Source organism: Astyanax mexicanus, chromosome 7 (assembly GCF_023375975.1).
Source record: "Astyanax mexicanus isolate ESR-SI-001 chromosome 7, AstMex3_surface, whole genome shotgun sequence".
Lineage (NCBI taxonomy): Eukaryota > Metazoa > Chordata > Actinopteri > Characiformes > Acestrorhamphidae > Astyanax > Astyanax mexicanus.
In genome coordinates this window covers 8,377,461-8,449,549 of record NC_064414.1, presented here as the reverse complement: position 1 = coordinate 8,449,549, position 72,089 = coordinate 8,377,461, and the positions used below count along the sequence as shown (strand labels likewise).

Genomic DNA, 72,089 nt, shown 5'->3' with positions numbered 1-72,089 from the left:
TCCCAACATTTTTTGTTGGGGGCCAGAAGGAGAAATATATTTGAAGTCACGGGCCACACTCTGTAATAAAACAAATAATGAAATATACCACTTTAAATAATATACTTTCCTGATTATTACATTTACACACCATTTTACTTGACTTACTATCTTTATCTTTGACAGTGTTGTGTAAACTAAGATTTTTCAAATTGATGTTTAATTTCATGATGTCTCTTGATATTAAACTCCTTCATTACGGCAACTTTTAGACTCTTTGGCCTGTTTTTCTGCCCTAAAACTGCACACCGTCTCCGCCTTAAGACTCTTTGACCCGTTTTTCTGCACGAAAACTGTGTACCCTCTCCGCTTTTAGACTCTTTGGCCCGTTTTTCTGCGCTAAAACTGCGCACTCTCCGCTTTTAGACTCTTTGGCCCGTTTTTCTGCGCTAAAACTGCGCACTCTCTCCGCTTTTAGATTCTTTGGCCCGCGCTACAACTTCACTCTCGCCGCTTTGAGACACTTTGGCCCGTTTCTGACACCTAGCGTTCAAACTTTGAATCTCACATTATAAAAACCTGCTTAACTGCGGGCCAAATTTCATTCTATTTCTAAAATACCCGTAGTTTGGACACCCCTGGTTTAGCTGCTCTACAAACAAGAAGACATGTATAAAGTACTAGAAACCATATCTCTATCAAAAATTTAGTTGAAGTGTTATTTAAGTGGAAGCCCCAACATCAATAGACGTTCATTTTAGTTTGAACATTGGTCATGACACAAATGTTACGTTAGAAGTACGTGCCTGCAGGGAAAGTATTCAATTTTTTTCTTTATAGATAAATCTGGTGTGAAATGAACTTGAGCTGTAGTAAAACATGATGGGCCAGTGTAATGATTATTATTTACATTTACTGACTGTTTTAGGCAAAATGCAAAATATAAGACATTTAATGTCTTGATTATATAACTCATTATATATTTATTTATTTATTTTTTGCATTTTGCAAGTTGGATTATAACGTCAGATTTGTGCTACAAGATACAAAAATGGACAAATCTGACATGTTTCTTAAAAATCTGTTTGTGAAAGGACGAAACAAAAAACTAGATAATTTAAAAAATTTGGTTAAAAATTTGATGCTCCCAACAGGCTTAATTACAATGCTAGCGATAGGGGCATAGTGTTGCCAATGCAAAGAAATCACTATTTTTACACCATTAACAAGCTCAGAGTAGCTAAACGCAACATTCGGAAATTCTGAGGACCCTGAAATATAAAACAAGGCACTGACACCTTTAAAAAATTGCACTGGTAGTTTATTGACTGAACAGCTATAGTTTTCTTCGACTTTATCAGTCGATATACAAGATTGTGCAGATCTGTTCTCAAAGATGAATGTGGTACTTTTCTTTACAAAAGAATTCCACATGTAAAGCCACTAGGGGTGGGCAATATTATATCGTATACAATATATCGTGACACAGAAATATCATGATATTAAAAATCCATATCGTGATAATAGGGCTGTTCTGTCTTAAAAGTAGTCTATTATTTACTGTGAAGCTTTAAGTGTATTCATTGTATAATTGTTTTAGTTTGCAGTTTATATGCATGCACTAAATATTCTGCAATATTATTTGCTGCATTATATTATGTTATGCTATATTATTTATTTTGCCACATTATGATTATACTGTTATACTAGTATACTATATTCCTGAAATGAATGAATTACTTTAGTTTTCCTATATCGCCAAGTATATCGATATCGCAAAAATACCCTGAAATATCGTGATATTATTTTAGAGCCATATCGCCCATATACTGGTACTGTAGATAACTAATCTACAGAGCAATAGTGCAGGATGCAAACGACTGCATTATAAATAAAGAGAACTGGTGTGCTTATACATGTGCATGTATGTAAATATGTATGTAATGTAATTATATGTATAACCATCCATGAGCACATGTCCGTAGTAGTGTAGTGTGACTGGATTTAACTTAGTTTGTAACAGCATCCCTCTTAGGATGAAAGCTCTTAGTCTGAGATATATGCATTTTATTTTAATACTGTTCATAATTTGGAGTCATTGTTTCCAGTCAAATCTCATCTTATTGCAGAAACATGTCTAAAAATCCAAATACAATTAGTTCAGTTCAGAACAATGAACACAGCTGTAGCTTTCAGAAACCTATATTATGTTGCAGTATCATTAATATAAAGAATTTAATTCTGTTGTAGATAGAATTACATCTGATTGATTCTATGAAGTGCAGCATTGAGTTCACCAGAGTTCAGCTCTGGCCTTTCTCTTTCAGCTACTGCCCTCTAGCGGACATGAGATAAATTACCAGCTGTTTTATTCAATATACAACTATATACAACTATATACTATATACAATATACAACTGCCCAGACACCCCTTCTAAAATTCTTTAAGGTCTACTCATAGTACAGTAAATCAAAGATAAGGCATTTACATATACTAGTTATCTCAAAATTGAGAATATCATTGAAAAGTTGCTTCATTGTCATCAGTGTCATTGAAAATTAAAATATTATATAAGACCAATTAGTACTATGGCCATTGTGGGCAGTGTGCCAAGTCCTGCTTGAAAATGAAATCCGCATCTTCATAAATATTGTCAGCAGAGGGAAGCATGAAGTGATGTAAGATTTTCCGTGAAAAAACACTGCACTGACTTTAGACTTGATATTATAACATAGTAGACCAGAGGTTTCAAAACTTTTTTGTTTGGGAAACGGAAGGAGAAATATATTTGAAGTCACGGGCCACAGACTCTGTAATAAAACAAAAAATGAAATATACCACTTTAAATAATATACTTTCCTGATTACTTTCATTTACACACCATTTTACTTTACTTACTATCTTTATCTTTGACAGTGTTGTGTAAACTAAGATTTTTCAAATTGATGTTTCATTTCATGATGTTTTCATGATGATTAATATTAAACTCCTTAATTACGCCAACTTTTAGACTCTTTTGCACTTTTTCTGCGCTACAACTAAACACTTGCCACTTTTAGACTCTTTGGCCCGTTTTTCTGCGCTACAACTGCTTAACCTCTCCGCTTTTAGACTCTTTGGCCCGTTTGTTTGTGCTACAACTGAGCACTCTCTCCACTTTTAAAGTCTTTGGCCCATTTTTCTGCGCTAAAACTGCGCACCCTCTCCGCTTTTAGACTCTTTGGCCTGTTTTTCTGCGCTAAAACTGCGCACCCTCTCCGCTTTTAGACTCTTTGGCCTGTTTTTCTGCGCTAAAACTGCGCACCCTCTCCGCTTTTAGACTCTTTGGCCCATTTTTCTGCGCTAAAACTGCGCACCCTCCCCGCTTTTAGACTCTTTGGCCCGTTTTTCTGCGCTAGAAATGCGCACCCTCTCCGCTTTTAGACTCTTTGGCCCGTTTTTCTGCGCTACAACTGCGCACTCTCTTCGCTTTTAGACTCTTTGGCCCGTTTTTCTGCGCTACAACCGAACACTCTCTCCGCTTTTAGACTCTTTGGCCCGTTTCTGACACCTAGCGTTCAAACTTTGAATCTTACATTATAAAATCCGGCCTAATAGCGGGCCAACTTTTATTCTATTTCTAATTTCTAAAAAAACCATCACTGATTGTGGAAACTTCACACTAGACCTCAAGCATTTTGGACTGCGGTCTCTCCCCTCTTCCTTCAGACTCTGCTCCCTTGATTTACAGATGAAATGCTAAATTTACTGATGGTCAGTGATGGTTTGGAGAGAATTTTACGAGATGCACTAGTATACAGTACCAGTCTAAAGTTTCGACACACCTTAAATTCAGTGTTTTTCCATTGTTTTTAAAATGTTTTGCATTGTAGATTAATACATAGACATCCAAACAATAAAAACAAACCAGAATATGTTTTATATTTCAGACTCTTCTAAGTAGAACCTATTTATACTAGTATTTTTAAGTTTAACTACATTATTCCTTATGTGTTCCTTCTTACAAGTCACAGCTGTTAACTGAAAGCCTCTGCAGGTGACTTTACCTCATTAAGCTGACAAAGGAAATGCTGAGAAAAGATGTGCTACTTTTAACACTTTTTAAAAATAAATCATAGTTTGACTTAAGTATTAATCTACAAGGCAGAACATTTTTAAATAATGAAAAATCATGGATTTAAGGTGTGTCTACATTTTTGACTGGTACTGTTGACTGCTTGACAACATTGAAACAAATGTTTATATTGTAACTACATTATTACATAATGCTCCTAGTTGCCTAATTCTAAGTAGGTATCAATTTCTGTATCAGCAAATATAAAAAAAACATTGTATTTGTACTCGTACTTGGTTGGAAAAAATGGCGTATATGCATTTGGCATTTATGATGTAGTTGGTAGACTTGTTTTTTTTTTTGGTCACTTATTAGCAGCACAAATTACTTTTTTTGTTATGGATCACAAAAATATCTGGGCCCTGAAGCTTGCTAAAAAAATAATTAAACCACATTATCTCCTTAAGTAATTCAGTAGGGCATCAAACAAGTTTGTACAGTGTATCAATCAATGCCATGTCTAAAGGTAGTGAAGGAAAGGAGAGGGCCAATCAAAGCTTTGCTAGGATTAGTGTCCCGTGGCCACAGTCGCTGTGTGTCCTTTTCCTTTTATCATATGTCCATCATCATAAAGCATAATTCAGAACGGTTTTAATATTGTCATGGTCCAGATTTGTCGTCTCATTGTGATTAGATTAGGAAACCCTTCATCACGGAGCGTTGAAGATCTCACCTCTGAAGCAATGTTCTCTCAGTACCATTAACTACGGCTCCCTCTGGGGCCAATGTGGCGTGACGCACATTAGTAACGTCTGTATTAGGGAGTGTTTAAAGGTGTGATGCGTGGATGTGGAGCGCTGGCAGACGGAGAGCAGGTCGTTATTCAGGTAATGGAGGAACGTGCCATTACCGTACGGCTGCCGGATCCATCAGGCGGTGAAGCGAAGAGCCGGTGGCGAGGGTCGGCCTGAGTCAGGGCGGAGACACTGGGGGCCAAATCATCACTGTAGGGCCCCGCAACCCAGCAGTAATCATTCAACATGCCTCATTAAAGTGTCATTTAAACTCATTTCTATCTTAGACAGAGATCCTTTCCTCCTCCATACATTTACATACATGCACAGAATATTAACAGAACATAATTGTTGGCTAAATTAAAGTTTTATGTCTCATTTTAAGCACAATTTGACTGACATTTAAAGGCCTTTAATGGTTCGTTAGCATTAGTAGCTCTGTTACGCGGGAGACGGAGGGATGGACGTAAGTGCAAATTATATATTTATTTATTAAACAAACAAGATAAATAAAAACAATAAACAAAACGCGGGTAACGCAAAAAACTTACATAAAACAAGGCTAGGATAATATCAAACTAAGAAACACAGACTAAGAAACTAAGACTAGGAAACATACGGGCAACAAGGATACATACGGACTAAGGGTGCAAGGATACAAAGTATACAAAAGATACAAAGGATACAAAGATACAAAAGACTCGACACTGAACATTCTAACAGAGGGGCTTAAATACAAGAGGACAGTGAGAAACACCTGGGCTTGGATGACGAGGGGGCGGGGTAACAGACAGGACACAGGTGAGAACACTAACAGGGGCGGAGCTAGGGTGGAGACAGGTACAAAACACAACAATAGCACATGGCTGGGAAACATGACAGGTAAACAGAGGGGCAGGAGCACAAGAGACAAAATAAGGGAGAAACAGAAGACAGACATGGGCTATGGTGTAACAAGCTCATTTTAAAGCATAATAATGATGCACCTCAAGATGCATCCACCGTGTTACCGAAACCTTTTTACTCAACCGAAGAAAGAAAACCCAATTAATGATGTGCACATCTTTAGTGCACATGCTAACAAACCTCAGGTTCTCCAGCAGCTGTTTTTACTTGATTTTATTTTTTTACATTCTTTTTTTCCCCCTCATACAGTTAGGTCTATAAATATTTGGACAGTGGCAGCTGAAGTGTAGACTTTAAGGTTTAATTCAAGGGGTTGAACAAAAATATGCTATTTAGCGTTTTGGAATTGCAACCATTTATCTATAAAGCTTCTTATAAGATGAGAATATTGTATAATATTGTATTAGATTTTGTATGTTTGTATATGTTGCTAATAATGGCGATCACAGATAAGAAGATAAAACTGTTTCTGCATTCTTCATTATCTGGTCTAATTTAAAAAGATAAAAGCAGGAAGGTACTCAAAACTCAGAGCATTGGCTCATCCGACTTTGAGCAATAAAATCCTATCATTTATTTTCACCTTATTCTCTCAGCTAGCTTCTCTCACTCCAGTTTAAACACTGGGCAGTGGCTGATTATCAGTCTGCAGCATTAACTTACTAAATTTAAAAGGTATCAACAATAACATCATTAAAAGTCTTTACTGCTCCTATTAAAACTCCAAACACACAAAAAGAAATCCATCCGTTTTCTGTGAATCAGCTGTAAGAGTGTCAGGTGACAGGAATCATCCACTTCTATGAGCAGTTCAGATGCTTCCCTATTGTGACCTCATAGAAGCACCCTGGCATCACCCCTTACCCATCAACCCTCATGAGAGCCCCGCTCACTAGAAGAAAAAAAAATGCCTTTTTTGTCTTTTTGGTTAAGAACCTCAGACTGTACACAGCAGGATTAACCAGGAGACTTTGTCTGAGGGAGGGATCTGTACCCACTGTCTGTGGCAAGTTGACAGATTGAGGGAGATGAAAGCACTTTCACATAATAAAGAGTTTTATGCCTTTTATCACCATTAAGGGGTGGTTGGTTGTGTCTGTGTGTGTGTGGGGGGGGATAATATAATAATATTTTAAACCCTAAAAATGACAGTTAAAAAAGGTTAAGAGCTTCTCTATTGGTTTATAATCAGTTACATCTCCTCTGGAGTCTCCCTGTATGATGTTGTTATACAGTTTTGACTCTGTACTGCCCTCTAGTGGATTTACCGCTTAACATCTTTGCCAACTTAAAGAACGGGCACATCATTTGAACTGGGCATGTTCATTTATGTATTTAAAGGGAGCACAAGTGAGCCTTTACAGGACTTAAAGGACATTCTGGGATGTCTTGGTGCCAGATACCACAGGACACCTTCAGCACTCAGAGATCTTGGAGAGGAGCTGCTTTGGAGGCACTTGAAGGAACTTTTATATATTTGTCAGGTGGTCATAATGTTTTGTTTTATTAGGTAATGATATGAGGCTGGAAACACTGGAGTGTTTCTTTAAGTGATGTTTGCCTGGAATTCTTCCTTTCCTGCAAATATCAGCCACAGATCACTGGCTTGTGATTGTTTTTCCGTGTGTGTGTGTGTGTGTGTGTGTGTGTGTTGTAATGACGCACAGTTGGGCTGAGGTGGTGCTGCTGTCCCATGAGCCCTCACACACACACACACACTCTCTCTCTCTTCGGGACTCAGTGCATGGAAGAGCAGCCGCCATGTCATCAGACTGCTCGGGTTGCCGTGAATCGCCAAAACCGCAAAAATCATCTCCATGAGCAAAAACAGACAGGATCGCATTACCCAGAGCCATGATACCAACGGCCATCAAACCACACACACACACACACACACACACACACACACACACACACTGTATATTAGAGAGTGTGTAAATGTGTGTGTGTACCTGATAGTGGGTAGACTGCCTGAGCAGGCCTTTAATAACACATACACACACACACACACATATATAGACAACCTCAATGAGGGACCTCATTTGAAAAAAACTTACCAGTAATTTAACTGACATTCCAAAATAATAGGACAGGAGCTAATACAGCATGCCTCATGAGCCAGATGACACCAGTCACTACACTATCATTACCAGCTACTGCGCTGTCTACTGTGGGTGGTATTACTTCTATTACTTCTTTTTTTTTTAATATAATTTTATTTCAAATTTTTCCCATTTTTTCCCAAATTTACACGGCCAATTACCCAACCCACTCATTAGGACCCCCCCTATCACTAGTGATGCCCCAACACACCAGGAGGGTGAAGACTAACACATGCTTCCTCCGATACATGTGAAGCCAGCCACCGCTTCTTTTCGAGCTGCTGCTGATGCAGCATTGCCGAGCAGCCAGTGCACTTGGAGGAAAGCACAGCGGCTCGGCTCCGTACATCAGCTCACAGACGCCCTGTGCTGCAGACATCACCATGGGAGTGATGTGGGGAGAGGGCGCCATCTACCCACCCAGAGGGAGCAGGGCCCATTTTGCTCCCTCTAACGCCGGCAGCTTAATGGCAAAGCTGCATGAGCAGGGGTTCGAACCTGCGACCTCCCGCTCATAGTGGCAGCGGTGTAGACCGCTGGACCACTTGGCGCCCACGCTTCTATTACTTCTATAACAAACTCGCAGTACAAACGTGACACAGTCAATTGAGGAATAGTAAATCTGAAATTTTTCAAAGCTTCAGAAATGGAATGTCCCATTTACATTTACTTTGTAAGGTGATAAAGGATGTCAGGTGACAAAATGTGAAAAATTTCAAAGGGCATGAATACTTTTGCAAGCCACAGTATATAATATTGTATTTTTCTTTTTTTGTGAAGCTGACTTTTGTTTGTTTTTCTTTGCTGTAAGCCATAGTTCTCAAAATTAAAAGAAATAAACTCCTGAAACAGATCCCTCTGTGAGTAATTAATCTTTTTTCAATTGAATAACTTTTCGACAATATTAATTTTTTTTTTAGATGCACCTGTTCTCCTTATTGGTCCCTTACAAAGTAAACTTCTGAACATAAAGCTAAAAATGTTCAGATTTTGCATCAAACGCGAAGTTCGCCAAACTCTTCATGTGTCTCTGGCCTCACTTTCAGAGCTGCACTTCTAACCTCCATCTCCTGCACATCAGAGGAACAGACTGCAGCGAGCCTCAGTCAGGAGCATTAGCGTTCACCCCGTCCTATCAACATCCATTTAGTTCTGTGAGTGGAAACGCCGGCGTCCTGTTCTGCCTCTTTACTTTCCTCCTCTCCTCTTTCGCCGGGAGTTTTATCGTGTCCGCTCTTGGCGTTGCTGAATGTTTAATAGATGGCCAGGGGCCTTCCCTGCTCCAGCAAAGCACCTCCACCGTACTGCCAAGGGTGGGAGGGCAGTAAAAGGCTTCTTATAAAGTTTGCTTCTGAATGATGGAGCTTTTTTTTTTTTTTAAACTTTCCTTTAACTCATTCCTTCATTTTTTTTGAGGCTCTTAAATACCTGTGTTTTACGTCCGCATGGTCAAACTGTTAGCATCATAATGTTTAGCAGTGATGATGCTGATGAGTATCAGACAGTGAATGTAAAATGTAAAAAAAATGACTTCATAATTTAAGCCTTAGAACCCTATGGACGGCTCTATGTCCAAAATCGCACCTTGTGTTCTCAGCTTAATTACTCAGAAATCCATTCACATATAAACATAAACCCTATATGTTTAGAAAGGCCGGAACTTACACTTTCTAAAAATAGTGGTTACATCCCAGTGCTGTAAAGCATCTGCAGGAAATCTTTTGAGAAAACACCTAAAAAGTAAGATCTCCTTCAAAGTTACTTGTTTTACTCTTACATTATTTATTCTTACTCTACTCATTTGCTTAAAACATAATCAGTTGTATTTACATTCACTCTCGGGTCTCTGAGTAAATCACAACACGTAATCGTTTAATTAATGATTAATGATGCTGTAGATACTATAGGCCAGGGGTATTTAATTAGAATCCAGTATGGTCCAGTTAGACAAAATTTCGACAGTCCAAGGTCCGGACCGATTTTTAACTTGTATTATGATTCAGTGCTATATCCGGTTGTTGAAACTATAATAAAACAAATATAATAATAATAATAAAAAATACCTCTCTGGACAGATTTTGTTTACGTTCCTCACTTTAGTTTCCGCTTGATCTCCTTATAAAGGCGTTTTTTCGCGGCCGCGTCCCAATTCAACAGCCGGAGCAGCGGGACTACGACCCTGAGAACACGGGTTCGATCCCGCGTGAGGAGCGGTGTGTTTATTTATTTATTTTTTTTCCTTACCGCGTCTGCACAGATCTGAATGACTGAAGAGAGTGTTTGGTGATCTTACCCCACACGTGATTGGTCTGTGAGTTTACTGCGCCGCAAAGTGTGTATACAATTAAATCCTTCTCAGTAGTTTATCGGTTTGGGTCCGCATTGGACAAGGTTTGGGTCCGAACCCGGACCGCGCTCCGCCTATTAGTGACCTCTGCTATAGGCTGAACTGATAGATTGATGTAAATTAGCTGTAAATAAGTTTTTGGTTTTGTCCCACCCATACAGCTGCTATTCAGCTGTTGATCCCCCATCACCAGTGATGCCTCAACACAAGGAGGGTGCCTCCTATGATACATGTGAAGTCAGCTGCGCCTCTTTTCAAACTGCTGCTAATCTGAGTAGCATTGCCGAGTAGCATCACAGTGCGCTCGGTGGAAAGAGCAGCGACTCTGTTCTGATATATCATACATCAGCTTACAGCTGCATGACCAGGATTCGAACCAGCAATCTCCGCGCTTTAGACCGCTGGACCACTCGGCGCACTAAATATTAGACTTTATTAGATGTAATATATGATAGATGTGAGAGTGCACTTGGGTGGGATATAGCGAGAGAGTGAGCGTAAGTGTGTGTGGTGTGAGTGTTTGCATGCGAGTGTATCTGTGGCTCAGTGGAACCGGCGGTGACCGTCACGCCCCTCCGTCCCGCTTCACACCCCGAGCGTCCCGGTGCGGTCGCCGGGGAAACCGCAGGCCCCCCAGGCTGGCGCCACTGCTTAGGCTGAGCTAATCGATACCGGAGTACTTCCTGCCCATCTGCCCTGCTCCCACACTGCGCTCATTAATTATTACTGCCAGCGCTGCGGCAAGAACGCCCTGGGCACCACAACACACACACAATCATAACTCACACCCCCACGCATGGGCACGACTGTGCATGTCTGGACACAGCAGGGCTGCCCAAACACTTTACACTAACTGTCCAAAAGTATCTGGACACCCAACTACTGTGTATCTATCTACTGATACACACTGTCCACACAGTCCATCAGCCACTAAGGCTGTGTCCTGGCAAGAGCTTGGCGATATAATAAAAAATATCACAATACAGGGTTTACGATCCAATACATCACGATATAAAGTGATACTGTATTGATTTAAAAAAAAAAAATCATATTTATAAAATCTAAATTAAAAAAAAGTTTCCTTTTAATCCAATCAGAACAGAGAAATTTAACAATGGAGTACAACACTGCCCCCTAGTGGCTAAAGTTTAAACTAGGACTGTCAATGTTAAAGCATTAACGCATGTGATTTATTTGGAATTTGAAATTAGTAACATGTTATTGTTTGCAGATTTTTTCTGAAGCGGTTGGCTTGTGATGAGAACATGGTCTATTTTCGATCCGACCTAGATATAAAATATACTTTTTTAAATTGAGCTAAACTGCTGATAAGGCACAGTTTAATCTGATATATTAGCCAGATAATCTACTGCTATGTACAAACGCTGCTGTCTCTGCTGCTCCTTCTTGCTGTTTAGACACCAGGAGCAGGATATGTGCAGCGTTCACTGCTCACAGCCACGCAACTCTGTTTATCACGCGGATGTCTGTGCTGCATGTCCCATTGAAAACACTGTGTATAAAATCACAGCTACAAGTTTTCAGTAGGTTTATGCCTGTGTGAAACCAAACCAAACAGAGATAGAAAACACTCCAAGTAAACAAAGTCATTAACTGATCCAGACCAAAGAAACCAACTACATGTGTGAAAACGCTCTTTTATACACAGCAAATTAAGCTCTAATTCAGAAATCCTTACAACCAAGCTGAGATGTTTATAATAAAGTAAAAAAAAAATATTATTTTATCCAATTTATCATGCATTCTTTATTCCAGTGCCCCACGCTGGTTTTATCTCCCTTCAAACATAAAAAGTATATACTAATATTTTAATTAACATTTTACATTTCATACATTCATTCTTTTATTAACATTTAAATATCCACTATAAAAACTTGCGTCTAAAGAAGAACAAGTGCGATTAATCGCAGTTAATCAAAGAATATTGCTGTGATTAATCAGATTACATTTTTTAATCAATTGACATCACTAGACAGTGTTTTAACTTGAATTGTTTTTTTTAATACATGGCAAGAAGGTAATCAGAACAGAGCTGAACCTCATAAAAGAGAAGCATGAAGATTTTGTGGGAAAACTCTGCACTGACTTTAGACTTGATAAAAAAACACAGTGGATCAACACCAGCAGATGACATGTCTCTCCAAACCATCACTGATCATCAGTAAATTTTACATTTCATTTGTAAATCAGGGGAGCAGAGTCTGGAGGAAGAGTGAGAAGAGAGAGACACACAGTGCAAACTGCTTGAGGTCTAGTGTGAAGTTTCTACAATCAGTGATGGTTTGGAGAGACATGTCATCTGCTGGTGTTGATCCACTGTGTTTTATATCAAGTCTAAAGTCAGTGCAGTTTTGTTTTCCCAGAAAATCTTACAGCACTTCATGCTTATTTCCTCTGCTGACTTTGAACTAACTTTTATTTTTTTATTTTTTTTATTTTATAAAATATTCAAATGTTCTGATTTTTGGGTTTTTATTATCTGTAAGCCATAAAATCATCAACAATTAAAGAAATAACTGCTTGAAATAGATCACTCTGTGTGTAATACATCTATATAATATATGAGTTTCACATTTTGAACTGAATTACTGAAATAAAGTAACCTTCTAATGATATTCTAACTTTTTTTTAGATGCACCTGTATTTTTTTTTCCTTGCCACTGTATCCCACAGGTCAGTGCAGCCTTCTTTCGCTGCCAAGGGACATGGCAGAAGTCATGGGACACGTCATGGGAATCTCATGTCATCTGGTCAGTGTACTTTTCAGAACTTTTCTATGGACATTTTCTTTTTGTGAAAAAGTTAACAATTATACACGTTATATACTCCTCTCCCATCTGACATATAAAAGCTGCACAACGGCATCTATTGTAGCACATATGCTGTAACAGCTCAAACACTCAGTCATTGAACACACAAACAAACAAACAAAAAAGAATCACAGTAGTGAAGTCTATTGAACCGCTTGGGAATCTTACAGTGATGTGAAGTTCAGCTGTTTTAGACCCCAAAAAAATCCAACAAACCACAGTCCACATGTTAGCACCTCATTTCTACATTAATTCCAGCATTAGACTTCTCTAAGAGTCCAAACCACAGATAAAAGTTCACATAATATAGACATACAGTACCAGTCAATCTTTTTGACACACCTTAAATTGAATGTTGTTTTTTTATTATTATTTTAAAATGTTCTGCATTGTAGATTAATACTAAAGTCATCCAAACTATGAAGAAAAACATATGGAATTATTTAGTAACCAAAACAGTGATAAACAAACCAGAATATGTTTAATATTTTAGATTCTTTAAAACGGACACCTCTTGCTTAAACGTCAGCTTTGTACATCTTGGCTGGATTTTCTCAGTCAACTTTATGTTTATGTTTTCAGTTAACAGCTGTGCTGAACTAGTCAAGAGTTAATTACAGTGGTATGCAGTGAATAGTCCTATTTGAGTAATGTTTTAATCCATGTTATAAATAAAGTAAAATAAAAAAAGACTTTAAAGAAATGAAGGTCAGTTATTAAAAAACATTTTTTTTATTTTTATTCTTAAGTGCAGTAACTGCAAAGACAATCAAAAACTTTATGATGAAACTGGCTCTCATCAGGACCACTCAAGGAAAGGAAGATCGAGAGTTAACTTTGTTACACAGGATAAGTTCATCAGACTTACCAGCGTCAGAAATCGCATTTATATTTTGGTTTGTTTGACACTTTTAAGTTACTACATGATTATTTATGAGTTCCTTCATAGTCTGGATGACTTAATGACTGAATTTACAATAAAGGAAAATAATTACAATTTTGACTGGTACTGTATAAATCCTATAGAGCAATTGCACTTTCCAGACTGTGCCCACATTTGCATTCATTCATTTAGATCTACTGTTGCTAGGTTGGGTCAAGCTACACAGAATGGGGTAAAAGCCCCATTAAACCTAACAACCTAAACAATTTACAGCTTAAAATGTATTCAAATGTATTGCATTTGTGATGCTTTAGGCACCAAACACATTAAAAATGAATTTTAGATGACCAATTCACACTGACATGTCAAAAGTCATGGAAAAGTAGCATGTTAATTGATCAAAATTGAATTATCCGTTACCTCAGGGGCCATCTTGGAAATGTATAAGTTGTGAGGTGTTCTCTTTTGAGTGCGGTTAAACACTGGCAACCATACTCATGGCAAGTAAATGATGTGAGGTTGATGCTGCAGTTAGTCTGCAGGTTTAGGTTCAGCAACAGTATGTGCTGAAAGAATGAGGTCAGCTGACCTCAATACCTGAATATACTGAATATAGACCAGGTTATTCCATCAATGGATTTTGTCTTCCCTGGTGATACACACGGCCATATTCCAAGATGACAGTACCAGGATTCATGGGGATGGGATCGTGAAAGAGTTCAGAGTTCAGGGAGCATGAGATCATCATTTTTACACATGGATTGAGAGAGTTCACCACAGAGTTCAGATCTTAACCTCATTGAGAATCTTTGGGATGTGCTGGATGGAGAAGAGCTGCTTTGTGCAGTGGTCAGACTCTACCATCATCAATGCTGCTGCAAGATCTTGGAAAAAAATGTATGCAACACTGGATTGAAATAAATCTTGTGAATGTGTAACTTTACTGTGAATAGGCAGGGCTAAACCTCTGTATGGTGGATAAATTCAATTGTGTTGTTATTGCATCATGACTTGTTTTTAAAAGCAACAAATAATACAAAATAAAAAAAAAATAACTGTCTGTTTAAACATTTAATTCTCCAAATATGGATCATATGGATCAGTGTTCGAACAGTACATATTATAATATTGTAAAAAAGCATGAACATTAAATGTTCTTTAATGTGTGGGCCTTTAAATGTACAGCAGACATTTTGACTGACCCTCTGAGCTCTGAAACACCAGCAGAACTGCATTTTGAAACATAATGAGCAGCTGGCAGGAAACAGTAAAATCGTCCATGTTCTGAGCACTGGAGGAAGCTTCAAAACTTCATGACGGCGCTGGCGATGTTCTCCAGAGCTGACCGGGCCTCGGACGCTGGGAAGCGGCGGATGGCTTCTAGAGCTTTAGTGCCGTGGTATGTGCAGAGGTCGGCCGCTTGACTCACACCGCTCTCCGTCTTGATCAGGCGCCGAAGCTGGACAGCACACAAGATAAACACATTAAAAACATAAAATATACAGTTTAAAAACAGGAAGTTAATAAAGAGTTTAAAAAATAAAATAAAACTCTAATCAGAACCTCCTGATCATCTACATTTAGGTTGGTCAGTAGGAACATATTGTGAGTATTGTAAGTATTGTTACTCAATATAAGCAATATAAACAGAACTGGATCAAACGATGTTAGCTCATAAAAGTCACTAGGCGTGTAACGGTACAGAAAATTCACGGTTTGGTTCACACCTTGGTATAAACCCCACAGTTTGGTAAGTTTACGGTAACTTTTCGGTACGTTTTCGTTTGATAATAAATAAAGCAGGGCAAGAAAAAAAAAGAGAGCCTGGGCATTCTGTATAGCCTCACCTTTATTAACTTTATTAACAACAATAAATATTTTCTATAATCATGATTTGTTTTTAGGATGGAATGTTTTAACGGGGCTCGAGCTCTCTTATTAAATGCTTGAAACCAGGCTTCTCTATTACTGTCATCATGAGCATTACTTTAACTGCTTAAACTATAAATATTTTTTCCTAAGCATATTTATTATTGGATGCATTTCAGTTTTCAGAGCATCAATTACTTAAAAAATTTAAATCATGATAATTTTTTTTACAGTATTGTGAGGGCAAAGTAATAATAGTGTAGTGTGGTTTAGGTCAGGCAGACTAGATCATTTTGTACTGTATTATAATATCTTAGCGAGACAGAGAGAGAAAGAGAGAGACAGACGGCGAGAGAGAGAGAGAAAGAGACAGATGGCGAGAGAGAGAGAAAAAGAGACAGACAGCGAGAGAGAGAGAGCGGGAGTACAAGCGCCTGACCCTGTGTTCACACTGGAAAGCGACATTCATTTCCTACAGCAGCACAGCAATGGTGTACGTACAGGTTTGAATGATGTGCGTTTCTGCACACGCTCTCCGTTTGTGTGCTCCTGCCTGTGTGCCGTGTATTCTGCATGCATTTATGCAAACCGTACCGTGACCCCTATACCGTGTCCCCCCCTACCATGACAGTTCATAAAGAATACACATACCATTACACTCCTATAAGCCACTGACAAAAATGAACCACTGAACACTGTGGATTTCTCATATTTTCACATGTAATACTAATTCTCAGCCAATAACGTGTTTATTTACGCAACTGGTGCTGTTGCACGGTGACTGTATGTTGGTGTTAGAATTCACTAGTACTTCTTCTTTAATAACAGAACTTATCATACTCCTTTATAGTGTGTTCTACTTTTTCTTAAAATTAACAACATTTTGAAACACACACTTTAACACACACACACACACACACACACACACACTTTAACTAACACACACACACACACACACACACACACACACATTCTTTAACTAACACACACACACAGCTGTGTTAGAACATGTTTTGCTGGAGGCCAGTTTGCCAAATGAATTCTGAGATGTGTTTTGCTGAAGAGCGCTCATGCGCTTAAAGTTAAAAACAGCAAAAAAGAGAGAGAAAACAGAAAAAGAAAGAGTGAGAGAGATACAGAGTGAAAAAAAGAGATACAGAGAGACAAAGAGAGAGATACAGGGAGAAAAGGGAAAAAGATACAGTTAGAGAGAGAGAGAGAGAGAGAGAGAGAAAGTGAGAGATACAGGAAGAGAGAGAGAAACAGAGAGAGAAAGAAGAAAATAGAGATCTAGAGAGATGTGTGTGTAGGTTGGTCTAAATTAAAATTGTTTTAAAACTGTTAACATATTAATGTCTACATTCAGTAAGGTTTAAAAATGTTCATATTTTTATTTACAATCCAGATCTTCTATTTGATCTATTGGTTTCATAAGGCTGAATTTAAGAGTGAGAACACTCAAGTTAGAATGTAGTGAAAATCTATCGATGCACAGATGCCACATTCATGAGAACATGGGACCAAGTACATCTGCATACGCTAAAGCAAATGGCTATAATTACTTATTTTGTCTTATATTATATCTTCGAAATAGATGAGTTTAAAGATAAAAAAAAATATTTGAAACATTATAAGCAAATTTTATTTTATTTTTGTTTTTGATTAAAAAAGTGTGAGATGTTCTTTTGGCCAGCGCTATAGAGTGCCTCTGATAAATTAAAAAAATATAAAGAAGCTTTTGTTCCAAACACTATCAAACATATTAACAAACTGCACTAATTTATATCAAGGTCTGCACATTTTTATTAGTTTATTTGTTTTAGTTTATTATTTCATTTTTGTCTGTGATGTTTTGCACTGTGGATCTGTTTATTATTTAATTGCTTTTTATGGGGAAACTCCCAAAGAAATAATGCTTTAACAGGACAATAAAACTTAATTCTATGCAACTGTATAAAAAAAAAAAGAAGACATTTTGAGCCATTTTTTACTTTTGACGTTAAAATATGTCAGTTCATACACTGTCATGAAGTGACCAATAAAATCACTTCATACATTTTTTTTTTCATTTCATTTTTCCCTTTCCTCTATAAAGTAAAGCTATTTTGGGTGGGAGGTTTTTGTGTTACAGCGACAAGATACTGTATATAAATAAAATAACATTGGAAAAATACAACACTACGAAAAACCTACAGCTCTGGAAAAAAAAAACAGTTTCTAAATCAGTTTCTCTGATTTTGCTATTTATAGGTATATGTTTGAGTAAAATACAGACAACATTTCTCCCAAATTCCAAATAAAAATATTGTCATTTAGAGCATTTATTTGCAGAAAATGGCTGAAATAACAAAAGGATGCAATGCTTTCAAACCTCAAAAACAAGTTCATATTCAAAAAGTTTTAAGAGTTCAGAAATCAATATTTGGTGGAATAACCCTGGTTTTAATCACAGTTTTCATGCTTCTTGGCATGTTCTCCTCCATCAGTCTTACACACTGCTTTTGGATAACTTTATGCCTTTACTCCTGGTGCAAAAATTCGAACAGTACTGCTTGGTTTCATGGCTTGTGATCATCCATCTTCTTCTTGATTATATTCCAGAGGTTTTCCATTTCGTAAAATTAAAGAAACTTTATTATTTACAAGCTTTATTTAAATGTTTTACGTTTTCATATAACTAGTTCAGAATTTATTGGATTATCAAACACTATTATTGAGCAAGTTGGTTAAAATGCTCACTATATAGAATTAACTCTTTATGCACATCCACCCAGCCACACATATTTAGTGTTTAACTCAACACACTTCTGACTGCCGGACCTGACAGAACAAGGTTAAGCAGGGTGTGTGTGTGAGGTGTAAATGTGTGTGTGTGTGTGTGTGTGTGTGTGTGTGTGTGTCCTGTTGAAGGAGAATCTCTTGTGATGTCGCTGTCACACCGTCTCCCTGTCTCCTCTACAAATAAACCTGCCACTCTATCCCCTAATATCCCGTTTCCACGGCGACCCGAGCTCCCTTCATTCTCTTGCACTCTTCCTGCCCCCCCCCCTTCTCATCCCTCCATCTGTCTCGCCTTCTCTCTTTCTTCGCCCTGTGACTTTGGAAACCAAATTTCTTAACTCGCTATCAGTTACACACAGCAGACACCCTCTAATCACCTAATACACACACACACACACACACACACTTTTTAATATAAAGTTTGACTGAGAGTTATATATGCAAATATCATCTGTGTGTAAGTTTTATGATCTTTAAGTATTTTGTATCTGTGTATATGCAATAATAATTTATCCTTCATTCATTTGTGCAAACAAATAATTGACTACTGTATTTTTTGCGATTAAAATCTTTTAATTTTTCCAAAAATCTACAGTATGCCTTATAATCCAGTGTGCCTTATGTATGAATTTTACCAGTCAGGTTGTAAGTAGCAGTAAAGCCACTCTGCTGAAGTACAGCGTTATACAGGAGTTTCAGTGAAGTTTCTCCAGCACTAAGGCTGGAGCAGTATTAGCATTAGCCGCTAACTGCAGTGTTAGCTCTTTCACTGTTCAGAGTGAGTATATCAGACTCTCTCTGCATGTTTACTAATATTGTCCTGGCTTACCGGAACACTTAGGGTTCCTCAGTGTAGCGCTGTCAGGAGGCACTTACTAGTGTCAGTAACAGATGCTGTAAATACTAAATACAGTGGCTTGCAAATTTGGCTTGAATTTTTCATATTTTGTCACCTTACAACCACAAACTTAAATGTATTTTATTGAGTTTGTTTGGGTTTTGTGCCATATCAGCAACATGTTGGCTATTTTATGGCATCAACAATATTCATAACTTGAGCATCACAGACCTAAATCAGTGTCTTCATATGAAGCACTTCCAGAAAATTAAGTATTTTAGCTGGTGGAATCTTTTCAAACAGTTCTTTCATATTTTTAACCCTATAAAAGTTATTGCTGGTGGTTAAAAGTGCAGCACAGTCTACTAAGATGTGTTTAATAGTTTTAGGAGTATCACAGAACTGGCAGGCTGGAGTCTTAAGTGAAAGGCCAACAGAAAGTAGCACATAATTGTGAAGTGGAACAAAAACGATAGATGGTTTTCAAACATTTAATCAAATAAAAATCAATTTTGAAAAAAGTGTGACGTGCAAAAGTGTTCAGCCTCCCTAAATTAAAACAAAGTAGAGCCACATTTCGCATTTCGCAAGTCTTTTGCTCAAGCTCAGCTAGGTTGGATGGAGAGTGTCTGTCAACTGCAGTGTTCATGTCTTGTCACAGATGCTCAATGGGAATTATTTTTAGGACTTTGACTGGGCCATTCTAACAAATAAATTTTCTTTAATATAAATCTAGGGTCATTTTCTTGCTGGAAGGTGAATCTCCTTCTCAGTCTCAAGTCTTTTGCAGATTTCAACAGGTTTCTTACAGCTTCCCTGTCCCTGCTGAAAAAAGCATCCCCACAGCATGATGCTGCCACCAGCACAACCTGATGGTGTGATCAGGTTGATGAGCAGTATTATTCATCATCCTTAATACTCGATACTGACAGATCAAGCAAGGAGAGCATTGCTCAGAGAAGCAGCCAGGATGCCCATTGTCACTTCACTTCAGTTTTTTCATGCATCATTTTCGTTCCACTTCACAACTTCACGCTATTTTATGTTGGTCTATCACTGTAAATCTTAATAAAATACATTTAAATTGGTAGGAAATTCAGTCAGTAAATGTGAAGAGTCACTCACCTTTGAGTAACCAGTCTGTTTTGCAATGTTCTGGGTCTACAGAGAGAGACAGAGACAGTCGGTCAGTCCGTTCAAATAAAACAATTACTGTATACATTTTTAAAAATGTGTTTTTTGTGTATCTGAATGTGTTAAAACAGGATAAGACACAACTACCAATCATGATCATTGTGATTATGGTGTAATGGTGCTTAACTTGTGAAATTGCAACAGTTTGCTGCATCATGCTTTACAGCTGCCTGTACTGCACATCTGTTTTGCTGTATGTTTTAAAGCTGTTAAACTGTTTTATTAAAAGTCTGTTTATTAAACGTTGTGTTGTACCTGCTGTAACTGGTGGAGCCATCGCTCGTGGCCGACGATCAGTCTGTGAAACACCACGGGAGCAGAGTCCAGACTGAACACAGCCGAGTCAGAACCGCTCTTCTGAAACGGCTGCAGGTCAGAGTTCAGCTACAACATAAAAATTTCATTTTGTGAGGTTTTTGCTACATTTAATGAGCCACTAAACTCTAAACCATATTTTTTCCCCCCTATATATTTTAAATGTTTTCCTTTAAAGTATTAAAACACACCAGTCCTGCTTAATTTTTTCATAAGTTTTATAACATTTCTTAACCTTTACAAAATGCTTTTTTTGTGATAATTTCTGCCTTTGTAGCACCTTACAGGTTCAACTGAGCTATAGGTGTGGATGAAGTTTCCGTGTACGCAGACACTCACAATATGCAGATCAGTCCATCAATAATACTCTGCCCCCCTGCGGACACTCAACCGTCTGGGTCTCACTGCTATCGGAGGCTCACTGCTCACTGCTATCTCCCTCCTGCCCCACCTCTAAACCCATACATCACACAGTGCCCCTCTCAAACTACCCCTCCCATTTTTTTTAGCCTTTTTCAAATTTGAGTTGAGGGTGGAGTCAGCAAACATCAGGGGTTTAGTATCCCTTTAACATATGACAGTAACATTTCAGAGTATCTGGTACAGGAACGTGTAGTGAATGCTGTGTGCGTTTTACCTTGTGTCCGAGGGCGAGGTGTTTCCCGTATCGGTACGCCAGCAACTGGGCCTCAGCATCATGCCTGGCCAGCTCCATCGCTGCCTGGCAGCTTTTCGCAAGCAGTGCACCATGGGAAAGAAACGTCTGGTCCTCCCACGACGCAAGAGACAGATTTCCTTCCTTGAACAAAACACATCATTAAACAGATAATTTACTGAATTAACCCTTCTGTTATGTTCATTTATCAGGAACAGCAATGATGTTACCAGGTCAGTTTGACCCAGTGCATGTTTAATTATCCAAAAATCTAAAGTCTAAAATAAAAAAAAGGCCTAACAAGCAGTGTAAATATTTAATTACTAACTCCATTACTAATTATTCTATCAATATTTAGTTCAATGCTGTTTCTTATTTCTAACAGATAAACGGTTCAATTAGGATTATTAACTCGTTAAAAAAAATACATGTTCAAATCTTTTTTCATGTATGACTACTTTATTACTTTTGAAAGACCAACATAAAAAAACACAATAGTTTAACATAACATTTAAACATAACATTGCAATATTTTGGTTTTAGGTTTGGGTTTTGCAGGGGCTGGTTGCAAATATGTAAGACAAACCATTTTCATATTATATGTTGATTACACTAATTAAAGCAAGCAGGGGAAGTTTCATACTAAAAAAATACTTGTAACTATTTTTCGTAGATCTTCAAACTTTAAAACAGGTCAATTTGACCCGTAACATAATAGGAGGGTTAAATTCAGGTTCTGATGCTGAATTATGTGGTATAGATACAATTTAAATATAAATATATATATATAGCAGCACACAAATAATATTTATGTAAAGAAGTGGTGGAGTAAAGGCGTTCTGACCGGAAACCAAACCTAAACAGCTTTTGCTTTCCTATGTAAACCCCAATAAATAGCTGCTGTCCTTTAGTTGCGCCATGTTGGACAGCTCCTTCCGACATAAATATGTGACTCAAACTCAACCAGAACTTCCCAGAGGAAGGAAGGTAAAGACTCAATGCCCCAAACCTGATCCACGCTAAGAAACAGCCCTATCCTGAATCCCTGCAACAAACAAAACTAAAATTATCATTATTATATTGGCATACATTTATTTTAAAATGACAATAAAATGGTGTATTGCAGAAAATCATGGGACAATATATAGTCTATTGAAAACAGCTTTTTCATATCCAGAGATGATGGTACAGACTTAATAAAATAAAAAAAACTCAAATAAAATCAGTGTCTCCTTATCTAACTGCTCTGTTGTGTTGGTCTGTGTTTAGCAGCCACTTCCTCTGAGCATGAGAACATGAGGAGTGACTGAATATGAAGCATTTGTTGCTTGTGCTCTATTAATGACAGATTCTATTGAGACATCTACTGGCAGGAATCACAAAGTGCCCCTTTAAAGGTCATATTTGTACAAGTGTTGCTATGCATTTGCTGTGCACCTCTCCAGAGTTTGCTAAATCTTTTAGAAGTGCCATATTTTACAGACTATAAGGTGCACTGTTAATGAACATCCATGTTTTGGTTTATTTTCATACATGAGGCGCACTGGATTATTAGGCGCATTTTAAGCGACAATAGTAAGGAATAAGGGTGTCGCCATGTTTCCCTTCTAACTTTAACAGGTCTCGCTGCAGAGGGCACCTAAGTAAACAAAACTGTTGGGTGAGGCAGAATTAGCATTAAAATCTACCCACGATTGACAGCGTTTAGCGCTAGTACATGTTGCCCGATAGTGCTACACAGAGGAACTCTGAGTGTTCCAGTAACCCAGAGCACTAACATCTAGCAGTTTGTCCCACGTTGCTTGTTTTAACACGGTAAATTCGCAGACTTGAGTCCAATATACTCTCCTCTGAACGGTGTATGGGCTAGCGCTGCAGTTAGCAGCTAATGCTAATACTGCTCCAATCTCAGTGCTGGAGAAACTTTACTAAAACTCCTGTATAACGCTGTACTTCAGCAGAGAGGATTTACTGCTCCTTAATACCTGACTGGTAGAATGTATACATAAAGTGCACCGGATTATAAGACAAACTGTTAATTTTTGGACAAATTAAAGGATTTTAAGTACTCCAAAAAATACAGTATTCTTCAATAAAACAGGAGTTTTGAATGACGTGATTGGTGAATAAACGATTGGAACTTTGTGTTTAGTGAAAAACAACACAAATCTGACTAACTGTGCAGCCCTGTTAGAAACATACAGTATATCATCAGGTCCATCACCAAGTCAAAAAGAGCACACTGTTCTTCTCTATTCTCTTGATTAAAATAAACACTACTCTCACTAATGGAAGCGCTGCTCGGCTTTACGAGAGCACCACTTGATCCTGAGCTCCTAATGAGGCCTTTAACTAACAGCCACTAACCGTTCACGGCTCTAGTTACACTCAACACTTACGACCTGATCCGAGGTCAGCTTCTGAAACCTGGCGGCTAATTTACACCACAGCCCGATGACCCCAGACCTGAGCGAAAATCCTCCAGCTCCTCACGCTGTACCAACGTTTCAAAGTCAGCGAGAGAGAACACAAAAATCCCGACCCGAAAGAAGTAACAAAGTTTGGAAACGGAGCCGTTCGCTCCAAAATAAGCTGAAAGTGAGAGGATCAGGGGATGAGGGACACAAAGTTCTAGACTTCCTCCACAATTAATACCTGTTACCTTCAGCTGAGTCGCGCAGGGGGGAGGGATAAATGCACAAATCTGCAGGCTGGGACCAGACCAGAGGATAGAGTGTAACAAGAGCCGTCTTTGAGTAGGAAAAGTGATGCGTTCCTCTGCTCGGAATCCTCTCTGCTAAAAGGGGTGAAGTGAAACATGACCCCACACCATCTCTCTCCATTTCCCTCTCTCTCCCAGTCTATTAGGGGTGGGCGATTTTGCAAAAATGCTGTATTGTGATAACCAAAAAGATATACATGATTTACAATAGGGGTGGGAATCACAGGGTATCTCATGATACTGATATATTCAATATATCGCGAGACAAATCTCTACGATACTTCATAGCATCTGTGCTACTGAAGAGGATAAAATCCTCCTAAATAAGCAAATACTAGGAATTATGGATTTATTGGTGTCAGTTTCATAGTATTTAACAAACTAAAAAATAAACAATATACAATAGAGTACATTTACTTCAGCTCTTCCAAGTGTGGAACTATTTCACTGTTGTTAAAACTGCCATAAATTAAAACAGTTCTACTAATAAGTTGTTCTAATGAAGTCTTTAAATTATTATATTTCTTAAATGTGATGTCTTTTAAAATTAGAACATTTATCTTGTACACTATCTTCCAAAAAGTTATATTTTAAGTCAATGCAGCAGGTCTGTTTGGATGCTTCTGTCAAAATAGGGATGCACTAAATATCTGGCAACCAAAATTATTTCTCTAAAAAAAAAAAAAAAAAGTTAATTTGGGGTCCCGGTTGTCCAGCGGGCTAAGCACTGCAATTAAGTTTAATGTTTATACTCAATTTGCTTAAATATATAAAATACTGAATTCAGCATCATTTTTCACACTTGGTATGAGTTTACAACCCCAGTCGTAAAAAAGTTGTAAAAGAATAGATAAATAAAAAAATACAGATTATTATTGCAGATATTATGAAAATTATTTTATATTTAGTCCTTAATTAATTTGTTACTATACATCCATTTCTGCATTTTAGACGTCAAATACATTCCAAAAAAAAAATATTGCATGAATAAAATACAAATATATATGTACATTTTATTTACAAATGAAAAAGATGAGCAGATAAAACAAACATGAAATATCTTGTGTTCATTTTGTCAGCAATAAAAAAGTCATGATAAATATATAAAGCTCTGTATTTTAATTTGCATGGTCTATACCTCCCCAGCCTTGTCAGATTTTGGATTTATTTGGATGGCTGACTTTGGCTATTAAGTATTTGGCTGAGGTTGAAAAAGGAGAAGACATCCATCCATCTACAGCTTGTTCTCCTGCTTGCAATAGGAGAAGAGTGTTTGTCTACAAAGGTGTCAGTGTCTCTGACCTCTATCTGACCAAGGGTAAGTTCTCACGTCTCTAAACAGAAGGTCAGGTGCTCTAACAAGGCAATTCAACCTTCATTCTGCTGCTGCCTCTCTGGATGCAATTACTAAAAATTCTACTGACCAGCAACTTAAAGCACAAGATCGAATATCAGATTTCCACCAACATTTCACCAATGTGTCCTAGGTCAGTTTTTTTAATAAATAAGTAAATGAAGCAACACATTTGCCTCAAAACACTGTTAAAGATTTTGTGTAAAAAAGTAAAGATTGATGATCTCCCGGGATACCACTTTCAACCAGACTCTTTTTTTATTATTGAATCATTAACACTGACTTTAACCGAGGCAAGTAAGACCTGCAGTTCTTTAAATGTTGTTTTGGTTTCTTTTGGGACCTCCTGGATGAGTTGTCCATGCCCTTTAGGAATAGTTTCGGTCAGATGGCCACTGCTGGGAAGGTTCACCAATGACTTTGTAATCTTTTTCAGACTGATAGATGATGATTGATGACTTTGTTTTCTCATCTGCTTTTGAATCTCTTCAGATTGGGGCATAATGTTGCTTTTTGTGATCTTTTATCTGCTTCATGTTGTCAGACGGGTTCTATTTAAGTGATTTCTTGATTCTCTAGATTTGGCAGTAATTAGGCCTAATTGTGGTTAGTAGTGAAATTGAACTAAGCTTTCCAAAAAGTGTGATAACATTTATGGGGGACTTCTTTTTACAAAGAACTAGGCTGGTTTGAAAAATGTATAAATGAAATAATCATTTAAAAGGTGCTTTTTAAATTTAATCAGGGTATATTTGTCTGATATTAAGTTTGTTTGATAATCTGAAAAACGTAAGTATGATAAAAATGCTGTACTGTACTGTGTACAAATATGTCATCAATAAAAATACTTAGCTCTAATCTTATGGGGAAATTTTTCACTGGAGGTTGGCACATTGCTGTGAGGAGAATATAAATCCATTCAGCCTGAATCATATCCCAAAGATACTGGATGGAGCTCAATCAACTCCAGAGAACTCTACATGCCAGTGTTGGGGGGTTTATTTCCCTCCAGCTGGAGCTGGGAGTGTTTGGTTGCTGCCCCTGCTGGTTGGGAGGTGTAATTTTTAGGGAGATGCTCTTACCTCTGTGGAGATGGAGCTCTCATGGTAGACACCCTGCACCAAATCTCCAATGGCGCTGGAGATCAGCTCCACCACCTAAAGACCAAAAAAAAAAAAAAAAAAAAGTCCACATGATGACGTTAGCATAGCAAGGTCCAGACAGTCTGAGCTACTCTTAGCACAGGGCAGGTCTGGCTTCGTTCATCTGAGCAGTGAGCTGAGATTAGCATGAATCACTGGAGGAGATGACCAGCACACCGTTATTAAGCAGATGGACCATCAAAATTCTGCCATGTCCAGAGAGTTATGGAGTTAAGGAGGCCTCTGATATCTGGCCAACATGCACTCAATGCCTGAACTTGAGTAAAAGTACTGTTACATTACAATACATTCTTAAGTTGGAGTAGAAGTGGTCATTTGAATGATAACTTGAGTATTCAGTAACAAAACACGCGTAAACTAATTTGATTTAAAACAGAAATGAATTATCACAGCTTTATTTAAGGATCATATTCAAGCACCAAATCATAAATGCTCACAACACAGTTAGGTCCATGTGTTTAGGCTGACAGAGAAGACCAGGGATGCACTCCTGCATGAACACCTTACAATATATACTGTAGCTGCATTTGATTGGTCAAACAAAGTCACATTAGAGGCTTTTATTCGAGATACGTATGAATAAAGCAACTAAAATATGCATTAAATAAAAGTACATAAAAGTGGGTGCCGAGTGGTCCAGCAGGGTAAGCGCTGCCACTATGATCGGAAGAACGCAGGCTCAAATCCCGGTCATGCAGCCTGCCATCAGCTGCCAGAGGCCTGAGAGAGCACAATTGGCCTTGCTGTGGGTGGTTTGATTGCACGCTTTCCCCTCATCACTCAAAGGGTGATGTCGATCAGCACAAGGCGTCTGTAAGCTGATGTATCAGAACCGAGTCGCTTTATAAGGAGCAGTTCAAAAAGAGGTGGTGACTGGCTTCACATGTGTTGGAGAAGTGATGGGGGATATACAGCTGAGTAGCAGCTAAATAGGAGGGACAATTGGTCTAGGAAATAAAAAAAAGTCATAAGAACAAAAAAAAATCTAAAAAGTGATTTCAGTAAATGTAACAGAGAATGTAGCTTGTCTCTTCCCACTACTGCTTCAGAGAAACCAAAATAGGTTTAATGCAAGTTAGCACATTTTGTTGTACATAACATCACCCAGATGTTCATTCAGTGAATTGTGTAAGCTAGTGGTTTTAGTTCTTTGGATTTGGTCGAAAAAACGCAAATTAAATAATTATGATGAGGTAAGGCCCTACACTGCTGTGGGCTGTGGAGCAAAGAAGTTCAGGTGATGTATAATCAGAGACATCCAGATTATAATCAGAGACATCCTCTAGAAAACATCAATAATTTAAATCAATTTGCAGGTAAAGATTCATTGTGACCTAAAGTGAATTAAAGAAGCAAATAAATAAATAAATAAATGCAAAGGAAGGATTATTGATCTCTGACCCCAAATTGAGTCTATCACCCAAAACAAGTTTAGCAACTGCAGGCTACAGAAGCACAGGTCAGAGAACCAAACATGTCTTGGCTGACTGACTGCATCTGGGGTCAGTGATCAATCAGGTTTATCTGATTTTGTGCTGAACTGCTGCTTTAAAAGCTTCCTAAATATCTTATCTTACATGTTGTCATGCAAAAACCTTCAAAACCTTCCAGTAAAGCAGCAACTTTGATTAGACATCTGTGCTTTATTTTGGAACATTTCTATTGGTCCATTTATTATGGAATATTGACCCTATGTAATGTCAGAAATATGTGGAAAAAGTCAAGAACAGCAAAAATAGAAAAAAAAAAGAGACAGAAAACTCTTATAACAGCAAGAGTCAGTTCTTCTACTTAAAAAAAACCCTAATTATTTTACTAAACTAACAATACTTTTAGCCAAAATAGCTATTGTCCATTTTATGCCAAAGATATAATATAATTTCATTGCATAATAATGCAAGTACACCCTTTTAAAGAGCAGTTTTTTGAGTAAGGGACTATCAAGAGCCCACAATATTCATAAAGGGGTCAAATATGAATTCACCAGTCACATCATGTTGAAAGACTTGAATGTAAAAAAAAAATGCATGGAGTTAATTTTGTGCCATAAATTAAGAATCAAAAGAAAAAGGGTTTTGTTGTTCAAAAAAGTAAAAAAAATAAATAAAAGAAAAATATCAAATGTATTTTTTTTTTAAATATATTTGGTTACTTTATTAATCTTTGCAGTTATAATTATTTTAGTTTGGATTTTGTCAGTTTTTCCTTTCATTTTTGTGGGTTTTTGTGGATTTTGCTTCTGGAATCTCTAGTTTGCTTCTGCTTTTCCTTACCAATTTCATAAGCATTTTTTTTCTGTACATACACACAATGATTGACTGAATAGGGTAACTTCAGGGGGCCAATCAGATTTCAGCTTGGGCCATTGCCACTGTGGCCCCGTTCCTTGAACTTTTAATGCATTAATGGGCTCTCCTTGCAAAGAATGCAAAGAAAAAAACTGAATGGACAATATTGAAAGTGTACTTACAGTCCCTGACAAAAGCTTATAACCTGACTTTAAATTCTTCCATTGGTTTTAGAAATGAATTATATGAAAGCTGAAACCCTCCCAAATAAGGTTTAATTTACGAAAATAATTTTGCTTCACTGCAGAAATATTGATCATTTATTGAACACAGAAAGGTCAGATTTTGGCAAGACAAAAGTTTTGTTGCCCACAGAAAGTAATGTGAAAATCAAACAAATAATTTACTTCAAATACAAAAATATGTTTCATTACATTGGTAAATTAAGTCATGGTGCTATTAGAGTCATATTTAATATTTTGTGTGACTTCCATGAGCTTGAAGGACTGCATCCATGCGGTTCGACAATGATTCATACAATTTATTGATGAAGTCATCAGGAATAGCAAAGAATGCAGTCTTACATGCCTCCCAGAGTTCATCAAGATTCTTTGGTTTTGTCTTCCAAGCTTCCTCTTTCATCTTACCCCAAACATGCTCAATGATGTTCATGTCTGGTGACTGGGCTGGCCAGTCCTGGAGCACCTTGATCTTCTTCGTCTTGAGGAACTTTGATGTAGAGATGGATGTGTGAGATGGAGCACCATCCTGCTGCAAAATGTGACCCCTTTAATGACTGGGAATGTAAGAGGTAGCTAATACTTCTTGATATTTTAGGCTAATGATATTGCCTTCCACCTTGCAAATGTTTCGCACACTCCCATACTGAATGTAACCCCAGACCATGATCTTTCCACCACCAAACTTAACTGTTTTCTGGGTGAATCTTGGATCCATATGGGCTCCAGTAGGTCTCCTGCAGTATTTGCGGCGGCTGTGGTATAATTCCACTGAGGATTCATCTGAGAAATCCACCTTCTGCCACTTTTCCAGTGTCTATCCCTTTAGCAGGCTGTGGGCCTTGGCAAATGCCATACGTTTTTTTAATTGCTTTTTGTTTAGTGCTGGCTTCTGGGCACTGATTCGACCATGGAAGCCATTTCGAGACAGAATCCTACAGACTGTTCTAGTTGACACAGGGACTTGAGATGACCAGGCCTGGTGGAGCTCTGCTGCAGTGGAAGAGGGGCTGGCTTTGGATTTTCTAACCAACAAACGTTCCTCCTGAGCAGTTGTCTTGCGGGGTCTTCCGGACCTGGGCTTGTCAAAAACATCTCCTGTCTCTTCAAATCTTTTTTTAATTCTTTGTACTTGACGCTGACACACATTAAAGGTGCCAGCCACCTCTGCAGTGGATCTGGTCTTCAGCCTCTTGATAATCAAGGCTTTGGTCGCAGGGTGGATTTTTGGCATGTTGTCAGAGGTCAAGTTGCAGTTCAAGTGAAGATCTGGGGTGCTGGGGTTCTTTTTATACACACCCACTAATTAACCAATCAATTAGTGAGCACAGGTGAGGCTGTAAACTAGGATTGGGTGCATTATATGACAAGTGACAGAACTTTTGTCCTGCAAAATTCTGACCTTTCTGTCTTTATTAAATGATCACTATTTCTGCAGTGAAGCAAAATTATTTTCATAAATTAAACCTTATTTGGGAGGGTTTCAGCTTTCATATAAGTCATTCCTAAAACCAATAGATGAACTTAAAGTCAGGTTATAAGCTTTTGTTTCCACAACATGGGTAAGCGACAGAACTTTTGTCAGGGACTGTACATCGACATTGGCTAATAACAAGTATAACATATAAAATGGTATGGAGGTACAGTATTGTGCAAATGTTTTAGGCACCTGTGGGAATTTCAGTAATGAATAAGTGTCTTATCTGTGAAGTAAGTGTTTATTAGCTCTGTAAAACACAGAGATGCATTACAATAAATACAAACAGCAATTTTACAAAAAGCAGAGCTTTTACAGCCCTGTTTTCCTTAAAACATCTCCTAATCTCTCCTCCTCATCTACATTTAATAGAGTTATTTCTAGTTCTCATTATATCCACAACTGGTTTGGTAAATTTTGGTAAATTTGGTAAATCAGGTGAGCTGCTGACGGAACTGAACATAATATACACATGCTGGCTGAGGAGCATCCAGGAGAAATCTGGAACTACACTTTTTTATCTTCAGCTTGGCTCACAGGATATAACATACTGAGAAAACCTTGTTACGTTTTACTGTATGTATGTTTATTTGCATCTGTTCAAATTATAAGTGTTGCTTTTTTCAGGAAAAAAAAAAGACTTATATTGCTGAGATGAATGAATTTGTGTAATTTGCATTGGTGCCTAAAACTTTTGCACAGTACTGTATATTCTGAATTTTCTAAAGGTTCCAGGTTGAGAGATGGTAGCTGTTATACCACTCCTCTAGGGGGCAGTGTTCAGACCCACTACAGCGGTAAATTAACCATCAGCTGCACTTTTGCGCAATTAGCTCGAGTATCTGTTTCGCTCTTCCATCTCTAGCCGACTTCTGCTGGCCCTGCACTTCTCCTTTCCCCGCTCTATCAGTCTTTTTTTCCCCTCTCCTGCTTTCCTGAAAGAGCCGACTGTTGAGGCGCACGTCTCCGAGCGGCGGGGGAAAGAGGAATGGATCATGTGCCGCTTCATTAAGTCCAGACATTCGTTTTTTTTCCCCCTTCTTTTTTTCATATTTCATATTCAGTTACATGGCTCTGTTTCTCTCCAAGTTTCTCTCACTTTGCTCCTCACTTTCTAACTTTCCTCTCTCTCTCTCGCTCACTCTCTCTCTCTGTCTGTGCCCTCTGAGTAATCGGATCCTTGAGGAAATATTGAGGCAACCTGACTCCTTTAACCAAAGCCCAAAAAGGACAATGCCCCTACAGTGTTACCAGATGTGCCGCCTCCAAACGCTCGGAACGGGGGGTGGGATTGGAGGGGGGGACTAGTGCGTGTTGTGAGGTGAAGGTTGGGTTTGGTAGGGGGGGGCTTTTTTTGGAAAGTATCAGATAAGCCCCCCTCCCTCGTCCTCGTCTCATTCCCAAATCCAGCCGGTGTCGCGTTTCGCCGACAGGTCTGTGAGGGGAGGAAAGAGGAGAAGACCTGGCCGGGATTAGCTTACCGTTTATGCTAGTGCCGAGCCAGGATCCCACTCACACACACACACACTCAAATACACACACACACACTCACGGAGAGAGAGAGAAAGCGTACCAAGCCAGGACCCCACTCAAGGCCACATAATACACATCGCAGATCACTCGGCTGATGAAAAAAGCACTTACCCGCAGAGCTAGCTTCACTGATTTTGCGCCACTAATGGGTCTCGCGCAAAATGCTAAAAGCGCTAAGCTTCATTTACTCTGGCTGAAGTGTGCCCATTTTAAAGCTCATTTATACTTCCTTTACATCCGAAAACTAATACGTCCATTTCAAACACTGTAACTGTCATAGCCACATACTGCTACACGTTCTTTATGCTGGCATTGGTGTTTAGAAATACATCCATTAGAGGGCAATTCAGAGTCAAACTACTGTTTCTGACAACAGCAACAAACACACAATAGCAGAGAGGAGGAGGAGGGCCATATACAGTACCAGTAATAAGTTTGTATACACCTGGATACATAAATTCAGTGGGTTTTTTTTATTAGTTTAAAATGTTCTGCATTGTAGATTAATACTAAAGTCATTCAGACTATGAAGAAAATCATATGATGAATTATTTAGTAAAAAAAACAAAAAAAAAAAACACTAAAACGAACCAGAATATGTTTTATATTTTAGATTCTTCAAAGTAGACACCTCTTGATTAGATGAGAGTTTTGCACATCTTGGCTGGATTTTCTTAGTCAGCCTTATGAGGTAGAGTCACCTGAAATTCAGGCTTTCAGATAACAGCTGCGCTGAACTTGTCAAGAGTTAATTAATTGAATTTCTTGTCTTTCGATGTGTAAAGAAAAGTGGAATGTTGCAAATTCACTGACTGAATAAATGATTGTTCATGTAATGTTTCATATCTTAAATTCAGAAGTATCATCCTGAAATTAAATCTTATTACCCATTTAAAAAAGAGCATCTTTCAGAAACTGTGACTGTGATAATATATATATATATATATATATATATATATATATATATATATATATATATATATATATATATATATATATATATATATATATTCTTTAATCCAAACAATATTTGAGTTTTTCAGAAATATTTTTTTTCTAAGCTTGTAGAAAATGTATTTCCACCTACTTGTCTTATTTTTTTTGTTGTTGTGGAAAGAGTACCCATCATTTTTACAATGTTTTCTGCATTGGAACCAACAATTCTTTTTTTTAATTAATTATTATTTACAATATTCCTAAAAATTCTAATTTAATCATGTTTAATAATTATATGAGACATTACTAACCATTAAACATTGTTTATTACTGTTGTAAGTACGGTTGTGTGCCTCTAAATGTAAAGTGTTCCCACTATTACAAATTACTATGAACTGTATTGTAAAGTAATCATTTTTGCTTAAAAAAAAAAAAATGAAGTGATGAATTTGTGATTTATCTTGGAATAACTACTAATATAATAATTATTGCAGTACATTAAATAAAGCAAAAACAAACAATATCACAATACTTATAAAGGTTAGCACCAGGACTATACAGGGTCAGTGGTTAACGTATAGTAGGTTGATCACTGACAGTTTAAGCAAGGGTAAGTGTGTGTTGAGGGGTGTGTGTGTGTGTGTGTGTGTGTGTGTGTGCCTGTTTGTGTGCACATGTGTGTGTCTTTGATCAACCATGGCCGGCTGACAACTCACAGTTGTCTTTCCATGCGTGCCCTGTGTGTGTGTGTGTGTGTGTGAGTCACAGATGTGTAAACACTCCGGGGCTTTCCGCTGCTCCATTGTTTAGAGGGAATAAAGCTTTATAAAGTTTCTTATTACTAATAGAAGGCTATGCAAAATAACTGCTCACAAAAACTGTCCTAACGTTTGGTAAACAGATTCTGAACTACAGGAAATAAAACGTAGCCAATCAGGTTCTTAAGATCCATAAAGCTGGTGGTTCTCAACCCAGAGTTGAGAGTTGGAAACCCAACAGACCCAATAGAGCTAGTATTGTTAATGAATGAATCAGCTGAATAAGAAAGGGAACAATGCATTAGAACCAGTAAAGAGTGAAGAGGTAATAATACAACTTTTCTCTTTGGAAAGTTTTCCCACCTCTACCACCAGGGGGGGATCTAGAACACGCATTAAAAACATACATCCTTTCTCCTGTTACAGAGTAGATTTCATTGCACTCTCCATTTTCTCCACAGCCACGTAACCCTGACAGAAACAGGACCTTCATCAGGACAATCCAGCAATAAATGAAGTGCATGAAGTCATTTCATTAAAGTCAGCTTACACTGTTACACTGCAGCTGTGAGGCTGATGAAGCTAAGAAGTAATGAAAGCTTATGAACACACACATTAAAATGACATTAACAGCATGTCCCAATCTGCAAGAAGTACGTACAATCATCCCAAAATAAAGATTTCTGACTGGTTTTACAGCTCTGGAAAAAATTAGGAGACGACTTCTGAATCAGTTTTTTTCTGATTTTGCTATTTACAGGTATATGATTGAGTAGATGATTCATGTTAGAGCATTTACTTGCAGAAAATAATATATTTGTGAAATAACACAAATTAGTTCATATTCATAAAGTTTTAAGAGTTCAGAAATCAATTTGGTTTTAATCACGTTTTTTATGCATCTTGGCATGTTCTCCTCCACCAGTCTTACACACTGCTTTTGGTAACTTAATCATTGGTTGGTTTGATGGCTTGTGCTGAAGACTGGACTCAAACTAGCTTTTTTGGGGTCATTAACACAAGGGTTCACAAACTTTTTCCAGCAGCATTATGTGACTTTTATAATTATTCACAAAGAACATATAAATTATCATATTTTTTTTCTGTCTTATTAGTATATCTGTCAATGCCCTTGACTTGGATTAAGATCAGATTTTTTGCTCATTTCAGTCATAAAATAACATTTTGAGTTTTTAAACACTGTTCCTGGAAGGCCACCATCCAACTGGACACCAGATCCAGCGTTTCTGTACCTCTCTGAAAGACACAGTGTCAGAAAACTGACACCAAAAACGTCTACGTGTAACATTAATCAGCGCTGAGACTTCTCACAATAAACTACTCTTTAAATTGTGACGGAGCAGACCTGAGTGAGGCCTGCTGACGGCACGGTCAGACCGGGAACATTACCGGCGCTTCTCTGCCAATCACCCGCGGGGGAAGCCACAATCAGCGCAGGCGAAGACCACAGTAGAGTCAGTCACGCTGTTTTCGGGGGGAATTTGGCCCTCGGTTTCCTCCTCAGAGCTCTGGGACGCTGAGCGAGACTCAGAGAGAGGCTAAAGTTTCTGCATGTTTGAAACAGAACATCTAACTGGAGTGATATCATCATGCAGAGTGCAGGAAAAATAAAGTCTCAGCGAGGGATCAGCCGACGAGCTGTAGCCTTAAAGCTCAACCTGAACCCATCACTGCTGACTTTGGCGTCTGAAACGAGGTGTACAAATTTTGATACCGATGAAATACCTGGTCACACAGTCTGATACAGTCCACAACTTCTAGCCTGTGCTGCTAATTGGTGTATATAAGCTTTAACTACTTTTAGTTAGATACATTTACTAAAGAAGCAAAGCTTCAAACACCAAAGCATATTTTGGCTTTTCGCTACATTTAGAGTAGGAGACAATGTCCCAAAGTTTGTGAACACCTGTGCTTCCAAAATGAAGGGTATTAACTAGGGGCTGGCGAAATGGCCCTAAAATGATATCACGATATTTAATGGTATTTTCAAGATAACGATACTCTTGGCGATATGACAAGCTTACACTACTTTGCAACAAAATAAAAATTACATTTTATAATTGCATACAATATGATATGGCACACCCCTCACTGAGATACAAAAAATACAAGAATTTTAATAGATTATTTTGAACAGAAGTCAATGATCCAGAAGGTCATGATACTAATAGTGTACTCTATCCCCATATCCCCATATATCCAGGATTAAAGTAAAAGGAATGTTACTGGACAGATATACAATGGGAAATAAGAACAGTGTGAATTTTTCTTTTGCTAAAACAGCAAAAAAGTAGTACTCTGATGTGATAATAAGAGGTGGGTGATTTGGCACCATATTTCAGGGTATAATATCGTTCAAGATATTCAAAAATGTTGGCAATATTATTGCGTACGATACGATATGGCACACTAGTATTAATATGGAGTTTGCTGCAGAAACTACCTCTACCTCTTTTAAGCTTCCTAACTCCAGTGTACAACTGAAGACAGGACAAAGATGTTTTTATTTAATTTGTTGTAAGATTACTTTACTAAGTTTGTGGACACCTATTTTCGGCCCAATACTAAGGCACATTAAAAACAGAGGCCTATGAGAATCACAGGCAGGATGGCGGCACAAACAACAAACAACAAACAACAAAAAACAAATTTTATAAATTACGATAAGGTTTTATGGCCAATTTCTTCATAACAAACATGAAAAAAAAAATCCCTAGTAGTTTGTGTCGGTAGATAGATCCACCTTAAATGGTGCAACAGAAAGCAGAGGCGGCATCATTTAAGGTGGAATGGAAATATATATTAAAATTAGGGCTGTCAACGCTAAAGAGGTAATGCAGATGATTCATTTGGAACCAGTAACACGTTATTAATTTTTTTAAGTTTGACCCCAACTTTTGTCGTAATCTGGAGATCTAGTAGATTTTTTTCTGGAGTGGTTCGCTTATGGTCAGAATGTGATCTGGTCTTGATCCGACCCGGATATCAAATACACTTCTTTTTAATTGAGCTACACTGCTGATAAGACACAGTTTAATCTGAAATATTAGCCAGATGATATGAACAAACACTGTGTCTACTGCTCCATGCTGTTTACACATGGAAAAATGTGCAGCGTTCACTGCTCACATCACATACATTTAATTACATTTACGAAAATACATTTAAATATCCACTATAAAAACTTGCGTCTTAAGAAGAGCAAGTGTGATTAATCAGAGTTAATTACAGAATATTGTTGTGAATAATCTGATTACATTTTTTTAATCGATTGATTTGACACCAATAAATAAAATTTAATTTTAGCTCCACATCGCAAAGAAATTAAGGTAATAATGAATTGCTGCATCACCTGCTCCCTTTTTAAAAAGACAGACTACATCTGGTGTAGGAGACAATGTCCAATAGTTTGTGGACACCTGTGTGCATTTAAACTTAAGGGTATTAGCTAGTGGTTTATCCACAGGCAAACTTTACGTTAGATGTTGGAATTTGCAGTGAGATGCTGTAATAAGCATTTGCATAGTCAGGTACTAATGTTGCATGATTAGGTCTGTGGTTCCAACTTAACTTAAGTAGTTACTGGGTGGAGGTCAACAATGCTTTCTTAAGTAGATTATACAATATGTACACTTTAAAGTAAATTAATTTACTCAATAGAAGGACTGTCTGGATTCATTAAGGCATGCAGTGATTCATACCATGAGCGTCAACTGCTGTTCTCCACTGTTATTTTACTGTTTATTGATGCTGCAGGTTATTATGGTTGCTGTTGCTAAGATTAACATCTGATAGTTAGTACTTGGTTACAGCACACACACAGGGACTGGATCTCACACACAGTCACACAGGGGGCTTACGCAAGCTTCATTTTCATACGAGACCAAAATCAGGCCTTTTGGACTCTCTGTGGAGGACCCGAGCAGAGACCTGAGGATGACCCTATCCCATTAATATTACTGTGTGTGTGTGTGTGTGTTTGCATTGTATAGACACAGCTAAAGCAAAGCAGAGGGAAAAGGGTTTATTTTCATCCACAGGGAGAGGTGCATTCTACAGCTCCACTTGGTGACAGAACCTGTCAGCGTACTGCCTGCTGCCGAGTGGGGTGTATAAGAGGGTGGGTTCACGTTAGCATGTGTGTGTGAGAAAGTGTATGTGAAAGAGTGTGTGTGCGTGTTAATATCAGACAACACGCCCACAGTATTTGTTTATACAGTATTACTTTTATATTGCTATAGTAAAGGTGGGAAATACAGGGCATCACATGATAACCATATTATCACAATACATTGATTCTGTGATACTCAATATATCACATTTTTAGATCATTCTTGATGATAATTCATGTCATCTGTGTGACTGAAGAGGATAAAATACTCCTAAAAAAGCACATTTTTTATGGACCAGTATTCTGTCGATTAGTCGACAATTATTTCTGTCTATTTCTGTCATGTCCTCCCCCTCTAAACACGATAAAAATAGCTGATCATGAGATTTAAAAGGCATTTAAATGTCTAGATGTTATTTAAACATGGAAAGTATTGATTATTTAGTGATTAAATATTTAATCTGTTGAGTTTGGGCACAGTGTAAACTGTTTAAGTGAGCCATTTATCCATCTCCCATTGCGCTTCTGTGTAATACAGTACAGTAACAAATTAACGATTAGTCGACAATGTCATTTGTAGCAGACAATTTTAAATAATTGGCATTGTTGATTATTTCGACTAATCCTTGCAGCCCTACTATCAATAAACGTCTATTGCCTGGTCTGTTTCTATATATAAATTGCACTGAATTAAAAGGCAATGCAACACTAGTAAGGAACAGGGGTGTCTCGCAGGTCTCAACGCTGGATGATATGATCTGTGAAGCAAAGCTAAGTAAAGCAAAAAAAAAAAAAAAAAAAACTAATTCTTAAAAAAAATATATTATTATTTTTTATTTAAACGAGTGCAGGATGTTAATCTACACAGATTTCTTGGCTGAAAACTGTTTATTTGCGTGATTAAAGTGCTAAAGATTTTCAGATTTCCACTAAGACTGGGTGCTGCAGCATTGGCATTAGCGGCTAACCGCTAGCGTTTACTAGCCACGTTTGTTGCTAGTAAATTCCACCCAACATCGCTACACTGAGGAACCTGAGCGTTTCAGAAGCCAGGGAGATATTAGCTAGCGCTTTGTCCCATGTAGCTTTTTTTTAATGCGCAGGCTACCGACCGATAATAGTCAAGAGAGATAGCGCTTAGCATGGTTAGCGGCTAATGTTAATACTGCTGCAGTCTTGGTGCTGAAGAACTAAACTGGAACTCCTCTATAACGCTGTACTTCACCAGAGTGGCTTTCCTGCTCCTTACAACCTGACTGGTAGAATTCAATATTATACATTATATATTTTTATATAGTTACTGTCCTCACCTCTCTGAGTGGACCAGATAGTCCATAGTCAGCCTGGGTGTCAGTTAGCTGTTAGTGTTCTCCTCCGAGCATGTTGAGCCCCAGTGTTGTAAAACTAGCAGCAGTATAAAAAGATATAATGGAGATTGTTTGTGACGTGGAGGAAGAGCCTCTATCCTGACAGTGCTGATGTAGTCTTATTCACACTGCCGTGCTGTGAGTGTGTGTTTCTGTCTGAGTGTGTGTGCAGGTGCTGCCCTGTGGGTTCACTATTGATTTGTTGATTAAATCAGTCAGGAGCAGTCTGGCTGATACGTACACAGTGAGTGCTGTTTCTCTCAACATTAAATACTAACCATACAAATCCCAGTATACACACAACTGCACTCTAAGAAATATAAGTACAGATTTGTACTTAAAAGAGTACAAAGCTTGTCGCTGGGGCTGTACCTTATATTGAGGCACAAAAAAGTACCTTTCAGTGAAAGTCCTTTTTTGTACCCATGGTTTTTGTGCCAGTAAAGATCATAAAGATTATAAACATTATCATCAACTGAATATGGCTCAAAAACTTGATGATACAAAATTGTCTGGCTTTCAAATAAAAAATGTGCAATTTAAATATATATTGTTCATTAGTACAGTGATGCAGAATACTGAATGTACCCTTTGGCTGGTTAAATGGTACAAATTTGTACTTATTGCTGTTAGAAATGACTTTGTACTTCAGAAGGAACAAATCTGACCCTGTAAAGACCAATATTGTACCTTTGAGAGTACAATTATAAAGAGTGTACCTTCGAGTACAAAAAAGTACTCATATCGTACCTCTGTTTTTTAGAGTGTGGACAGCTGATAACCTCCACTGATCTTAAACACTGAGTCTCTGGAGGAGAGTGTAGCTCAATAATCAATATCACAATTACAATCGTTTAAGTATGTACAATTTAGCACTTTAAAGCTCTAATCAATGTCTCTACTCAGCAATGTTAATTTAACTGCAATTTAATTCTGAATTCAATTCTGTACAAACTGTAATCCAAGAAAAGTGTGTCTGGACATAACTGCAATTTCACAAAAAAATACAACTAACAAAACAACTAACAACTAACGAAAGTTTATGTTATGTATCTGAATCTGACTGTAATCCCACAAAATTCTATGTAAAGGCAACTGTAATCCCATAAATTCTGAAAGAGTCCAACTGTAATCCTACAAAATTATATTCAAATCTTATTGTAATCGCACTAATTCTGACTAAATGTAACTGTAATTCCATAAAATACTGTCTACATGTGACTGTAATTCTGCAATTCCACAAAATTCTTTCTAAATCCAACTCTACTCCCAAAACTTTTAATTAAATTCAACTATTACCCCACAAATTCTGACAGCATGAGTGTGTAGTCCCACACAATTCTGTCTGTATGTGCCTAAATTCCCTTAAATCATTCTGACTGAATCAGACTGTAATCCCACAACATTTTGTCCAAATGCAACTAATTAAGAAATTCAAACTGATTCTGACTGTAATCCCACAAACTTTGACTAAATCTGACTGTAATTCCATAAAGTTCTGACTGAATTAGACTATAATCCTACAAATTCTGACTAAATCTAGCTGTAATCCTACAAATTTTGACTGAATCTGGCTGTAATCCTACAAATTTTGACTGAATCTGGCTGTAATCCTACAAACTCTAACTGGATCTGACTGTAATCCCAAACAATTCTGTAAAAATCTGACTGTAATCCAACAAAAATCTGACTGAATTAAACCGTACTCTCACAAATTCTGACTGAATCTGACTGTAATCCCACAAATTCTGACTAAATGTGACTGTAATCCCACAAAATCTCTTTGTATTTGTCTTTTTCAAATTCAGAGAGCAGCATCCTGTGTGAGATGCGATGTGATGTGTGAGGTACCTTGGTGTTGTTGAGCTGAGCCAATCCCGTGCAGGCATTCGCTAACAGGAAGTCTCCACTTAGGATGGCCATTTTGTTCCCAAATTGCAGGTCCTTGAGGGGCCCGTCTGAATAGGTCCATTCCTTCAGGTTCACAATCCCACGATGCACCAGGAACGCTGTGTGGATCAGCTCTGTGATCTCAGCCAGGTTCCGCTGACTGAGAGAGAGAAAATGAGAGAGAGAGATTTGTTTTAATCCATACCTAAAAACTGCAGGAAATTTAAACTCGGAAATCAGTCAGTAATCCCATATAATTTCTCCTAAATTCTACTGAAATCTTACAAAATCATTTTTGAACCAGACACTAATTCCAGACTAATGGACAGTAATTCCAAAAAACTGTCTGGAATTTACTGTATTCTTACAAAAATTGGTTCAAAATTCTGACTAAATCTGACTGTTATCCCATAAAATTCTAAATCCCTAATTAGACAAATTTTGACTAAATCCTACTGTTATCCCACAATTTTTGACTAAATCTGACTGTAATCCCACAAATTCAGACTGGATTAGACTGTAATCCAACAAACTCTGACTAAATGTGACAGTTATTACAGAAAATTCTGGGATAACAGTATTCTTACAAAAATCTGTCCAAATCCAAATATAACCTAAAATTAACCTTAAAAAAATCTGAAATTCCAAATTTGACAAATCTTGGTCGAATATGTCTACTGCTGTTTGGCAATACTTCCAAAACATTTGGAAATAACCCTATAAGGTAAAATGTAAGTGCATTAACAAGTTCGAAAACATGAAATAACAAGAAAATTATATGGAATGTATATCCGAAAAAAAAAAATGCTTAATTCAGACTGTTTTTATAAAGCTGTCTGGATCAGACTGTATTTCAAAAATCTGTAATCCCACAAAATTAAGATTGTACGTAAACAGATCCTCACCAAACAAAGAAATACAACTCCTTTATATAAAAAAAAGCTTAATAATCAGCTGTCTAACATTGAGTTAAAAGACATTTTAATGGACACTAATCCGACGTGACACTAATAATAATATAATCTTTATTAAAGGACATGAGCCTCTCTTCATCAGACAGGAGAAAAAAAAAATCATCCATGCTTTCCCATCCACCATCCACCCCGCCCCTCCGAGGGCCAGAAGCTGTAATCTCATGTTGATTTGGAGTCTCACAGCAATAATCAGCTCTGTGTCCGTTCACACACACACACACACACAAAATACCTCACACTCGTCTCGGCCGGGTGGCGACCGCTGATGACCACTTAGCCGTCCTCCTCCAGAGGAAAAGCAAAAAGAAGCTCTAATGAGACGCTTCTGTCTGTTCCTTCTATACGTCTGAGAGTGTTAAATGCAGAAGCGTAATTATACTTTATTGCTCGGACATCTAATGTCTGATTACGTCTGTTTAATCACACCTATTGTCCACTGGGGCTGCTGGTGTTGGTAAGGCTGGTCAAGAAGCACTTCAGCTCACGTGATCTACAGGTCATATGCATGCAGGGCATCTTAAAAATCTTTCACAGAAAGAGATACGCCTTGCAATAATATTTTAATATGATATGATATATGATGATGATAATATAATTCAACATACCTTCCACTAATGCTGGGCGGTATGACCAAAAATGTACATCACTGTATTGTTTAAGATTCTTATTTTATTTTTATACCAACTCTACCTATTGACAACTAATGGACTTCCAAAAAACTGTCTGGAATTGACTGTATTCTTACAAATTCCAAATTCTAACTAAATTTCATTGTTATCCCAGAAAAATCTAAATCCCTAATCCCACAAATTTTGACTAAATCCTACTGTTATCCCACAATTTCTGACTAAATCTGACTGTAATCTCACACATTTTGACTACATAGAACAAAAAATAAAATAATCTTATTTTATTTTTATACCAACTCTACCTATTTACAACTTAATATAAATTATGCTTTTAAAACACACTAATGCCGTCCATACACAACTACTACACAACTTTAAAAACACTAAAGTCTGACACCCTCTCACATCAATAGATTAGTCACAGACTTTTATTTACAGACTAAGATTTAACAAAGACTGGGGATCTTACAGGATCACTATTTGCAAGACTGCAACTAAGTTCTTTCTTTTTTCCCCCCATCATGCTTCTGGTAGAGTTTACATACAATACATATTACATATTTAATTACAAATAATGTCTATATTATCAATTCTTGTATTTTATCAGAGACTCACAAATCAAAAACAAAATGTCTGTATGTAAAGCTAAAATATTGCGATTACCCTTTTGAAAATCGCATTAAAACTTTCGAAAATTCAAATTACTCAAATTAATCATGAAAATCGCCAAGCACTATCTGGAAGGGAGGTAGAATTTGGCACAACACCTAGAAAAGTAACTTGCCGAACTGAAAACTGACACCAATGTATGATAAAAGCCTTTTTGCCAATCAAACTAAACAATGTCAATTATAGAGAGATGCAGAATCTGCCACCCACTATCAGGTATTACTCCCATAATGCATGTCTTATTGCCATGAGCATGCTGACCAGAATTCAGAATTCAACCTTACTCACAGGATAACACCTCAAAACTGACAACCTACACCTCACAACAACTTTCCAAAGCTGTTCTATGATGTAATACATAATGATCAATTTACACACTGCTCTCCATTGACTTTGGATATGGGCATATCAGTGCAGAACACTATAACAGTGTTTTGCACTTATTCATTAACAGGATTCTCCCAAAATGCATTAATTTACCTTCAGTTCTTGTATTCTGTCACTTTCAGCTAACAGGAAGAGACACAGTCTAACACGCTACATCTAGTATAGATGAGGACGGTGCACGGACGTCTAGCTGCTGTAACATATCGTTAACGGGCCCCTGTGGCGATTTGAAGGCAAGAACAGGCAGATTCTGATTTATTTGGACAGGGAAGCTGTCTGCTTTACAGGATCTGACCTGAGCTTTCTTATTTCCGCTCGGTAACAAGTGACGTGGGACAGTTTCATCATAAATGCCATAAAGTTTGGAGAAAATTGATTTTATTCAAAAAAAAAAAAAAAAAAAAAAGAAATTTTTTGACGTTGTTGGTTTATGCCTCTCATTTTAGATCAATTCCAAAAGATTTGTTTCCAATCTTCCATCTAAATGTAGTAATTTCCAATTCTGATAACATCATTACAAACCATCTCTACAGAAGCCAGAACAGAAGGTGATGCTCTGGTGGAGATTAACAAGAGACAAAAGTCACTGTAGCTAAAGCTGAGCATGAGCAAGAGAGGTTTACAGCCCCCAGCATTGGAGATCCATCCAAGACCTATGAAATACGTTGTGCAAAAACGGAAATGACAGCAGCTTTAAGTGTGTTGAGTGAGTCTCAAAGCAACTTGTCAACAAAAGTAATCACAGAGAGTCTATCTCCCACTCTACTCCTTTTGAGACCCCACACATCCTCACGTTTTTACGTCTTGGATAACTCTCTTGGTCCATTTGCCTCCCCCTAAAGCTGCTACTGAAGTTTTAGCATCTTAGCCACAACACCTTCTGTGTATTATGTCTTTGTATTATGGCTTCTGCAACATCAATCTGAGATCTTTCCTTCAACGGTTTTCAAGTTAGCTTTTGCGATCTTGTTGAAAATCCCGTATTTCTCTTAGAATCAACTCCAAATTCGCGTTTTTCTGCTCATAAACCATATTGGCCTGTAGTATCATCTAAAGAAATGCCAGAATCAGCATTGTCATAAGTTTTTACTGGTTGCTGAGTCCAATTTTTGTCCTTAAACCTAGTCAACGTACCTTCTTAGTCTTCAATAAAAAGATACAGTCTAGTTTGTAATAGTAACTTTGAAGTTCTAGGGGTTTTTCTTCTTTTTTATTTGCGAGTCATTCTTATGCTGTCATCTGGTTGATGACCTAGCCAGAAACCAGAATCTCAACCAGCTTTCTTCTTTCCACTGTTTGGAAGGACCCATTCTTCCTGCAGATCAGCTCCAGGTAGTTTAAACTGCTTGTTGGAGCTTAATTTACAAACTGCAATAGAGAAAATTTTAATTGGCTTGAGAATTTTAGATGAGGAGCAAATAAATGAATTAATAACTGGCACAGACGTAAACTTATTTTATTTTAGAAAAGTTTAACAGACTGAATTAGGCTGTCCTGCTGGATTTTGCCTATTTTACATCCATCCATTTATCTATTTGTTTTTTATAAAAAAAAAATAAAAAAAAAAATAAATAAAAAAAAGACACCCAGCTTCCTGTTAAGAAAAAGCATCCCCACAACATGATGCTCCCACCACCATGCTTAACAGCAGGGACGAAGTTTATTGAAAAATAGCAAATGCTTGGTTTACATCACACACGCAGTGTTTTGATATGTGTCTGCATAAGGATATGACTTCAAATGAATCTGAGGGTCAGTCATTTAACATTAAATATGGCGCCACCAATTAACAATGTCATTTGTATCCCAAATTAATCTGATAGCTTTCAGAGGAGTGAACTGTCAGTTTTTGGGCATTTAGTCTCAGAAATCACTCATTTAAAGGCACGGTCATTAATTTTAGTACCACTATTTTTTTTTAACAGTGCAGGAAAGGCCATTCAAAGCTCTGTGACTGTAGAGTGGATTCACTTCTGCAGAGAATAAATGAGCAGTCTCTATGCAGACTGGCTGCCCAAGTCAAGTCTGAAATCCTATTTTCTGCCAAAATGTTCCTCTTTGGCTCCTGTGTGTGCTGGAGTCAGTGGGAGGGGCAGCATGGTGAGTATAAATAGCTTTGGGACTCAGTTGCCTAGCAACCGATGCCACGGCGCAGAGGGGGTCCGCCCCCGACACGCCCCCTTTCTCCATCCGCTCCATTTTCCATCCGCAGATTTAACTCTTGATATGCAGTTGTGTGTGTGTGTGTGTGAGTGTATGAGTGAGTGTATGCAGGGTGGGGAAGTTGAACAATAAGAAGAGAAAAATTGCATCATGGTCGCAGGAAACCGTGTGTCCCTGAAACTCTGTACCTGTATAAGAGGGGAAAATCATTACAAAAAAAATACTAATTTAATTTTTTAGCTTTAATTAAAGTACATTTGGATAATTTTTGCTCTTATATTCACCATTACTCTGCGCCTCATAATAGTTCCATTTACAAAACAAGGTTCTGGAACCTTCAAACACAATCTGTACCATTATCTGTCTGGATACTGCAGAAAAATTAAACATATTTAACATTTGGACATTTTAACTCCATATGAACAATATTAAGAGATGGAGAGTGTATACCTAAACACATTAAACTGAAGAAATGTCTTGAATTAGGGCTGGGAGGTTAATCAAATTCAATAAAAAAATGGGATAATCAGGATTACACATCTTTAAAAGATGCCAGAATCACAGTGGATATATATTTGCTTTTATGTGGCAGTGATATTTATATTTTACACTTTTCCTTAACTGAAACACAAGGCGTTATGTTTGCACCGTGTTTAATATAAAAGCTGCATGCTTGCTATCCGTGAAATAAATAAATTAATACATAAATAAATGTGAACAACAATAAAGGAAATAAAAGCTTGCGCATTTAACAACTGAAGTTACACACAATATTGTTGTGGTTATTACAATTATTTTTTTTGACACCTTTAATATTACTATAATAAAATTTTGCCCATCTAACAATAATTTTGTTTTTCATTTAAGCATCCGTTATTAAAGCTTAATTTTTTTTCATTTATTGTGTCTTTATTTGTTCTATCTATTCTGATTTATTTATTTATTTTATTTATATCTTGGTGTTATTTTAGCTACTTTACTTTTAGTCCTCTATTTATTTATTCGTGTTTATATTTTATTATTCTATTATTATTTTATTGCTTTACATTGTAGCCTGTCCACTTATGCTTTTATTCTGAATTCTATTTTTGTCTTCATATTTTTTTTCCAGAGATGTATACGATTTAATTAAGAGACCGCTTCAGTTTTTGAATCAGTTGCTCTGATTTTTCTATTTATAGGTATATGTTTAAGTAAAATGAACATTGTAACATTGTAAAACGTTGTTTTATTCGATAAACTACGGACAACATATCTCCCAAATTCCAAATAAAAATATTGTCATTTAGAGCATTTATTTGCAGAAAATAAGAAATGGCTAAAATTACTACAAGGATGCAGAGCTCTCAGACCTCAAATAATGCAAAAAAAAAAAAAAAGTTTATATTTATAAAGTTACAACATACAAATAACATACATCTTGGCATGTTCTCCTCCACCAGTCTTACACACTGCTTTTGGATAACTTCATGCCAAACCTGGTGCAAAAATTCAAGCAGTTCAGCTTGGTTTGATGGCTTGTGATCAGAGCTGTATAGTTTGTTCGCTATTTTTAAAGCTCCATCATTAAATTTTAATTGTTGTGTTTAAACAGTTCCTTATTTTACCTCACCTGATTAAATTCTTGATTTAAATTTTAATTTAAATTTATTTTTCAGTTCCTTCAAATTGTAAATGCTCAAAAGCACTGAAAAAAGGGTTACCCTCAATGTATTTATAAGTGAAAATAAAGCTTAATTGATTGATTGATACTGATCCTATAGCATAATTAGCTCAAGCCTAACTAGGAGTTCATGCATGATCAAGGAAACCAACAGACACACAAGCCAACGACACAAACTGCTCTGCTATTGGCTGAGATTTTTTTTTTTGCAGACTTCTGTACGGAAGTTGAACATATGAACTTTGGATAACCCTGAACATCAGCTTAACAGACTTCGCTCTGCGCTACTGAGCTCAGGGCAGAAAAAAGAGGAAAAAAAAAATCATGTCTCAATAAACTGCAGCGCTGATGTTTCGTGAGATGCGTTCTAAGAGCCATAATGAAAGAGAATATTCCACACTTCATATCTGTCACTGTCCTCATCTTCTCCTCCTTAACGAGGTGACCCATCTGTCACTCACACACACTCACACACACACACACTCACACACACACACTCACACTCACACACTCACACACACACACTCACACACTCACACACACACACTCACACACACACTCACACACACTCACACACACTCACACACACTCACACACACACTCACACACACACACTCACACACACACTCACACACACACTCACACACACACTCACACACACACTCACACACACACTCACACACACACTCACACTCACTCACACTCACTCACACTCACTCACACTCACACTCACTCACACTCACACTCACACTCACACACACTCACACACACTCACACACACTCACACACACTCACACACACTCACACACACACAATGTACGACTACTTTTCCTCAAACAAACACAAACACACACACACACACACACACACACACACACACACACAAGATCAGACAGCGGTAGTGAAGCAAAAGACGTTTTACAAATGCTGTGTGTCAAATGGGTGGAGAGCAGCTGACTGCTACATCCATCAACACACTCCTCCGATGGTCACACACACCTCTAATGACCATACAGGGACTGAGCGAGTGTGTACTGCGACATTCACAGCGAACACACTGGTTAGGTTTCATGTCAAGATACGGCTTCAAACATACATACTATTTACATTATATGTGTATTAGATGTTATTTATACACAACAGAAATTATGATAATAACAACAACAACAACAATGGTTATACAATTATTATCCAATGTGTTTAAAAGATTGACTCCTTAAATTTAAATCGATCTTCATTTAAAGTATCCGATATTGATTTATATGAACCCGAATCAATATTTAGAATTAGCCCATTTTCTGTGCAGTTTCCATAAAACCCGTCTCGGGTTTTATTTTGCAAGAGCATCCTCGCAAGCACCACCCTCTGGCTGGGGTGAGCAGGAGGCTGAAGCAGGCGAGTCACACTTTGGAGAAGTTTCTGTACAAATGTAAGTCATTTTCTTCTGTATTTTCACACACTGCTGCCTGTGTTTATCAAACTAGTACATTTAACACTGTTGTAAGTTGTTTTCCAGTGTTGTTTTCACTTGTACTTAATTTAAACTAAGACCTGACCGGCTAAATCCAACCGTTAGCTTAGCGGGTTAGCAAAATCACCGGGGAAGCTAATCCCTCTTTAGCCAGGTTACACGGGCGGCGCGCTAAACTACCCCCCACCCCACGCCGGTGCGCTATAGCAGCATCAGGTGGTCTTACAGTGTACCATTTTTAACTGTTAGACTGAATAACTGTAGATTAAACTGTAACTGAGTGATTTAATGTGTAATTAACAGAATTATGATAGTGTTCTCTATGAAGCGCTGTTACTAATTCAGATTATTTTGTCCCCATTGATGAACGTGCCGAGGAAGAGGCTTTTATAGAACGGAGGAGCTGATCTCCGGTCAGACCAGCTGTTTTTTTTTTTTTCTTTGAATTTAATAAAGATTTCTCTCTTTACATAATTAATTTAGCTTGTTGTATTTTTATTGTCACTTTGCTTATTATATTATCACATCTGAACTAGTGGGTCTGGGTCAATTTCACTCTTTTTTTATTCGCAAATAAATAAGATATTTATGAAGCATGTTATGTTTTTGTTTTAAGTAACTAAAATGTCGGTATATACAGTACAGGCCGAAGGTTTGGACACCTTCTCTTTTTCAATGCTGTTTCTTTATTTTCATAACTATTTACATTGTAGATTCTCACTGAAGGCATCAAAAGTATGAAATGAACACATGTGGAGTTTTATGTACTTAACAAAAAAATTAGCTGGCCTCCACAGTCACTGGACCTGAACCCAATCCAGGTGGTTTGGGGTGAGCTGGAGCACAGAGTGAAGAAGGCAAAGGAGCAACAAGTGCTAAACACCTCTGGGAACTCCTTCCTTCAAGACTGTTGGAAAACTTTTCATTTCAGGTGATCACCTCTTAAAGCTCATTGAGAGAATGATGCCAAGAGTGTGCAAAGCAGTAATCAGAGCAAAGGGTGGCTATTTTGAAGAAAATAGATTCTAACATTTTTTTTTTTGTTATTTCACCTTTTTTTACATAAGTACATAACTCCACATGTGTTCACTCATAGTTTTGATGCTTCAGTGAGAATCTACAATGAAAATAGTCAGGAAAATAAAGAAAAAACACATTGAAAAAGAGAAGGTGTGTCCAAACTTTTGGCCTGTACTGTACGTTCATACAGCGCTATTGAAAACGATGGCTTCCGAAGCCTCATTAAAGTTCTGAATTATATTTTACCCACATGTAAACATTTGAGTAAAGTGGCCATTCCAAACCTGTATAGAGATGTGAAGCACAGTGTCGCAATTAACTAAGCTACATTAAATGATATTACAAGACGAATGTAACTGTTGCTATAATTTTAATAATGAAGTAATTTAATAATTAAGAGGTTTTGTATAGTTACAACATTTGATATTCAAACTACAATTTTATTGCTACTGAAATTTACCTAAATTAATCAATTTTGAATAGAATCGGGACCTTGTAAATCAGAATCGAATCAAACTGGGAATTCAGTGACGCTACCCTTAAAGCTTTATTCTATTCCAACTTGATTTTTTTTTCTATAAGAGTATTTGCCTTTTTTCAAATTAAAAACTCTGTAAACACACACATGCACAGGCCGATAGAGAGAGAGCGCGCTCGCAAGAGAGAAAGGAAACTACTTCATCTGGTTTTCCATGACGCCTTACATCCAGGCAATGGAATTATGAGGTCACTTCCTGTTAGAGCTCCAAGAACAGTGGCACGGCTGTGGACGGACGAACGAGAAAGCGAGTGCAAGACTGAAAGAGGGGGAAAGCAGACAAGTGTGTGTCGATGAGTGGTGATCCCTCCTCCGTCCCACTCTGAAAGAGTTCATTCAGTCTCTTACACACGCTCTCACACACACTCTCTCACACACTGCCAAATTAAACAGTCGCTTCTGGTAACTGCTTGGCATCATAGGCCAAAGACACACACACACACACACACAAACACACGTCTGGTTAGAGGAATACTCCTGCGGACACCCTGGAGTGTGTGAGTGTGTGTGTGTGTGTGTTGGAGGAGCATGTTTATTCCCTTAACTGGACATTACATTACACAGGATGGTCCATTATGTGTAATTACACAATTACCCCACCCTGCACATCAAACAGAGAAGTTTTATTTTTGTGATGTTATTTAAAAGGCTGATTTAATGATGTAACAAGCAAAATATTCTTTTTTACTCACTGATTAGTGGTTTTCTTAAGGCTGTACAACTGTTCAGTCCCAATCCCCTGAATTCCCATCACACTGTGCGTGTGGAAATGCTCTTACTTTCACTATTAAACACATCCCTGAGTTCTAGTACTGCTTCTTCATGATTTGATTTCTCCAAACATTTAAATGATTGCTGATCGCCATCATTTAAGATTTTTTCCAGACCACATTCCTTCCTTAAAGATGAAGTTTCCCCAATGTCCTTTCAGAAATATGTCATAGAAGGCATTTTGCACAGACAGTGGACATTGCAGTGCAGTGACAAGCATCCACAATCAGTTCAGGAGACCCCACACACATCCTGCAGGTCAGTGCAAATGTTCTTTAGCTCACATGGGATATGGCAAAAATCATGGGTTTGGTATATCAGTGTATATATGCAATTACATTAGGTAGAGTAAGTATCTATATGTACTACATGGAAGACAAGTTCCTCAAACTTCTGATGGGCATTGTGGCTCTCTGTCTCCCTCTTTCTCTCTCTCTCAATCTCTCTGTCTCTCCCTGAGGTGTTTAACTGCCCTCAGCTCTGGTCATTAGTGAGAAGTGATTGCCACCTCACACACACTAGTCATGTGACTCAGAGGGGGCTTGAGGGAGCGAGAGAGTAAGAGAGAAAGGAGGAGGAGTAATGGAGTGCAATTTAGGAGACAGAAAGTGCGTCTGTGTGTGTGTGTGTGTGTGTGTGTGTGTGTGTGTGTAATAGGTGTCAACGTCTTCTCAGGTTCTGATGGTGAAAGAACAAGGAAACTTTCATCACTTTAGAAATTATTTCTTGTTGGCTCCAGTTTATAGTAACAGCTGTACCCAAAGCTGTGTTCACACTGGAGACTGCAGACTATAGCAGTATAAATATACAACTTACTGCCTTATTGCCATTTAGGAACATCTTTCTAGATATTTTCAGTGCTTTGTGGTAATTAATTATTTTTAACATGGTCCTACATGTAGCCTGTACATTGCTAGGTACCCTACATAGCCTACGCAATAGCCTACGCCAGTGGCGCAAAAAGGGGGTATGCAGCATAGGGGCTCTGCACTAGAGGGGGCGCCAAATCAAAGCCCCAAATAAATTTCCTCTCCGGAGAAACAGCCAATCCGCTTGCCAATCCCCCCCCCCCCCCTGTCAGCGCTGACGATTTTAAAACATACCTAACCCCCCCCCCCCGGCGATTTTAAAAAGGTATCCCTCCCCCTTTTGTTTGCATACACCGCAAAAAGTATGTAGTTGCGCCCCTGGCCTACGCCATAGCCCGATGTGCACCTCCCCAGAAATGTTACATGGAGATTATTCCTTGTGTTCCAGCCTTTGTGGTCTAAACTGCAGTGCGACACAGATATGCGTATAATCGTGCCAAGTTGTGCAGGGTACTCGTACAGGCTACGCTGTAGACTACACGTTGATCCGACACAGAAATATAAATTAGCCTTTAGCAAGTGCATAAAGGATCATTTTGAGGCTCAGCTATAGTCCACAGCTGATGTTCAAAACATATGGTTAATTCATGTGAAGTTTACTGATTTGGACATATGCACACAAGTCATTTCGGAGCACAGCTTTTTCCACATTAAAATACATGAGATATACATCAACCCTATCCAAATGTTCATGTGAGCTGGATCTTACCCAAGAATGTGAACATATCGTATTTTCTACATATAATACATGTGGACATGAATCTGGTTACATTTTGAAACATAAGGTGTTCCTTTTTCTTCCAGGTTGTGTGTGTGTGAGTATGTATGTGTGTGTGTGTGTTCTTGCCTGGGGTAGATGCCGCTGACCATGTCCGGCAGAAGAACGTCAGACGATGTGCTGCTCGGCCCGGCAGCTTTTGACATCAATAACACAACCAGCCCCCGCATCTGCAGGTTATGCTTACTGTCATACACAAAACCCCTGCAACACAGAGAGATTCCATAAAAAAAAAAAAGATATACTTACATATAATATTTGGTCACTATTAAACACTCTATATAATGCATTATTAAATGTAGTGAACAGATGAAGTATTCTAGAATTCCTGTTGTGTATTATAACGCAGTGCTGTACATGACAACGTGCAGAAAATGTCTCAGGTATTTGTTTGATTTTACGCCCCCATTTTTTTTTTTATTTAGTGCATCCCAATTTAGGATCTTAATGTACAATTTGTCACATTAATACTAGAATTTAAAAAAACATTATTACAAAACTGTAATTACCTATTTGAAAACCTCTGGCATATAATCAAGAGGAAGATGGATGATCACAAGCCATCAAACCAAACTGAACTGCTTAATTTTTTGCACCAGGAGTGGCATAAATTATCCAAAAGCAGTGTGTAAGACTGGTGGAGGAGATATGTGAAGATGCATGAAAACTATGATTAAAAACCAGGGTTATTCCACCAAATATTGATTTCTAAACTCTTTATTAATATGAACTTGTTTTCTTTGCATTATTTGAGGTCTGAAAGCTCTGCATCTTTTTCTCATTTTCTGCAAATAAATGCTCTAAATTACAATGTTTACAAAAACAAAAAATAAGCTGTTGTCTTTTTTTATTTAAAGTAACTTACCTTACCATTATAATGTAACAAGATAAATAATAAATAATTTATCAAAAACAATAAGAATAACAATAAGGTAACCAAAAAATCTACCATAACATTGCAGAAAAAAGTGCAACCAACCAATTAAAAATACAATTACAAAATACAAACAAAATTTCACAATAAATATAAAAAAAAACTTGCATTTTTCCTGATTTGGATTTTTAAATGTGCCATTATTAGATGTAACTTAAATGTCACATCTCTAATTGCACAAAAAAATAATCGACAGCATTTTTCACCACAAATCATGAGGGCGAAACCTTTTAATTAATTTTTTTTTTCATGTTTTGTGTTGGATTTTATTTGACTAACTGAACTGACACTGCACGTCTTGCGATGCGAGTACTGCACATGCTGACACTGCGATGACTATGCAACATATTGTGCAGCCCTATTCCTATGTCTAATTTGCTTTGCCAATCAGCAACACAGCAGAAGTTACCTAAATTCACTACCACAGATAAAACATCAAAGTCCATAATTTGATTAATTAGACCAAATGACAAATATACAGCATGTCTGCCAGTGTTTGAGTTGCAGCTGAGTGTAGTTCTGGCTCGTTCCTCCTGGCCTCAGAGTAAAGCCTTCAGCAGAAGTCCGTTAACAGCAGTTGTTCGGCTGAATGATCTCACACGGAGCTCTACCTCTCTGAGGGACCATCAACCCCTAACCGTGCTCTTCTCGCTCTAGAACAATTCTTCAGTTTCCTCTTATAAAAGCAGTAAAGCCGGCGCTCACTGTGCAGCCAGTGTGAATTACGTCTGAAATATTTATGCCAGATTTATCAGCTTTAGTGTTCGTTCGGGGCCTAAAGAGTCCCGCAGGTTTCATTTAGCGCTGTGCTAAGAACCCACAGGAGCTGTAGACAAATCCCTTTACCTTACAGAAACCCAAACAGACAGAAAAATAGATTCCATCAGCCTGGATTCAGCTGGGGTCTTCCCGATTACTGTTTAAAAAAACTATTTAAATCTATTTTTCGGATAAAGAAACAGTGATTAGCGATCAACTGATGAGAAGTACTGTACTAGTGTGTACTTTTCACACTATAATGTTGAACGTTGATGTGGTATTCCAGGACACTGCTGGGCTGTGGCATCTAGGATGATTTAAAAGGCACTGCTAAGTGGTTGATGTGGTATTCTAATGCATTGCTGGGGTACGGTGTCTCAGGTGGTTGATAAGGAACTGCTAAGTGGTTGATGTGGTATTCTGATGCATTGCTGGGGTGTGGTGTCTCAGGTGGTTGATAAGGCATTGCTAAGTGGTTAATGTGGTATTCTAATGCATTGCTGGGGTGTGGTGTCTCAGGTGGTTGATAAGGCACTGCTAAGTGGTTGATGTTGTTTTCTGATGCATTGCTGGGGTGTGATGTCTCAGGTGGTTGATAAGGCACTGCTAAGTGGTTGATGTGGTATTATGTGGTATTCCAGGATGTTGCTGGGGTGTGTTGTCTAGGGTGGTTGGAAGGATGCTGCTAAATGGCTGATATGGTATACTGTTTTTGCAGCTTACACTTTGCATGCCTGCTTCAGAATTTTTTTAAAAGCATTTTAAAAGCTTCCAATGCTTAAAATGAAGAGAATTACCATTTGGATGCGCAATGGAATTAGTGCAATTTTAGAAAAACTGTTTTGGTGTCCTCGGGCCATCACGTGGCAATTTGGTGAAAAATTGTCTGAATAGGACTCTGATCAGGTGTCGAGACAAACACATGGTCTGTGTGTGTGTGCGCATGTGTGTGTGTGCATACATGTGCATGTGTGTGTGTGTCTAGACCTGGCCTTTCCACCACAGCAGCAGAAAAGCCCCCGAATGCTCAGTAATTGTATGTAAATGAGGTGCGCAGAATGCTCGCCTAATGAGGCGACGTGTTGCCCAATCTTTCCTCTCTTTCTTTTCCATCCTGGGGGTAAAACTGTCCCCTCCATTACCCTCCCGAACTAATAGAATCCTCTCCCGCACTCGCTCTGTGTAAACTGGCTCGTTAATTAAAGCCGTATGGGGTGACCCGGGGTTGGAGGGCATCGGTGTTATCAGCCGAACTGCCTTTCAACGTCGCCATTAATTTGCTGCCGCGGAGCAGATTAGCGCTGACGCTTTCCAGGAAGAGCCGGCAGACCCGTTAGCTGCGCAACCTGCTAACCCTTCTCTTATAAAGAACCACCGCACAACGCGGCTCTTCAGAATGATCTCCGGAGGTCGTGTGGGGGGGCAGAAACAGTTAAAGGACACTTGTCTCTGGTCTTTTAATAATCAAGCGGAATCTGCTCAGAAACATTTCTCCTTTAGCTCATCAAGATGTTTTGTCAGAAGCTAAACGCCTTTATGTCTTGGCTCAGATATCGATACACCACCTGGTGTAAGCGGTTGTGAAGAAAAATTGATGGAAGCACATGTAGAAATCGGTAGGGGTGTGTTTAAAAAATCGATTCTTCGATTTAAATCGATCTTCATTTTAATGATATAAACCCGAATCGATCTTCAGATTGCGGGGGAGTTTCGGTAAAAATTTAAGTAATTTTCTTCTGTATTTCCACTCACTGCTGCCTGTGTTTATCAAAATAGTACATTTAACAATATTTTAAATTGTTTTTCAGTATTATTTTTCACCTGTACTTTATTTAAACTAAGACCTGACCGGCTAAATCCACTGTTAGCTTAACAGGTTAGCAAAATCACCGGTTAAGCTAAACCCCCTTTGGCCAGATTTCCAAGCACAACACGCGGCCTGTGCTCTAAGCTAACCCCCGCCGGTGCGCTAGCAGCGTCAGGCGGCCGTACAGTGTACCAGATTTAACTGTAGATTAACCTGAAACTCAGTGATTAAATGTGTAAATAATGAAATTATAATTGTGTTCTCTATGAAGCGCTGTTACTAATTCAGAGTATTTTGTCCCCAAAAGAACACGATTACTGGGCCTGGTTTTATTTTATTTTATTTATTTATTTTTTTATTTCTAATTTTTCCATTTTCTCCCCACTTTACACAGCCAATTACCCAACCCACTCATTAGGACTCCCCCTATCACTAGTGATGCCCCAACACACCAGGAGGGTGAAGACTAACACATGCCTCCTCCGATACATGTGAAGCCAGCCACCGCTTGTTTTCAAGCTGCTGCTGATGCAGCATTGCCAAGTAGCCAGAGCGCTCGGAGGAAAGCACAGCGACTCGGTTCCGATATATCAGCTCACAGACGCCCTGTGTTGTGGACATCACCCTAGGAGTGATGTGGGGAGTTTCCTTTGAATTAATAAAGTTTTCTCTCTTTACTTTATTCATTTTGCTTGTTGTGTTTTTATAATTACTATTATAGTATCACATCTGAACTAGTGACTATGGGTACATTTCACACTTTTATTCGCAAATAAAAAAGAAATGTATGAAGTTTTACCCATACGTAAACATTTGATTAAAGTGGTCATTCCAAACCTGTATAGAGATTTGAAACTCGGTGTAGCAATTAACTTCATTAAATGATATAAAAAAAAAAAAGAATGTAAACGTTGTGTTAAGTCTATATAATATAAACAGTAATACTATAATAATGGAAGTTTCAGTGTTTCTTGTATAATTACAACAGTTCACATTCAAACATTTTTTTTTGTAACTGAAATTTCCCTAAATGAATTGATTTTGAATCAGTGAGCATGTTCGTGGTGATCATTCAAATTGGTGATCGTTGTCAACTCATCTCCGCTGTGCTATGATGTCAAGCGCTTGCTCTTGCGCTGTCTCTCGCTAACTCACACTGTCTTGGTCTCACTTGCGCTGTTGTTTAGGATCTAATCAGTCAGTGGAGCACCTGTGTTTTCTGTTGACAAGATAGCAATATGCCAGAAATATATCATCGTAGATATATTCAAAAGCACAGTTGCTATTTAAAAGATGCAGGCACAAGGCATAGAAATACACTGTATTTCACAAGGTGTAAGATATCCTAAGAGTCCTAAGTAGTGTTTTACAGGCTTACACTCCATTTACACTATATTCGTCTCAGAACTAAATAAGTTCACAGTCTAATGCTTGAAGTGCTTGTTAGTATAATTGTTTTCAGTAATGGAGAATTTAGAGGCAATAATCTCTTCATTTAAAGGGTATTTTGATGGTGTGTAAAGATGCACAGTATGTGCAGATACACTGCGACATGGTTGGAAGGTGTGTACAGGACACCATTTCTTAACACACCTCTCAATTCCCTGGCGATAAATATGTGCCATTTCCTGTGGCGATGCTGGCCCTGATGCCGCCTCTAGAGGAGAGAAACGCTCATCATGAATCAGTGCCACACTAATGGAGACGAGCTGACAGCCAGACACGCCCCCTAACACACACCGCAGCCTACACGCCTCCTCACGACCCCCCTACCCTTCAACACAGAGACAGTGAGAGCGATAGCAAGCTACATAAAGAGAAACCATGCACAGTAATAAGAAGAGAGAAAAAGGAAAGAAAGGAAGGAAGGGAGAGCTGAAACCGAGCGGAATAAAATTTAAGCATTAAAATCTTGCTCTTATTAAAATAAAAGGAATAATCGACAGGAAAATCACTTACAAAAAAAAAAAAATCTCCTCAGTCTATTTGCTCTCCTTGTAGCTTCGGTATAGACCTAAAGCAAACTGCAGACAGGTTGATGTTGGTGTTATATTAAATAATAATTAATATATCTGTAAAGCAATACATTTTAACATCATTTGTTAGCATAGTGCAACTCTTCAGCTTGTGTGCAGCAGTGCAGACTGAAACCCAGCTGCATGCGCTAAAGCTGCACTGTAGCTTATTGTATTGTATTGTATTAAACAAGCTTTTAAACAGCTTTCAAAAGGGACAACTTAGGAGGCTCCGGGTGATTCAGCGAACTAAGGCAATGCCACTATGATCTGGGGATTGCTGGTTCAGATCCCATTCATGTAGCTTGTCATCAGCTACCAGAGCCCTAAAAGAGCACTTGTCAGGGTACCACTTTAAAATAAGACTACCTTTATGAAGGGTTTATAAATAGTTTACAATTTGTTTATTAATGGTTACTAATTAGGTTGTAAATGCCTTAAAAATCATTAATAATCAGTCATAACACATAATTAGAAAGGGCAACAATGTAGATGCCTGTGGGTTCACTATTTGGCAAACAACAGGTCATTGTTGCCCTCTCTACGTATGTGTTATAACTTATTATTAATGTTTTTAATAAACCATTAGTAAACTAATTGTAAACCATTTATAAACCCTTTATAAAGGTAGTCTTTTTTTAAAGTGGTACCCTTGTCAGTGGCTGACTTCACATGTATCGGAGGGGGCATGTGCTAGTCTTCACCCTCCTTGTGTTGTGGCACGACTAGTGATTGGGGGGATGGGGGTGGGGGGGGGGAATATACAGCTGAGTAGAAGCTGAATGGGAGGGACACTTGGCGTAGCTTAGAAAATGGAGAAAATGTGAAAAAAATGATATAAATTATAAAAAAAAAAAGGGACTGATCTAATGCAATATCGACATCAAGTCTGAATTTGAGGTAATTAACGTATAAGAAATTAAGAAGAATTAAGAAACCTATAACAAGGTTTCTTAATTCTATATCATCAAGACTGTTACTTGTAATCGTGCTCTATTTCAGCCTCACAATGTGACCTTAAGCAGAACACCACCAATAAGAATAATATATTTTTAAAAACATAATGTTAATCAATTGAAATAAACAAAAAATATTCATTTGAGATGAAAAGATCAATCGATTATGCCAAAATACGTGATTATCGATCAGCCAATATTTATGAAACTAGCTGATCTCCATTTATTTAGGTGAGTAAAGTCCTTCTATTTATTTACAGCCATCATAAAATTTCCAATGTTTTATTTTAGAGGCGGACAAAATTTATGCGAAATGACCAAAGTTGCCCAGAAAGGTTAACATGTATCGCCAATCAGCCCCGAAACAACAAACGCTTAATCTTTAATATTAATATAAAAATAACTATTTTATGGGAATCTGTATCAGCAGTTTTGGATCTGCTGATCCAGGATCTGGATCAAATTTTTAAGCATCTGATTGTGATTAATAAAATTCCTGCCCGCCCAAACAAACCCACAAAGTGCAAAAACAAACTCCGATTTAACTGTAAAAGTGACTTAAAACTATGTATATGTATATGTAATAAAAAAAAAAGCAGATGTGGCCTAAATGCCCCAAAATACTATAATGAATTGTTCCTCCCAATCCACAAAACCACAAACATATATTTACATATATTTTCTTCCTGCTTTGCATTACAGGTGTTTTAGCCAATGGCCTTGGTTGTACAGAGTTTTAAATTTACAAAACTTGAGCTCCACAATTTGCATTTGACCACATTCACTATTCTGCAAAAACATCTTTACTGTGTAATTATTACATTATAATAACTTTAATATTTCCAGTGTTTAGGTGTTTTTAGATGCAGCTTTTACCATCTTCTTTCCCACTGTAAGATCTCCTTATTGCACTGTAAAGCTTATTTTAATGCTTAATAATTGTAAACACTCACAACTACTAGTGCATCTCAAAAAATAGAATATCATTGATAATTTTTTTATTTTAGCAATTTAGTTCAAAATGTGAAACTCACATTATATAGATGTGCAAAGTGCAAAATCAGTCCAGTGTTCTCCCAAGAAATCTTACAGCACTTTATGCTTCCCTCTGCTGACAGGTTTTATGGAGATGCAGATTTTATTTTCCAGCAGGACTTGGCTCACTGCCCACATTGCCCATAGTACCAATTGATTTTACATGATATTCTAATAAAACACTGATTTTTGGGTTTTCATTGGCTGTAAGCCATAATAAGCAACAATAAAAAATAAACACTTAAAATAGATCACTCTGTGTGTAATACATCTATATTACATATGAGTTTCACATTTTTAACTGAATTACTGAAATAAAGTATTTATTTTAATGACATTCAAATTTTTTGAGATGCACTAGTACTGTGTACAAACAAAAATGACATGCTAAAACAGCAAGGGAAGTTAGGGAGCTTATGTGGCACTGATCAGAGACCATTTGGTGGTGTATACTGACTTGCAGCTAAAAGTAATTTGAGCAAAAAAAAGAAAAGATGTTAATTACAGAATAACTATTTAAGTCTTCTAATGTTCTATTAACATTCTCTTTTTATCAGGCACATTAACAACTACCAACAAAGGCTGAGGATTTACGCAGCAGTTCGACGTTAAACAGGTCACTCTCTGGAGGACCTCTTCATTCATTACCCTTGGAAGCAGCTTCATTTGTCACAGTGTCATCTTTCACCTATTCCCCACTGCAGGTCAGCAAGAACACCTCACATTATTTACCATGACTAATTAAGATGTAGGGAAAAACCTTGGGGTCAGATGGACAAGAATGTGCCCATTAACCACACTACAGGAGCAACTGTGAAAATGATAGAGTTGCTTTTCTGTATAGGGAGTCTTAAAGCAGCCCTAGGTAGGATTTCCTTGATTTTTTAATCATTACTGATTTTTTACAATTACTGCTTGAAACTCACTGCAGCGCTGCATTGAGGTGTATTAGGATTAAAAGCGGTCCTTTCGTGTCTGTGCCGGAGCTCCTCTGAGCTCAAACCGGTCTCTGTAAGTTTTCTGTAAGAGAACTGCGACCTGCTTTCCGACCTTTAGTTCTAACAGTTCTACAAGGACTACTGGTTCATTCTTTACAAACTAACATACAGACACTCTGGCAGCTGGAAAGAGACAGAAAATGTCTGTGAAAGACAGAAAACGAGAAAGAGAAACTAATCCGCCTGAAACATTTATTACACTCTACAACTATAGGGGGAGCCAACGAGCACAAAATCTCAATCCTACCTAGTGGAGCTTTAAACCTAGTCCCAAACCTAAATTTCCCTTTCAGTGGAGGATCTCTATTTGGGGTGCTGGATAATCTAAGATTAGTCTTAATCCAGTTTGCACTTTACATATACAGTGCTAAGCCAGGAGTACGCAAGTCGAGACAGAGTGGTCTCCGGTTTCTCTGATACAGAGAACGTGGACAGAATTGTGGAACCGAGTCATAAAAATAGGTTTCAGATAGAAATATGTAAATGCTTACAATAAGAATGAACATTGTGTATTCTCCAAAATTGTGAAGCTTATTGCTTGAACGAATAAATTAAAAGCGTCTTTTCATGACGAAACACTGTAGAGATGAAAATGAAACACTGCTGCCAGAAAATGAAAGCAATCTTTGTCAGACACTCTTGCCATCTGATCTGAAACGCATGGGTGCAGTTCTTAGAAAGTGTATAACCATTTTCAGTTATATTTTAGCAATCAATACCAGGGATGCACCGATGTGGGAAATTTGAGCCGATGTCGATATCCGATATTACACATGTATAAGTTGCAAAGAATGAAATTTGTCTTCACAATTTTTAGTTTCACATTTATTTAGCTTATTGTTCTATACATTGACTGGTCACAGCTGTAAACCATTATTTTTTAAATAAATAGGTGAAATAAAATAATAAACAGAAACTAATACAAATAATTAGAGACGTGCATAAAATCAATACATTTTAAAGTAGCACAGCTGGGGTTAGCCTGTTGAGAAATGTGGCCAGCATGGCTTAGTCCTTTTGCGGCATACAATAAATACAGCAGCAAGTAACAGTGTGAATAACTGTGAATATATGAGAGTCTTAAATTTAAAAAATAAATAAATAAATAAAAAATGTTTTTAAAAAGTCAGATTCTAAATCTCTAAATTTGTGAATTGAATCTGACCAGCTCAGATAGCATTTTTTGCCTGAAATATGTCCAATACCGATACATAGCCCATCGATTTTTCCATGTTAGTGAAAAACAGGAAAAACATAAAAACAGGAAGTTGCATGACAACGTGCTGCAACCCCATGCAGGCCCAGAGCACAGGGGCCTGTAATCATGTCATTTTTGATTTTTGCTCCATTGTGCCCACATACAATGAATACAAACCAAAGTACAAACTGTAGGGCCTAGTGTTTGTAATAATGACTTGTAATGAAGTGTAAAAAAAACTTTTATTATTTTAAAAATCTTCACATTATGGTTCTTTAAAGCATTCTGAAATGATGTCTGAATAAACTGCACTAATAAATTTTGTTCACTGTGTGTAAAACGTAAAACGTGTTTGCATGTGTCAGCAGCAGTCGGTTTAGTATTGGGTGCCACTATGTGATGTTATCTCCTCCTGAAGCAGTCTGACCACCCACCAAAACCAGGCTGTCATCTCCCGAGAGAAAGTGCCTGATCAAACGAAGGATTCTCCCAGATTGTCTACACCTCCTGCACTCCGCACACCCTCGCCGTAACCGCAGTCTCCTAGTCCCTGCCGTCTCTCTCCGGGAAGCTTCGCTGAGCCACGGTTTTTAAGAATGGACGGGAGGCTGAGGCCGGAAAGCGAACCGCCACGGCCTGCCCGTCTGCCATTGTGGGTATATATATACGATTGCCGCGTCTTGGGCAAGGAGACACGGAAAGAAAGAAGAGAAGGCTGACTCTGTGCTGACACGGGGTGGGGGGGCAGAGACAGGGTACCCTCCAAGCTCCCTCCGCACCAACACCCAAATGGATTGTCATATCAGATTTAGGTGTATAGGTTATTACACCCTTGGGCTCCAGTTTCCAGTACTGTCGTCTGGATGGGCGAGATTGGGTTCCAGTTATTTCTCTCCAACTACACCCCCCCCTTCACCATTCCCCACCCCTCCCAACTACTCTTTCCGTTCTCTTTAACTTTCCCTTTGCGTGTCATTCAAATGGAGGGCATCCCAAAAGCCACCATGGAGGCACATGTGGATGTCCTCATTTTTGTTTGTAGGAGGTTGGAGGTCAAATATGTGCTGCTTTTATCCAGTAAGTAATAAAACCTTGATCAGCGATCCTGCTTTGGTTTGAGGGAAGATGTCTTAACTTGGAGGAAAGTGAAGTTACCCAACTCCAATACATCAGCCAGCAGTGATGAGGGAAGAGAGTAGCATCTACCCACCCAGAGAGAGCATAGGTAATAATAATGCTCTCTCGGACTCTGGCTGCTGATTGTATCCACCATGTTTCGGGGTTCAAACTGGCGATCCTCGCATTTAGTCCGGTGGACGACTCAGAGCCATACCCTTATTTTTAAGAGTGTGTAGAAGAATGAACACCAACTGAAGCGTGAAGCATGGTGGTGGCACTATCATGTGGTGGGATTGTTTTTTTTCCTCAGTAGAAAAATGGGTATCTGGGTTAACACTGAGGAAAGATGCTGCAACATACAAGCAAATGCTGCAAGACAGCCTGCTTCAGTCTACTGATCCTAATAACTTCTACGGGGGTTGGATGCTCTTGCAAATCTGTACAAGCTGAAGATACAGCAGACTGTGATAAGGTTGAGATAGACTGGAGAATGTCTGTGCAAGTCAAGTCTAAGCCTTGAAGCCTTCTGTGTGACATCAAATTAGCTTAGCTTCTGTCCTTCCCTGCTCCTTAGCATCCCACACCTGTCAATCTCTCAAGTAGCCTGCAGAACCCCAGACAGGAACTGCTGGCTACAGCCACAGGAGGGAGTCTGATTGTGACTGGTTCTGGGAATGTAAAGATATTGCAGACAAATAAAATTATCTTCTGAAGTAAGAATCCTGTGCTTTAATGTCTCTGACTATGGACTCGACTATGTAGTGATTTTACTATGTTAGAGCTAAGAAATCTCTCTCTTGGCTGTTAAAGACAACGTATGAACACCTCATATTCTCTTCATAATATGGACAAAATGCCAGATAAAAAACACAATGGACAAACAGCTGAGAATCATGCACAAAAAAAAGCCATATTTTATTGTAATGCAAGCATTAGATCAGATGTGAACTAATTAGCTTCATCAATGCAACGGAAGTGTAACTAAATCATCTTTCCCTGTTTCCACTGATTTCAAAAACTCATCAAACACTAAATTTCTCACGGGACCTGGTGGGTGTTCTTAATCACTAAAGAAGAGTAATTTAGATGCAAAAGCAGAAAACCCCCTAAATAAGGATTTATTCCTCAGAACATATTCTAGAGTATTAGTTAGGTCTGCACGGTATTAGGAAAAAACGTACTTTGCAAAATGTTTTTTTTCCACGATATATATCACAATATTAAACAATGCAGGGCCCATGTTGTCACAAGCCCCACCCCCACCTACACGCTTTCTCGCGTCCGGACCGATCAAGAGCTGAGTCAGCGCAGAGCACTTAAAACCTGAGGAAAACAGCAAAACAACAGTAATCGGCCCTTTAATCAGGCATTTAAATGGCTTTTTAAAGGTAAATAAAAGCGTTTTTCTGAGATTAAAAGCGTTAATTAAGCTCTAACTGCAAATATCTGCGCTGAAAAACTGTGCTGGACTGAGGTGCACAGCGTTTACAAGCACGTACCCAACCATGTGGATGGAGGCCATACAGTTACCTCGTGTTTACTCCTGCCCCCCCTCACGCTCCCCCTTGCGCTTCTCAGGCAGCAGCAGCCTGTCACTTACACAGACACAGAGACAGTGCTGTGTATCTACTTTTTGTGTCAAGAATCAAAACATTGCAACATGACAAGTTTAATTGCCTTAAGTGACATCGCACATCCTGTCTGGCTTTACCAATGATCACTGGTAGAGGATTGCAAAAAATGTACTTGCCTGTACTGACTCGAGACCTGAGACTTGCCTGTACTGACTCGGGACCTGATACTTGCCTGTACTGACTTGGGACCTGAGACTTGCCTGTACTGACTCGGGCCCTGAGACTTGCCTGTACTGACTCGGGCCCTGAGACTTGCCTTTATTGACCCAGGACCTGAGACTTGCCTGTATTGACCCAGGACCTGAAACTTGCCTGTAATGACTCAGGACCTGAGATTGCCTGTACTGACTCGGAACCTATGACTTGCCTGTACTGACCAAGTGTTTAAGACGTGCCTGTACTGACTTGGGACCTGAGATTAGTCAGTACTGACTCAGGCCTTAAGACTTACCTGGACTGACTCAGGACCTGAGATTTGCCTGTACTGACTCAGGTCTTAAGACTTGCCTTTATTGACTCAGGACCTGAGACTTGCCTGAATTGACTCCGGACCTGAGATTTGTTCCCAACTGCAAGGTAGTACAAACTAATGAAAAACATACATGTGGGTCGTTTCTGAGTAATGATATGTGAGTCACTTACATTCACAAATGTGAACCATCAGGGCAATAAAAGATGGGATCATTAAAGCTGGTAATGCATCTATAATGTAGCCATTATCTTCATTAGGAAGATAATTAACCAGAAAGCTAAACCAACCATGGCTTCTAACAAGCTGTTTGGGCTCTAAATGTTGCCCAAACTACATCCCATTTGACCACAACAGTAAGTTGAAACTCATCCAATTATTAAATATTTACACTATATCCACACTGTTTCTCTTTGAGGATGCATTATTATTAAATATAATAGGATGCATTATTATTAATATTAAATATTCAGCAACCAAAATTATTTGGGCAAAAATGTCATAAACTTGCGGTTTTCTGACAAAGAAAGGAATGCCATATTTTCGCACTATAAAGGCCCACTTAAAATCCAAACAGACAAACATTATAGCTTTTTTAAATTATTTCTACTGAATGTATTAAATGGTGCTAAAAGTAATAGTACACTCAATACATCACCCAGTAGAGCGTTGTTTTCGGGAAAAAACACCCTGAAATATGTTGTAGGAACATATTGTAGGACCATATGGCCCATCAAAGTACAACTTTTTTTTGTTTGTAGCAAAAAGGGATAATCATACTGTTCTCATTTCCCATTAAATATCTACTAGAGACAGATTTTATCTTTCATTAATTTTACTTCAGTTCTGCATATGGAGTGCATTATTAGTATCATGGCATGTTGGATCATTGACTTATGTTGCCACAATGACTATAATGTTATATTAAAATGTTAATGTTGATAAATTTGGGATGCACAAGGCTCCCTGTTTCAGCTGCATGTATGTCCATTATAAATGAATGTATTTTAGTACAATGTAAATTTATTAAAGAAATGTATACAGGGTGATCACTTATGCTTGTTGGCTGTATTCAATCTTAAATATAAAAACTGTACAGGGCTAGGATAGTAATGTTAGCTGAGATAGCTAGCTAGCTCTATTTCTCTGTGTACATTTCAATCACATGACTTGGATGACACAACTGAATTAAATGTATAACTGCAACAGTAGTTCTGAGGCACGCAAATTCAACAGTGGAAAAAAGAGATTCTATAAGTCTCATTTTGTCCCATTCACCATCATAAAACTCTAATACTCAGTTGATTTTAATAACTGCGCTCATACCTGGCCGTGTTCAGTAAAGGGTGTTTTGTCCCGACCAGCTTTCTCACATGCATGGCCACATTGCTGAGCTCATCACTGAGCAGGCAGCGAAGACTCATGAAGGATGTGGGGTATCCCACGATCTTCTCAGCATCTGAAACCACTTTGGTCCAGTTGGAAGGAGACGTGCTGGAGAAGATGCTCAAACCCCGACGTGTTCGGCTTAATGAGCCCAGACAAGCGAGCCGTGACCAGGCAGCCATCCTGAACAAAAACAGCAAAAACAGTTAACCACCATTTTTAACCCAACAGAAACAAACCTGCTATGTACACCATCCTCCCCGTACACAGCCCTTCATGAACTTAAGAATATAGTTATTTTTTGTTAATACAACTACAGAATGAGTCCCTACACTGGGGCCTTCACACATGTCTTCAGATGCACGTCTACAAATGAAAGAACATCTCTTTTTTTAGAAACTTTGAAATTGGCCTTTGTCTGCAATTATTAGGGGTGTGACAAGGCATTAATCTCATTAGACTGTATTTGTTTTGCTATTTACTGTGTTTACTTTTAATTGTTTGTTAGCAGTTAATGTGCACACACTAAATGTTCTGCACTTTAGTGTTGTGGGAGATGTTTGTTGTTTCATTGCGTTACTTTTTTCCTGTATTTTTTTATTTTATTTTGTCACACTATTATTAGTAATATAGTAAACAGACAAACATTATAGCTTTTTTTTTTAGTATTTCAACTGAATGTATAACACTGTATAAAGTATTGTGTTTCGTGATATAGTAAACTCAGTAGGGCATTGTTATCGCAAAAACTCCCTGAAATATCATGACATTATTGTAGGGCCATATGGTCCATCACGGTACTTTTTTGTTTGTAGCCAAAAAGGAATATTTACACTGTGCTCATTTCCCATTAAATATCTAGAAGAGACAGATTTTATCTGTAATTAATTTTACTTAATTTTGGGATATTTGGAGTGCGTTATTAGTATCATGGCATGTTGAATCATTGACTTCTGTTACAATTTGGTGAAAATCTCAATTAGGTTGTGGCATATTGTATCGCATGCAATAACACCTTCAATTTTTTTAACACAATAAAAAAACTCCATATTGTGATACTCTTGAAAGCAGTCTGTTTTTTTACCTTTTTTGTTACTGTTTTATTTGGTCAAACTATTATTATTGATATTTTCTTGATACGTTACTATTTCCGAAACAGACAAATGTTTAGAGTTTTTTATATGTCTACTGAATAAATAAAACTGTTATGCTTATTCTAAACATATTTATACTAATTTAATTGCAGTAGCATATATTGAAATTAACTTATATTAGTGTTTTGGTCATATCGACAAGAATATCGTTATCTTTAAAATACCGTGATAACATTTTAGGGCCATGTCCCCCTCCCTAATGCATACCCATATAATTCATTATTTCTGTGCATATTGTAGATCACTACCTAGCTAAAAGTATTGTGTATTGTGATACAGTACATTTAATGGTACCACTTTAAAATAAGACTACCTTTATAAAGGGTTTATAAATGGTTTACAATTAGTTAATTAATGTTACTAATTAAGTTGTAAATGCCTTAAAAATAATTAATAATCAGTTATAAGACATACGTAGAAAGGGCAACAATGACCTGTTGTTTGCAAACCAGTGAACCCACAGCCATCTATATTGTTGCCCTTTTACGTATGTGTTATATCTGATTATTAATGATTTTTAAGGCATTTACAACCTAACTAGTAACCATTAATAATAATACTAATTGTAAACCATTTAAAAACCCTTTATAAAGGTAGACTTATATTAAAGTGGTACCCACTTAATATATCACCCAGTAAGGGTTTGCCATATCATACGCAATAATATCACCAAACATTTCAATATCAATCAATATTGTGATATTATTGCAGAGCCATATGGGCCATCATGGTACAACTTTTTTTTGTTTGTAGCAAAAAGGAATATTCACACTATTCTCATTTCCCATTAAATATCTACTAGAAAAAGTTTATATCTCTTATTAATTTTACTTCAATTCTGGATATTGAGTTTTTATTAATTCTTTTTTTTTTTAGCCCAAATCATCAAAACTACCCTGAGATATGGCTAATATCTCATATTGTTGTTATTAATTAAAATATATATATTTATATATTTTTGAACAACTGACAACAATAATATAAATAGCATTTTGTATGTGTGTGTGTGTGTGTCTATAGAAGAAGTGTTTGGGATTGGGGGCCCATTTAAAGTGTGGCTTAGGGTCCCCGATCACCTTAATCCACCACTGGTAGTGTGTTCTAGAAATTATTAGTATATAAAAAAATATATATATAATATATTGCCAACAATACCGTTATTGTAAAAATACCCTAAAATATCGTGATAGAACTCTAGGGCCATATCGTCCAGCCCTCAACCTGGAGATGCTATTGGTTAACTAGACAGCATGTGTTAAACCCTATCAAAATAAACCACCTGTCATTAAACTGGAGTTAAATAAAGAATATTTAAAGCGACTCACCTCGTACTACAGAAGTGCAGGGATGTCATGACCGTCCATTCACTCCTGCAGGAGTTTTATTAAATACAGAAACCCAGTTTAAAACACAGAGATATAACCGAATCTAACTCAGCTCAGTGTCACTCCCAATGTCACCTCCTCTCTGAATCAAACATCTCTCTCCTGAAGCCCAGCGATGCCTCTGACTGTCCGCCAGCACCTCCTGCTGCTCCCCGGCTTCAGTAATCCTCGGGAAACTATGTCAGGACGGAGAAAAGCAGCTTTATCTGAGTTCAGAACCCAAAACTCAACTCACACACCGCCGCCGCCATGTTTAACGACTGCTTTACGGCTGGTCGTGAAGCACGCGCTCCCGGGGGTGCGTTCCAACTGACTACTGTACACTTGTACACTACCTAGTGTACACTACTCCCTTAAAATGCGCTTTGGTTGTGTTTTGCAGCACGACACGATGTCTGCGTCCAGAAACTTTTGCTACTCATCCTCTCCTCCCCCCAGAAAAAGGTGGAGAAATGGAGAGAAGGAGCAGTAATTGATGAAATGAGACAGCTGATCCCTTTTAATAACACTTAATAACCCAGCCAATCACAGCTGCTGCAAACAGTCAGCAAATATATGGTCATCCTGTTAAATGTGGATGTTTAAACACCTGTTCATTGCAGGGAAAATACTACAATACTCTTTCTTTTAATTCATTTTAAATTATTTATCTCTTTTTTATTTGTTCATAAAGAGGTCAGATATATGTTCTACAGCCATATAAGTGTTTTTAAAAAGTTGTATTATTTGTACACATACACATTTTAAAAGCTAAATGAATTAATAGATAATTATAATTATAATTATAATGTGTGCCCAGGTGTTTTGTGGGCGGGCCACAGTAATATCACTCCAAAATCTATAAAACATTTCCTGGGTAGGAAATTGTGGTGTATTCTCCGCTGAAAGACTAGTAAGCAGCTTCTTTTGTTACCTCCATTATTTGGACAGATGGCAAGATAGAGTTGCAAAATCAGTTTCCAGGTTAAGGACACAGCCCTGTTATTTACATAAGGTTTTAGAAAAAAAATCCCAAAAAGTTCATTTTTTATTTGTACAAAAGTTATTTGTGCTCACACATTTCAACTCATTTCTGTTGCAATAGCTTTTTGGTTGTTGCAAGGTGATTAATTCAGTTGCCTGTCAATCCAAAGCCTGAGTGGTGGGCGGGGCTAGGAGCTGCATTGGGAGCAGCGGGGAGCAGAGAAAGAGAAAGAGAACAAGAGAGAAAGAGTGAGAGAGAGAGAGAGCAGAGAGAAAGAGAACAAGTGAGAGAGAAAGCAGAGAGTGAATGAGAGAGACAAGGAGAAAGAGACAGAGAAAGAGGACTAGAGAGTACAAGAGAGAGAAAAAAGAAAAAAAAGGGAACAGAGAAAGAGAATGAGAGACAGAGAGAAAGCAGAGAGAGAGAACGAGAGAGAAAGAAAGGGAGAGAGAACAAGAGAGAATGAGATGGAGAGAGCAGAGAGAAAGTAAACAAACGAGAGAAAAAGAGAGGGAGAGAGAGAGCAAAGAGAGAGAACAAGAGAGAGAGACCTAAGAGAGAGGGAGAGAACAAGAAAGAGTGGCAGAGAGACAGAGTGAGAGAATGATTGAGAACATAAGAGAGAACTTGAGAATGAAAGAGAGAGAGAAAATGTTTTCTAAATCTAAATTTGCCCAACCTGTCATTGTGAACACATGCATGCAATAATTTCTGTGTAGCGATTTTTAGTTTTGAGGGCCAAAATGCTCAGTATTCTGATTATGGCCCAGTGTATGTTTTATTTGAGTTTTATGGACCATCAGTTCTATCAGCATGGCTTCCTCAACCAAGATAGTTCTCTAGCTGTTCATTATTGACTAGTTTGGTTAGGCTGGTTGACCAGGTCAAGGTGTTTGTTTGTACTTGTGGGGCAACCAGATCATGATGATCAGCATT

General features: G+C 37.9%; 1 protein-coding gene across 1 annotated transcript; it reads right to left on the bottom strand.

Annotated features, from left to right (window-relative positions):
* Window positions 1-14,949: 14,949 nt before the first annotated feature.
* On the bottom strand, window positions 14,950-70,469 carry pdss2 (prenyl (decaprenyl) diphosphate synthase, subunit 2). Its single transcript, XM_049481552.1, has 9 exons — window positions 70,130-70,469; window positions 67,591-67,833; window positions 53,410-53,544; window positions 41,370-41,568; window positions 26,708-26,782; window positions 21,532-21,693; window positions 20,835-20,963; window positions 20,511-20,546; window positions 14,950-15,356 (listed from the first exon to the last, which is right to left on the bottom strand). The coding sequence occupies exons 1-9, from the start codon at window positions 70,156-70,158 to the stop codon at window positions 15,201-15,203; spliced, it is 1,164 nt and encodes a 387-aa protein (XP_049337509.1). The 5' UTR covers window positions 70,159-70,469; the 3' UTR covers window positions 14,950-15,200.
* Between the last annotated feature and the right edge of the window lie 1,620 nt (window positions 70,470-72,089).

Coding starts and splice junctions, on each gene's coding strand:
- pdss2 (XM_049481552.1), bottom strand. CDS start 70,158: ATGACATCCCTGCACTTCTGTAGTACGAG. Junction 20,964..21,531: donor ACCTCGCCCTCGGACACAAG/GTAAAACGCACA, acceptor TTTATGTTGTAG/CTGAACTCTGACCTGCAGCC. Junction 15,357..20,510: donor AACAGACTGGTTACTCAAAG/GTGAGTGACTCT, acceptor TGTGCTGTCCAG/CTTCGGCGCCTGATCAAGAC.